Source organism: Dreissena polymorpha, chromosome 3 (assembly GCF_020536995.1).
Source record: "Dreissena polymorpha isolate Duluth1 chromosome 3, UMN_Dpol_1.0, whole genome shotgun sequence".
NCBI lineage: Eukaryota > Metazoa > Mollusca > Bivalvia > Myida > Dreissenidae > Dreissena > Dreissena polymorpha.
This window is the reverse complement of record NC_068357.1, coordinates 34,149,722-34,206,471: the sequence shown is the minus strand read 5'-3', so window position 1 is coordinate 34,206,471 and position 56,750 is coordinate 34,149,722. Positions and strand designations below refer to the sequence as shown.

The following is a 56,750-nucleotide window of genomic DNA, read 5'->3' as shown; positions in this document are numbered from 1 at the left end:
GACGAAGATTAAAATCATAAAAATATTCCTAATGGGGAGGGGAAATCACACGAATTTGTTTTCCGTTGCTATTAGGTAGTCCACAGCTGTCGTCCACCTGTTAAAAAGGCACTTACACCACAAAAAAATGTCTTTAAATTACACTTAAAAAGTCATAAAAGACAAGATGTAAAAAACCACGTCCGTTCAACATCGCCACCTATCGAGCCACCTATCGAGCCATCTTGTTTTCAAAAGTAGTTCCAAATCCAATATGACGGCCGCCTTCGTACATCAGAGAGACGGTGTGGTGTAGCCCACTGTCCGATGCGTTCAGATTGATTCGGCGCATGGCCGCAGGTCGCCCCGCGACAGCAATAAATTATACGCCTTCTATGTTCGGCTGCTCAAGTAAGACTGTTTTATTAATATAGATATTAACAAGGAATGCTTTGATAATTGTTTCGTTTGCAATTCTGATTGGCCGTGTGTAAAGCCACGTATCTATGACGAATGCAACTGACACATAACAAATACATACGGAATTGACCGAATGTTGACACGCAAGGTAAACAAATATTCATGTCCGGTAATTATTGACGTTCGCTAACCCGAGGCTACTGAAATGTTGATCTAGGTGACGAATGTATGCAATTGATACAAATTCGATTATGTATTTATTCAATAATGCCACAACTTGTTCTGTTATGTTACATCTTCTGTGTCAACTTTTGTAGGATTCTAATTTCAATATGAATATACAATGACATGCAATTATGCCCACGCTCTGATTTGGGGTTATTATGTGGTTATCTCCACCGTCTGTCCGTCCGTCCTGGCCACTATCTCCTCCTACACTATTAGTACTAGAACTTTGAAACTTAAACACATGGAAGCAATGAGCCTATGTGCGACAGTGCACTATTTGGAATTTTGATCTGACCCCTGGGTCAAAAGTTGCGGCGTGGGGATACGCGTCGGCCGCGGCCGCGCCATTTCTAGTTTTAAGTTCATTTGGCAAATATGTTCGAATGTTTTAAAATGATCTCAATCTAAATAAATAATTAAGTGCATATGATTGAGTTAAGCATGAAAAATCGAAAACACTTTCCTGGACTACCGTAAACTAGTTAAGAATTAGAACACGAAGAATTAATTCCGACGTTGCATGTCAAAATGTGTATCGTGAAGTTACAGAATGCCTAAGATGGAAAACGTGAATAAATTCAGAATCGTTTTTATCATGATGATAACAATAAAAATAAATATCACGAGTAACAACGACAAAGCTAATTTGAATTTTAAACGTTCACAATGTAGAAAGAACTCCTCCATACAAAATAGTGTTTGCGGACAGACGGACTAACAATCGAATGCCCATGCTGATTCAAGTATACGGTAGAGGGTGTTAAAAAGTGTTGGTCGTTTGGGATAGAGGAAACAAACACCTGTTTACGATTTACCAGACTTAATTTAAAAGCTGAATTTTTCCATCGCAGCAAGCGTTGATTAAAACACACTTATGAACTCTAGGACAAAAAACCAAAGAGCAAACAGGGAGGTGAGGAAGAAGATGAAAAAGGCTGAGAAAGAGTGGCTTGAGGAGCAAGGTATCAACATTGACAAAGGGATGACCACAGGCAGCAGTATAAAGGTCTTCAGCACCCTCAAGACCATCACAAAGACCAGTCAGCCCAAGGCCAGTGCTTTTGAAGACGCTGACGGGACCATTCTTACCCACAGTGCCCCAGTCCTGAAAAGGGGGACAGAAAACTGCAGCGACCTCTATAATTTACTGCTTCGACCAGATCGCAGTTGCCTGTAGGGTGATCCGAGACCAGAAGCGGGCAACGAAAGTCCGTCCAAACTTTAGGCAGAGGTGTTGAAATCAGTGCGCAGTCAGGAAAAACTTAGTAGTTGACAACATCAATATCAAGCTGATTAAGCACGGACGAGAAACAACGACTTCGCGGTACTATGCCAGAAGATCTGTTGGGGGGGGGGGGAGAAGTGGCCCAAGGACTTGACCCAGTCTCTTATTATACCCCTACCAAAATGGACAACTACAAGCTGGGCCAGAGTAAGCGCATCAGTCTAATCGTCATCACAGTAAACTCATGTTACATATCATCATCAAGCAAATTAAGGCAAAAGAACTGCTGTCGGAAAAGCAGACTGGATTCGGACCATGCCGAGTACAGTGGAAGAGATTTTCAACTGCAGAGTCATCATTTAGAAACACCTGCTATACGAAAGCTTATTTAAGAAAGCTCATGACCCCGTATGGCATTAAACCTATGACCGGTTCTTATAGGGTAAAATACTGACAAAGGGCCGGTGCAACTCACCAAATAGCTCTACAGAAACCCCAGCAGAGCAGTATTTCTCAATTGACTGAAGGTGGACATCTTCTGGACATCAGTGGGCGTCCGCAAAAGAAGTATTCTTTTCCTAATCCTGTTTTAACATTTGCTTTGAGACGTTAAAGCTGTCAGGACCACATATTTCTGTGGTCAAGGATTCTTTTATTGCGAATGCAGTTTTGTGAAGAGACATTTCCTTACCAAGAGAAGCAAGTGTTTGAAGGGCCGGATACTTTGTACTACAAATTGTCGATGCCATACAAACATGACGTGTAAATACAAAAAAATGTTCTTAGTGATTGACATGTGGTATTTCTTAGTTCCTAAACACAAGTTTTCTACTATTTGTTTTTATCGACTTGTGTCCATTTCAACATAGAGAAATTAAATGAGATTGATCTAATAAAATTGGAACGATCTTATAAACATTATTTATTTCTGCAACTTATTAAATATGTTTAATTTTATTCAGCGAAACTAGATATGAGAATGATATATATGAGAAATTTTATCTTATGTCTCAGTATATGAAGTATGAAAACAGTGTGAAAGATCTTGTTAGAGTTCATCTTGATGCAAGTTTTCAAATACATGTATGCCAATTTTTCTGATGAATTAATGTTTGAATTGTAGCATTTGTTTTAAGAAAGTAAATAATGTGGATGAAGCTGGAGTGGTCATTCATGAATCTGGTCACGGAAGTTGTGTATATGTTATTTCTTAAAATTTGACCCAGCATTCGTAAATATATTACAAGATATGTACATTTCCAGAAAGAAAATTCATTTGTGCGGTGAATAAGACCAAATTCATGGAAATCGCTACACAATTGATTAAGTTAGTGCTGTTCAAACAGATACACCCTGTTTTCGGGTGATTTTGAGTTGAATACCTTGTTATATGTATATTTGATAGTGAATTGTTTTTTCAGAAAAGTTGATTTTTAGCATTAATGTGATTGTGTTTCATTCAAAACGATGTTTTACTAATTAATATCTAGCAACACGCTAACCACCTGTGACTGGAACCAGCATAGCTGGCTCATATCCCTGCCTTCATAATCAGCGAAGTGATGATAGCCAAGCCACGTCATGCAATAATTTTACAGTTGCTTTTTTTTTTTTTTTTTAATAAGGCTATTTATTTATAAGTATGAACCTAAATTTAGACACTTTTTTTAAAATATAAAAGAAAAACCATGCTACTTTTTAAAATATAATGCCTGAACCAATAAAATAAAAATTCTACCAAATCTGGTAGGATTTTTGTGTGATGGCAGCGATTGTATGTGATGGCACAAGTAACGACAATTCTGCGTGGAGATTGGATTTTTTTGTGATGGCAGAGATTATATGTAAGAGCATGGATAGACAACTCTGTGTAGAGATTGATATATGTATAGTGCTGTTTACCGGCGGATGCTGTTTTTCTGTTCGCCTCAAAGGAACATCATCGTGTTGCTCCGCTTTATTATAACAAACAACGTTTCCTTCCCTTGCATTAATTGCCTTGTTACGCGTCTATTTATTGTGGCTTTCATTTACTTGTAGTTATTGCGCTGTGTTTTGAAATGTGATCATACAAAGGTAATCATTGTATATAACAGGACCAAAGTGATGAATTTATCCCAATGTTAAAACAGTACACGAATGTACAGACATCAAAAATAATTAAGAAGGTAAACTGACACACACATTGTTTGTTGGATATAGACATATTTTAAAAATGAAGGACAACGTTATTAAACGAACGATTTATATCCGAAAACTTATTTGTTTCTTAAATGAATATACATTTCAATTTATAAGTAAACGTGTTACTGCGGATAAAAGGAATCTTGTTGAACGGAAAGATAATTTAAGTACCATAGTTTTTGTTGAATACCTGGTAAATTCAAGATTATCTATTACTGCATATACGCCTTTAAATTTATTCTAAATAATAGAAAAAATGAACACAAGAAAATATAATGCATTACCTAATGTTGATTGTTATATAACCTAACCTGACTTAATAATTAACTAAACCCATTGCGGTGAATAAAAACAAATATAACATAGGACAATCTAACATTAACTATTATTCATATTTTACAAACATACACATTACGCAGTCGGGTAATATGTTGTTTTGTATATTGGGCTTTTAAGTAATACAAAATTTAAGAAATACTTTGTCACGCCCTTGAAAATCACTACCAACCCTGCGACTGCATCGATTCGCCCAATAATTATTTTAAGAAAACTAAAGACGTGCTCGATTCCGATCTGTAAAGGAAATATATTCTATAAACATACGTTTAATGTGCAGGTGTAATATTTGTTTGAAATTGTTTTATCTTGCTGTTTGTTTCTACTGATTGTTACAGCTTTTTCTTGTAATACTTGTCGCTAAAACTGTTTTATGCTGAGAATTTTTATGTTCGTAGGACAAGGCAGCTTTTATAAGCATAGTACAGGTATTAATGTCAATGTACGATACCGCTTTCTTGAATATTACACTCGAGTCCAGCATAATACACCCTGATGCATTGATTGTGAAAGAACATGATATCAGAAACGAAATTGGTTAGTAATAAACAAAAACACGTTAGCATAATAGGGCTTTCAAATTTTTAATTAGCAACACACATTTATGTAAGTAAGTTTTAAGAAAGAACGAGTAAACATTGATTACATAAGCGATAGCTACGAAATTATCATTTCACCGACCATCACAAGCTGCTTTTATGCCATACATTTGTGACCGCGAAAATTGGATGCCATGAACATTGGTAAATAACTGGGCATTGAGCTTTCTTTTTTTATTACATCAATTTATGCATATGTTGTCAAAATGTACAAAAGTGACATACATCTTAAGTACATACAATGGTTGTAAAGTTTGATGCAGAGTATAAATCATGTCAATTTCAATTATTTATATGGAATTTTGTCTTAAAAGGTGTTCTTTTTGTCAAAGTATTTCAAACATATGACAAAAAGTGAATGCGTTTTTGGTTCGATTAAGCGGTTTATCAGCCCTATGTGGAAAATGGATATTTTTACGTGAACTTTTACGCAAACAAACATGTCAATTGCTTATTAGCCTCAACTCAATCTCCTACAGTTATTGTTCTTAAAAGTGCACATACATATAACTGCCAATAGTTAATTTTTTATTTTTGTCAGTCAGATATTACTGCCAATAGTTAATCGCTAACTTTTGTCAGTCAGGTATTACTGCTAATAGTTCATCTCTAACTTTTGTCAGTCAGGTATTACTGCTTATAGTTAATCTCTTACTTTTGTCAGTCAGGTATTACCGCTAGTAGTTAATCTCTTACTTTTGTCAGTCAGGTATTACTGCTAATAGTTAATCTCTAACTTTTGTCAGTCAGGTATTACTGCTAATAGTTAATCTCTAACTTTTGTCAATCAGGTACTACTGCTAATAGTTAATATCTAACTATGGCAGTCAGGTATTAAGGCTAATAGTTAATGTCTAACTTTTGTCAGTCAGGTATTACTGCTAATAGTTAATCTCTTACTTTTGTCAGTCAGGTATTACTGCTAATAGTTAATATCTTACTTTTGTCAGTCAGATGACTGGTAACCTTCGAGACCGTAAACTGAGATCTTAATTTTACCGTATCATCAAACATACTTTAACCGAGGATGTTGTGCGGAAACAGAAGAGAAAACTCAAATTAAATATGTCAGTGATTTGAATAGAAGTACATAAACTATACAACAGTAATAATTTTACATGGAAATGATTTAAACAGTTAACACATACATGATTAAATTTGTGAATGTACAAACCTTGTCAAGATTAACGCAATGATGTTTAATTGTAATTAACATTTAAACAGTTGTTTTTCTCGAAAATTTACTACCGATTACTCTATTTAGAAAAAATGAAACTAAAACATACAATCAAACGCCAGAAATTATATCATGATAGTTTTTTGTTTAACTTCTTAGATAATAGTGACATCTATAAATATAAAATGATCAAAACTAAGATCACCGCCTATACATTCATGATATTTTATCTCACTTGCTCTGAATTTACAAATTATTACCAAGAGTTCAAGTGCATGGATTCTTTGAGGATATTTACGATTGCCTGACAAAATTTAAGAAACATAAAAACAACATAAAACACGCTAGAAAAAACGACACTGAATTTTATCTAAAATGACCACATAATACAGAACCGGAAGGGATACATCTTGAGCAAGTCATTTTAACAATAGGTCGCTAAAATGACTTGTTTACCATTTTTGTTTGATTTTTTTTTAAACTATCTTTTATTTATTTACCCAAAATGCAATACAGTCCACTCTCGTTATCTCGACATCGGATATCTCGATATTCTCGATATGTCGAAGTAAGCTCAATGTCCCAACTTTTTCCCTTCTTTATCTATATAAATAAACATCGCATATCTCGATTTTCGTTATGTCGAATAATTCGATATCTCGATATAAAATTGTTTCCCGAGTCCCGATTTTACACGTATTTACTGAGTTTTATCTCGAAATGCGAATAACTGTTCCAGTGTCGGCAAAAGGTGAGAAATGTTGTCTTTGATACTTCACCGTCCCGCTTCGCCCGGCTGCTCCCGATACTGTGCGGTAGGAAATCAATCCGTTAATTGCATCAATGATCACACGTGTGTAATGTCGTTAGCCATTAACACTTGAGTAAGGCCTGTTACTCTGGGGATAATGAGTAATAAAGATAATAAGACAAGACTCAAAATGGCTTTTCATTTTTATTTGATCCTGTACTAATAATCGATTGAACTTTGCATTTCAAACTACAAAATGTACATGTACAGTTCAGTATTCCGGAACGTGATTTACGCATGTTCAGATGGAAAACTCTCGTCTTGATTGGACGTCAATTGCATCATAACTTTAAATAGCAATATTACCGGATGTTTACTCGACAGTTTAGAAAAATTAACTGCATGTGTTCATGCAATTTTGTAATACTTAAAACGTCGTTTTAAGCATTTAATAGCAAAATTAATCGTGCCTCGTAAAAACGTGTACATATCAGGTAGAGAGTATTATGCCACACGGTGACGGCTTTAGTTAGACCACTTAGCAGGTATTTAGATGCTAAAAACAAGGTAAATTTTCGTCTCAATTTTTGTTTGAAAACGCCTTATCGGATATCTCGAACTCTCGCTATCTCGATATTTTTTCTTGTTCCCGCCGACTTCGAGATGACGAGAGTGGACTGTATTTGCAATAATTTAAAATAATAATAATGACATAAAAAAATAACATAAAATGGTAATTTCCTGGGTATCAAACAGGGGACCTCAAGAAGCCATTTGTCACTCGCTACCATTCCACCACAAAGGTATTCAATAGTGTAGTGTAATTAAAACAGTATTCAGTAATACACGTTTTTGCTCAAGTATCGATACAAATTGTTATAAATGCTTGATAAAATTTACGATTCCGTTTGCTGGTCATTTCTTAATAGGGAGTTTTATTTTGCATTTTAAAGTATAATGCATCATTTTTTTTTTAATCATGACAATTAAAAAAGTCATTTTTTTTCAAAGTTTAAACGAGTCCTTTTAATTAGGACATTTGTGTATATAAAACTCACTGGAAGAATATCTAACATACATGTAATGTGCATTAGCAACATTTTATCTGGGCCGAAAATAAAAGGCCATTAAATCTAATATAAACATTTCACATCTTCGACAGTAAAGTAGTTGAATAAGTCGTAGGCTGAAACCATTGTAAGTTGAAATGCATGTGAATGAACAGCCTTTGCTGAAAAATTGCAAAAATATTGCCAAATTGATTTGCCCTTCCGCGTCTAGGAGATTTAGTATTTTCATTTACTCTGTTGCATGCTGAGTATTTCCGTGTTTGTAGGACGTTGTTGTCAAAAACAGTGCTTACTTTGATCGCATTTCCACGCGAGCTGTGTTTAAATTAGTATGAGGTCAACACAACAAATTTCTTTCATTTGCACGTTTGTCTTATTGAGAACTTAATAATACACCTTATTGTTTTGATCATGCATTCAAGTTATAATAGAGGAAAGACTGATTTGAAATTCTAATGCATCAAAACAGCATGCGATTGAAGCAGATAAACATGAGGTACATATAGAAGTGCATGGATGCATGATAAGGTCATTACTCAAAATATGCATTTAATTTCAGTTTTGGGAAAAACCATGAAGATAAGAAATGATCATTTATACCCAGTTCTTTAAATGAAATTCTTTTTTTTTCTGGTAATATACATTTCACATGTTGCAATTTCCATACCAAAAAGTCGAGTGTACTTTTGTATTATTTTAGCTAAGGCCTGATAAACACTTTCCGCCTAAACTGTATTTTAGCTAAGACGAGACTTTCTTTAAACGGAAAAATCATAAAAGCGGACTACACAGGCTAATCAGGTACGACACTTTACGCAAATGCATTAAACCTCCTTTTCGCAGAACACGACCCATACATATGCATTTGTATCGAATGCTATTGAATGAAATCATGCGTTCATAAGATCCTCTAGATTCATTTCGTTTCAAAATTGATATACATGTAAGATTCACGTTTAGGTACGACGCGTAATAAATAAGATAAAACATTTTGTGTGGAACCAACGTGCTGCTCTAACTGTTAATGTTCAACTTAAACATGCAGCACGATAACAGGCTGAATAAGTAATCTGTTTGAGTGTCTGGGTAACGGAAACTAGAAAATAAAGAACCATTCGTTATTGTGTCGCTTGAAAAGGGGGAAGGGAAGAAATCTTTAACGTTTATGATAATTTTTTGGTAAAAGTATGTTCACTAGACTTTTCTGGAGTGAATGTGTTCACGTTAAAACATATTGAAGATCAAACTTCAATATAAGAAACAGACTTATAGAATAAGAGCATTTATGGAAATATATATTTTGGAATGCACTTTTGTGAACTTAGCATTTCCGTGTTTGCATGCAGGGTCATTATACAAATGCTAACACCTCGTTCATGACAAAGCGTAGAAGTAATATACTTAAGTAATAACAGTTATAAGATGAATTGAAACAAAACACAAATCGAAACAGTTGTGTCGATAGTACATGCTATCGAAAATGGCATCGGTTTTGAATAAACAACAATCGTGTTTTCTTCTACACTTATTAAGTTCCATTTTAAGATTTTAAATGTATGGTGCATTTTTGTGGAAATAAATAAACATAAGGTAGATGAAGAAAAGTTTCAATTACATGTACATCAACCTGAGCATCTCATCCAGATATACCTGGTATATCGGAAACGGTAAGACTGATCGAGGGCAGGAACTTAACTTTGGCCAAATAAAGCTAATTACAGACCCAATACAATCACGTATATAGTGTACAATCTCAGGATCCTTGCTTACCGTGTTGCATTGTGCTACATAGATACAAACGAAACGTTGGTAATTACCGCCAGAACAAACGCTTAGCTGGAGATTTTTTTCGATTCTACCACAAAACTGTATTATTCCGTAAAACAATACACGCACGTGTGTTTTACTGACGTCACTCGCAAAAACTATTCAACATATCGCCAGATTAATAAATAAAAAAATTAATTAATTGCTATTTAATGCAAATACAAGCCCAATGAAATAAATGGTTACATGTTGATGAACTTTAGTATTTAAACTTATATTACTACTGCGTTGCAATTTCTTGGAGTCCCCTAAACTACTTTTACAATATTCCCATGAATGTGTGCACACTTATTTTCTTTCTTTTTTATGCAGCAATTAAGTCGCGGGTCGTGTGGATTGTAAATAAACCAAACAATAGTAGACATTTTAACTGCAATAAACAGAGCGAACTTTGATACTCCCACAACAATCTCAATTTTTGTTATGTCCATACCGCAAGAAAAATATTAATAACAACCCATTAAATACAATCTGTGTTGGTTTTTGCAACAACTACGCATTAACACCGGTATCTAGAATATTTCTCTGAACATGCATTACCAAGAACCTCGTTGTCAATTAATCTTAAACGCAAAGTATAACGCATATAAAGCCATGTATATACGTCACGTACAATTTCGGACAGTACAATGGAAGATCTGATGAAATACATTACTTGGTATTGCAATCAATATTTCTGATCATAACATAAGTTTTTCATCTCGTTATTCACAGCTTTTACTACGCAATTCGGTACATTTGTACTGCAAATAGGGCGATAAAATATACGTAAGTTTACAACGATAAATACATATCAACTGTTATTACTCTTAGAATGCTTTCAAATACATAATGCTCAGTGCAAAGAGGTATTCAATATATATTATCCATCAAAAGTATGCGTTCGCTGAAATGGTATGAGTCTTAACCCATTTATGCCTAGCGAACTCTCCCATCCTTCTAAATTGGATCAATTTATTTCCAAAACTAGGGATGTCTAGTATATTTATTTCTATATTTAGAATATTTCTTACAGAACTTCCTTTAAGCAAGCAGCGCAGACCCTGATGAGACGCCTCATTATGCGGCGTCTCATCTGGGTCTACGCTGCTTGCCAAGGTCTTTTTTTAGACGCTAGGCATAAATGGGTTAATCAAAAGAAGATCACGATAACAATTATCTACTTTGAGAGGGCCCAATAAGATAAGCCGAACAAACGAGTATATAACTAAAATTACAACTATAATTAAATAAAATACGTTTATAATACGTTTATAGTGAAGAATGGACAAAAATATCTTGTATACTAATATCATTATAAGCATTAATCTGAAACTTTACACCACACCAAAATATTCATAAAATACACAAATATCGGGTAATAACAATTACAAAAAATACAATACCAAGGTTGTATTAATTTTATTTACGTTATTAAAACTTTATTATGATACGTACTTTTTGTAAACAAAACTGAAAACCGCGGTCAGTCAAGGTAATGGTTAAAGTGGCCGTTGCCTACGAGTGACCGCTATATTCGGATCGGATATATATGTTGTGCCCAATAAGTCTGTTCGACCGTGCGTTCGACTCGCAAATATCCAAACCCATCGAAAACGGCTACCGTAAAAAAGAGCTTGAAGAAGAAAATCTATCGCAATTCAAGAAGAACTTGTTTGGAATTTTTTAAATACGCTCACTGTGTTTTACGCTTTTATCTCCAAAACTTACTCAAAGATATGGATGTTTTGTCGGACTCGGACACTTCGATGTTTAGCTTTTCAGAAAATTTGGTCACCATTGTGAATGGGGTAATCTTTGTCATACAACTCCAGTTCGATTAATTCATTTTATCCTCTCTTTTGTATTTTCAATGATTGTTCACTCGATCGGATGCCTTGATTACGTTATTTTCACATTTGCGTTTCCAGTAGCGGACTTTATCATCTGGATATGTATTGTCGTGTCAGCTTTAATTGGGGCCTTGCTTGTACTTATGTATTGTCGTGTCAGCTTTAATTGGGGCCTTGCTTGTACTTATGTATTGTCGTGTCAGCTTTAATTGGGGCCTTGCTTGTACTTATGTATTGTCGTGTCAGCTTTAATTGGGGCCTTGCTTGTACTTATGTATTGTCGTGTCAGCTTTAATTGGGGCCTTGCTTGTACTTATGTATTGTCGTGTCAGCTTTAATTGGGGCCTTGCTTGTACTTATGTATTGTCGTGTCAGCTTTCATTGGGGCCTTGCTTGTACTTATGATGTATGATATCCATTTCTCTTTTGTGTTTTCTCGCAACATATTTGTGGCAGGAAGTTCTATATTATGTTGTTCACCCTATTATGTACTTGTTCATAATAGACTGCATTACTTAATGTATTTTTCATGTTGTTAAGAGATATGTGCTGTATTTGCTTAATGTCCATTTATGTCTAGTGGATTCTCCCATCCTTCTAAGTTGGATCAATTTATTTCCAAAATTAGGAATGTCTAGTATATTTATTTCTATATTTAGAACAATTCTTACAGAAATTCATTTAAGCAAACAGCGTAGACCCAGATGAGACGCCGCATCATGCGGCGTCTCATCTGGGTTTACGCTGTTTGCAATGTCCTGTTTTCAGGACGCTAGACATGAATGGGTCAAAATATATTTTTGTTTATTGTTATATTGTCAAATCGTGTATGTAAACAGGTTTGTTAAGATTATTAAATATTTGTTTAAAGTTCTGAACAATGATAATATCATATTTAACACTGTGTACAAACAAGCATTGAGCGACTGTAATAAAGGTTTTACAAACTGCGTCTCAAATGTCAAGAACATTTTAAATAATTTTCGATTTGGTTATGTTTTTGAAAATCCAAACGTTGTGCATGTAAATAGTTTTATTAGTAAGTTCAAATGTAGACTTGTTGACAATTTTAAACAAGAATGGTACGGTAAAATTAATAATAGTACTGTATTAGATAATTTTATTTTATGCTTTCCGGTGGTTTATAGAGAAATATCAGTGAAATAAAAGTGGTATTTCACTGTTTCAAACAGTGAAACATAACAGTGAAAAATATCGTTATTTTTCACTGTTTCAGTTAGATACTGGAACTACTTCCCCAATAACCCCATGGTGAGCCTCAATTGCAATTTTCATTCAAGGGAGACTAGTCTACTTGAACCTGAAATACACATTTACCTCCCTTAAACATAATTATTTCGTCTGCTGCTTAACTCTTTAACAACAATGGATGAATTGGAAAACAATGAAATAAATCTTCTTTTCTCAAATATCTTTGACTTTGATGACTTTTTTAATGAAATGAATGAACAAGATGATGACAGCGCTTCAAAATCACAAGAAATAACATCAGCAGCACCAACAGCAGGAGCAGCAACATCAGCCCCACATCCACTGGTAACAGCATCAACACAGGAAGAAAAAGAACAAAACCCAACATCAACACCAACAAGGAATTTCAGATCTGTAAGTGTGGATAGCTTTCTGCTTGAAAACGAAAATTTAAATACAAAAAAGAAAACCGACAATGACATCAGACTTTTCAAAACTTTCCTAAAAAGTCACAAAAATGAGGCAAGAAATATTGAAAATATACCTCCTCATGAATTGAACCCTCTGGTCTGCGAGTTTTTGTTGGGTGTGACTAAAAAAGATGGATCAGAGTATGAACCCACATCTTTGAGGGCATTTTTAAGCTCAATCGACAGGCATTTAAGGCACATGAACTACAAGCACTCTTTGATAAATGACCCTGAATTTGCCAAAGTGAGGGAAGTATTAAAAAGTAAACAAAAAGCTCTGAAAAAAGAAGGTTATGGAAATAAACCGCATCAAGCCCAGGCATTAACAAATGAACATATTGAAGCTATGTACGCAGCTAAAACTCTGGGAGAATCAAGCCCAAGAGCTCTATTACACTCACTGTGGCTTATATGTACAACCCATTTTGGGATGAGAACCGGCAAGGAAATTCACACCCTATGCTGGGGTGATGTCAGCCTTGGAATCGATTTTGAAACTGGTGAAGAATTCATCACCTTCGACACTGAGCGTCAGACAAAAACCCGTACTGGTGAAAATCCTAGGGATATAAGGTGATTTTCCTACTTTAATATATTTGTACACAAATCTGAATTGATAATTTTTTATTTATATAAAAACTGGTACTGTTTATAAAATATTTAAATGGAATTTTTCTTTAGTAAAAATAATACAAACATGGAGGATATGTGTTGGTTAAGGTAGAATATCGATTTTATTTCACGATTGATCATAGAAATTATTATTTTTACGAGTGGCGAAGCCACAATTGAAAATATATATTTTCTATTATCACAAGTGAATTTATAGACCTTTTTTTACAATATAATTCTTATTTGTATTATTAATATACAGTAGACTTCACTTTTGTTGGAATAGTATTTAATTTAAACAAAACATTTAATGCAACACACATTTTAACTATTCATAGGAAAGTCAAGCCACGGGCATATGCAGTTCCCGAACAACCTGACAGAGATCCGGTGCATCTCTACAAGCTATATGCCGACAAACGCCCTGTTGACATGATGACAGAAGACAGCCCCTTCTTCTTAACTCCTGGCAACAAGACACAGCAATGCTGGTTCAGGAAGTCTGCCATGGGAATAAACAAGCTATACAGCATAATGACCGAGATGAAAACAGATGCTGGTATTCAAGAGCCAAGAATCACCCCATACAGGTCAAAACCCCATATTATATACACTACTTTCATAACAAGACTAAAATATATAATAAAAATCACTTACCTCCCATTTATTAAGTAGGTGTTGTTTGTCCAATTTACATGCTACAACACTCAAAATTTTAATTCATAAAATCTCCTGTACTCGACTAGTACTATTCCTCTACTTTCCGGTTCCATTACATCCAGTACTTGACAGACCACCATGTATTTATTGAAGTGTTTCAAGAGCACACAAAACAATTACAACTTATATCTTATGTAATATGTCATGTGTACCGTTGAATATCGATTTTATTTTTACCATAGAAATAAACTTTTTTCAGTGCAAGAAAGCACTTGATTCAGAAGCTGAATGACGAGAATGTTCCTGCTCATCAAATAATACAGATTTCAGGGCACAGAAATATTAACAGCTTAAATAATTACAGCAGTTTGAACAAGGAACAGTCAAAAAATATTTCAAAAATACTTTCTCATTCAAACCAGTCAGTTGAAAAGCACAACCGCACAGCCACTGCCACTGCGTCAGCCACACCTGCATCAAGTGATTTTCCGATGGCCCGAGGATTTTTTGTCAACTCACATTTCCAGGGCAATGTAACATTTAATTTTCACAACTCTGAATCTTACATGGGCCTTTCCCAGACACAGAACGTAGTCAATCACCAGAGGCAATCTCCATCCCGTACACCGGCGGTAACCGCAGATTCCCCTGTACAGCGACACTACAAGCGAATCCGTCTTATTGCAGAGAGTGACAGTGATTGATATCGAAACCATTTAGCACAAAAACACTGTTGAAATATGTTTGCGTTCCTAGTTTAATCCAGTTATGTGTTATTAATACAGCAAGTCGTAAAAGTGTTGTTCAACATGGCGAGCACTTTCGTAACTTTGAGATCAGTTGAATACACAAATTACTACGCCAGTATATGCAACACTATTAATTTCATAATAATTTAAATTAAACTATTGTTTGTAATAATATTGAATGTATAAAGTATGAAAAAGATATATGTTGAATAAAACATTGATTTTAATAGTAATACACTTTTTACAGATGTGAACTATTTTCTTGTGTAGTAAGTTCTTTGTGCGTTCTAAAAATTGAGGCACCCCACGGGGAAACTTAATGAGGCAAATTCGGAAAATTAACAAAACTACAAAAATAAGCATAAAATAAAAAGAAAATTTGTTGGTTTCGGTAGCATATCGAATTTAATTCACTCGTGATCATAGAAAAAAATATTTTCACTCGTGGCTACGCCACTCGTGAAAATATAAATTTCTATGATCACTCGTGAATTAAATTCGATATGCTACCGAAACCAACAAATATCCTCTATATAATTTTTTTAAAAACTGTCTGGAATATGAAACATATTTAGATTTACTACCTAGACGACTGCGACTATTTTTTGTAAGATTAAGAGTCTCTGCACATCCTTTTAGAATCCAAACTGGGAGATTCGCCCAAAATAACATACCACGAAATGAACGTTATTGTTTATGTTGTAATGACTTGGATTTAGAAGATGAATACCATTTTATATGTATATGCCGATGTTACACTGATCTTAGGAAAAATTATATAAGCCGCAAATTTTATATAAACCCATCTGCATATAAATTACACCAGTTATTAATTTCATGTGACAAATCAGTTATTTCAAATGTATGTATATATTTGAAGGAAGCTCTTGCTATAAGAAATACAATTCTAAATAATCTTGTTTAAACAAATTCATTACCGCTTTGATGGAATTTACGTATTCTTGCAATTGATTGTGTTTCTTTATTTTTGTATTCGCAAATGACCATTTATGTTATGTTAAGTTTAAAAAAAAATCATTACCGCTTTGATGGAATATACGTATCCTTGCAATTGATTGTGTTTATTTATAAAGACCGTTTGATGGAATGTACGTATTTTTGCAATTGATAGTTTTATTTACATTTGTATTCGTAAATGACTATTTATGTTATGTTATGTTTAAAAAAATAATTTTCATTACCGCTTTGATGGAATTTACGTATTCTTGTAATTGATTGTTGATATTTATATTTGTATTCTTAAATGACCATTTATTTTATGTTATGTAATGTAATATTGTTAACCTATTTACGTGACAGAAATCAATGTATATATTTGTGTATAAAGACGATGAACTTATGTATAAGTCTGAATAAACTGTCTGTCTGTCTATAAAGAAAATTCTACGCATCATGCGAATGTTTCGAAGAAACAAGGAGAAGATAATGCGCTTCTTGCGATGAAATTAAAACTATGTGTGTGTGATATTTCGAAGACATGCCTAAAGCAACAAGTTGACAGTGTGTGCATGCAAATATGTGTTAGCTGTATGGTATGCAACGGCCACTTTAACCATATGTTACCATAGAACAGCTTATCTTGGTTCATTGAGATTGAAGTTGAAACGCCATGATCTAACATTTAGTAAAAGTTGAAGCACTTAGTACTTAGTTCATATGTATACGAACATGTATATGTGATAATGGTCGTGGTTTGAGATAGTACGTGTTAAATTTAATAAATAGCTTGCGATTAAGTTGTTGATTTTAATTTCCTTTATATATATCGTGTATTATCAAAGTACAGTATACTCTAGTATAGTAGTATTAAATAATCAACACACTACGACAACAAAACAGTATTTTTATTGACCTCTCCAATCCGTTCCAGTGATATTTGAGTGTTCACTGTTAACGTATTTTTCAGCAAAATATCTGATTTAAGCATCAAGAGAATAACTGATCTGTTTCGTGAATATACGAACAATTGTTTTGAAATTAATTTTAATTTCCGTAGAAAAGCTTCAAGATATTTATATTGGAAATATGCAAAATTGTTACACTCAACGTTAAATTACAAAGCGTTACTAAGCTGGTGGCAATGTGAGTACTTATACGTTTTTATTCTTAGATTTGACCTGGTGACCTTGTGTTTTCTTTCCACAAAAATCACAGATTCGAATTTTGGATAGATATTGTCAAGATAAATTATGACCATGTTTCATCAATATTAAGTATTAAATGTGGCTTCTGGAGTGGCAACATGTATGATTTGAAATGCTGACCTAGTTTTGATCACACCTGAACACGGTACACACATTGCCTAGATATTATTCAGATACAGTTTCAAAAAATGTTTTTGCAAGATTGATTTATATATGTGACTCCTAGGCTGGTCATACAGTCTTTAAAGATTTGATCTTATGACTAAGTGGTGTTTGTTTCCTTTTTAAACCCCACTTGAACCAGATTTGAATTTGGCCAATGTGAGTTTCATCACGATCTTGCCAAAATGTGTCTCTTTAGAGGTAGCGGTGTTAAAAGTAACGATAACTATATTTTCGTTTTACAAATATGACATAGTGACGTATTTTTTTTTACTCTACTTGACCAACAATTGAACTATGATAAGATTGAAACCAGTCCAATTTTGCGCAGTGTTCGTGAGAACAGTTTTCCTAAGTAATTGTGTATGAGAGAGCTTTATTTAATTGAAATTACGGCTGACGCGTATATCGGTCAGATATATGATTGCTAATTGTGTGCACTATTCAATCTTGAATTTAATGAAAAGTTTGTATTCAGCTAAAGAACACGCTAATCGTTTGCTATTTGTCTATAAAAAATCGTCTAATTAATTGTTAATTAATAGCTGAATAAAAACTTTTCATTGAATTCAAGATTGAATAGTGCACACAATCAGCAATCATATATCTGACCGATAAACGCGTCAGCCGTTATTTCAATTAATAAAGTTCTCTGTTAATAAATGGTATCAGAACATATGTTTGAGTTTCTTATTTTGCTCAACACTTACCAATCTTGTCTCAGCTACATGTATATGCATAATCGAATTCGGATATTGTGTAATTAAATTACGTACACAATCCGGATGTGTATGTGAAGGGGGATGCAAGCGTATACAGAGGTTGACTGTGTTTGGGTGAGGTTATTTAAGGTTAATTCACATGCTCGGAAACCGTTAAATGTGATAAAAAATGTACGAAATAAAGCGATATGACACGAAGTGCATAACAGGTTTAAAACCGAAATAGCGGGAGGCAACTAGTACGCAATATGAAATATCAGAGAGATGACATTAATCATTAACAGAATATTAAAAGGACTCTCCCGCCATTTGTTTTATTCTAACGTTATATCAGTTCAACGTTTACTTAATTTTCGAAACGAAACGTTACAATTAGTAAGCCCCTGTTTAATGACAAAAAGTCCGTTATTTATCCAAAATGTGTAGAAATCTTATAAGTTGAAACAACAGGTATTGGTAACGAGCTGGGAATCACTTTGCACCCACTACCAACTTCTCGCTCTTTTCTGTGTGCAAGTTGATTTCCTGCGTAAGAACAGAGCATTCGGTTAGACGGCGGGGCATTGTTTTTCCTCTCTATAATACTGGCTTATAGAATAGGCCAATGGAATAACCCTTAAACTTTACTTTAAGGTCGCATGTTTACCAGGACAGAACTGTAACTTTCTGACATATCATTAGATCAAACTTAAGCAATACTCGTTTACGTTTTGCATTAAATGTAAAAGCTTTAGACGTATAGCATTATTTAATAACAAAATGACCTTCGATCATAAATTTCCAGAAAGAATATAAAAGTTGCTGTAAAAAGACTGGATGCATGTGTTATCTCAATATTTGGTACATTTCACCTTCTAACAGTTGACGCTTTAAACAACTTATTAAAACTGTGTCGTTAAATACCGGTATGTAAACTCAATATCCGTTTTTATATATCACTATTCAACTCAAATCCAACTGTATTACTTTACAGTATTTTATATCAGATTTAACCGGTCGTAAATACCAGAGTCTAAAGAGAAGCAAAGTAAATTATCCAACGTTTCACCCGATCAGTTCATAATCGATAAATCTGGCTTTATATTGTCGGCTGTCGGGGCTTGAGCATAATGAATTGTAACACAGTCAACAACGAACCAGATGAGGAAGTGAATTGACGAAGCCCAAGATAAGGCGAAAATATTCGGTTTTAGGATAACACATAGTTTTTCGAAAGATAAGTTGTTAATATTGTTTCAATGTCTTTTTTATTTATCATTAGTGTAATTTTAATTAAATACACTTAAAGAAAGCAAGAAGGGAATGTTAACATATGGCTATTTTGCTATACAACCAGTTTACGAATCATAACGTAATTAATGCAGTTATTATGTTTTCAATATATAGAATTCTTTTTTTTTGTAATACAAAAATTAGTGAACAAGACAAAAGAGCTTTCTCAATTTATAAATCGTATAACCCACATTAGCTTCAAATTATGTTAACTTTCTTCTTGAGAATGCACACCGTTTAACTCAATTGGTATATGAAAACAAGTAAATATTTGATAAGATTTTGTATTGATACAACCGCAAGGCTGTCTCTATGTGATAAAAAGTATTATCATTCTCTAAAATTATTTATCAATATGCCAACGTGGGTTGTGTTATACTTCCAAAACATTAGGAAAATCGAAAGTAGAACGAGGTTTTATCTACAATCCCAATGCATGACATGCCGACGTATTAAGGTATGTATAATTTTAACTTCACAAAAAAGTACACATCAAGGTTAAAATGTATTTATCTGACTTAATACTTTAAACACAATTCATCCTATAATGAAATTGAAATATCATGTATTAAATTGTATTTTTTTAACTGTACAGAGAAACTATTTGTATTATGTAAATACATACGTTGTTTGAATAACACGAGCAATTATTTCAGTTAAACATCTTGCCTAAGCAACAATACTTATAGAACGTGATGGCAGAAGGTATGAAGGTTCTTCGTCTTCATTATCCTGTTGCAACGCTGGTCAATTCTTTTGCGGTAAAAGTACATGATATTTTGGAGTTTTTTAATATTTATGTTTAACCGTCCACGTGTCGCGGCATATTAAGTATGATCGTCATTTATCCTGAAATACTATCCCTAAGGAAATTACTAAGTACTAAAGGAGTTATTTAGGATCTCATGTTGAAAACACTTTAAAGAAAGAAAATGGTATGAGTGTTTTTCTTTATCAAGTAAGAAGATCGTCTTCGCGCTGTGTCGTGTCGTTGCATTTTACAGTCGTCCTCTCTATGTTAAGTATTTTTTCACCAAGCAATAAAGGAATCACCATTTTTCTAAACGCTTTAAATCATAACGATCCTCTGAAATTTATAGAAATAGAGAAATAAAATTGAAAACTGGAACTAAAAGTCTTCTTAAACATTGCAAGATCGGTATGCTTCCTTTTTTTATGTTACATCTTAAAGTTCTAAAAAAATATGTTTTCAAAATAATCGCTTGATGACAATCGTGGTCGCGTATTGTTTTTGTTTGTGGTTTAATAAAAAATATAATAAAGAGAAGGGGTACATTCACATTTGCAACATCCTGTGATCCACAACCTTAATATAGACGTGTGTGAAAGTAAACACATCAAATGACAAATTTATTTTCTTGTCGCCATTAGCTAGTATTGAATTTACGGCAAAGAGATTTGCGTATATAAAAAAATGAAATGCTACACACACATTGACTGAAATTGGTTTCTCAGGCATAAATACTTTCAGCAAAAAATGAGTAGTGGTAAACAACAAACGTACGCCACAATTTCCGTTATTAAAAAAATTCACTCTGAACACAAGAAACAGTAAAGCTATTTCAAGTTTTTATGAAATTGAAAAACAACATGCTTGAGTAAACTTTTACTTTTACTTTACATTTCAATAACGTTTCAACTAGAATTGTAACTATTTTTAAAGCAGGCCGACTAAACGTCATTTATTAGAATTAGTTATAATTAGTGCTATGATCTTACACGTGAAGACTCAAAGAGTACAATGCTTGCAAATGCTATGCTTTTTGTGTCCTCTGTCCTTTCCTGTTTTATTTAAAATATGAACGCAGGTTAATTTGTCATACCAAAACTGCAGTTTGCATCCAACCATAAGTGACCGATTTTCTTTTCAGACAAATATATTTAAACTGCTATATTAATGTGCATTTATCTTTCAGAGACAGGCAATTTGTTACAATAGTAACGATATGCGTGCGAACTCCAGGTACGTGATTAACACAATTTAAATGTGCATGCTACATTATTACTTTCTCAATAGTAAATCCACATGTCAACATTCCGATATTTGTATTCTGGTATGGTCATGTGAAAATCATGCATTATTGTGTAAATTTGTGTAATAACATTGTTAATCATGTAAACAATCAAGTGAATTTTCTTCTAAAATGTTTTTATTCATTTAATTGAAAATTTGAACACTTTCAGTTTATTCAGTTTGTTTTATTTCAATCAATAAGTGTTCTTATTCTCAGATACACACACCTGTTTTGTCAACACCAATGTTAAGTATGTGCCTATGTGTACCAGATGCCTTTTATTTTTGATATTATAAATGAAAAAATATGTTAAATATGTTTCAGGGATTTTGAGTTGGTAGAAAAGGTATTCTCAGATATTGGAACCTCAACAAGGATTGCTAAGGAAGTGATGCTCAAAATGCAGGTAATTCAATAAGTGAATCGGAATACGAAAACTGCAACTTTATTGGGAATACAATTTTATAAGAATGCATAAATATACATGAATATAAGTTGTCAAATTAATGTTGTGTTTGCAGATAACATATAATTTGTGATTTTAAAGCAGTCTGTTTATGCGACTCGTTCTGACGATTTCATAGACTAACAAACAAACTGGGCGGTCGCCTCGTGTGTTGTGAAACCATACGCATGTGTATCGTCATACCTTTTTTACTCCATATATAGGAATCAAACGATCAGCGGCTGCATTCGCTAGAAGAAGAAATACAATTGATGCAATCAAACTTGAGACATGCGAACAAAATGAATGAAAATCAAAATAATCACTTGCGATTTCTTTTGGGTGCGAACTGCTTTTTGAACGCTCGTGTTGCTAGCCAGGTAATTTCACGCAAGAAATCGACGTGCCATGTACCATATAATTATCGTTTAAATGAAGAACACATGCTTAATTAATAGTTGTCGTGATGCATGGATCCAGATGATTGTTTTAGAATGTATAAATATGAACGACAATGATACATATCGATTATGAAGAAAGAATTTTCTAACTGCAATGGATAATTTGACCTAATATCTATCATCATGACGTTACGATCTACAAGTAAGACATATTTACGTCCTACGTCGGGCGAGCACGTACAAGCAGATTTCTTCATTCTTAATCTTAATAAGTATCTTACAAAAATGTTATGTGTAATTTATTGTTTTCGATTAGAGTAAATGAAATATGAATTTGTTACACACCAGTTTTTCTTTTCCCCTTTCTATGGACAGCAATAAACGGTTATATTTCGTTATCTTTGGCACTTGCTTACCGTTCTTTTTCAGGAAACGCATTTACAAAAAGAAAAGGACATATACGAAGAAATCCTGAAGGAATGTGAATACTTGAAACGTCAAATATCAACAGAACGTTCTCGGTATGTCATGTAAAGGAGGGTTTGTTAGCCAACATTCTAGTCTTAGAAATAAGCAGAAACTGTAAGGGTTTTCATTTAGCAGCCCAGCAAGTTTTCCGGTGTGGCACACAGTATGCGTTTAAGTTGTGTTCCCCAATCATATGTTCCGATGTTATTGGTCTCGTTTTTATTAATTAAACGTTATGTTGTTTTGGTTTGTGCCATGCAAACTCTTTATCTTTTAGGAGTGTTGGTTTTTTAGTTTATCCAAAGTGTTAAGTAGCTCATATTCAAGCAGTTCAAGTGTGTGATCTATACAAAAAAAGTATCATACCAATAACTTGATATCCGCCTGTTAGCCTGATATTTTTATATCTCGGCAACAGGAAGTTGTTAAATCAGTCGATGATTGGAGGTAGGCCATTGTAAATTCTTTTGGTAAATTAGAATCAGATTCAACATAACAACAGAATAAAGAATTAATGTAATATAGTTTAGGCAAAAAAAGCAGAAACAAAAAACACAAACATTTTTTTACAAATAATAAGCACAAGTGCTAATAACGCCATTATCAATAGGTAAAACCTGGAACATCACATTTATTCCCGCTTAAATTCCGCTGATTTCGATTTTCAGTATTTCTGTTTGAATTTTGGACGTACAGGTATGATAAACAGAAAAAACACCTGTTATTGCTCTTACGTTGTGTAATGTGTCAAGCTCGACACGAATAGAACAGCGGTTCGGCAAGCCTTGTCGTTCTTTTATGCTAAGCCTCACATGATATACAACACACAGATATGTAGTAACATGTTATTCTATAAAACTCGCTAATTGTTTTCAAAATGGTTAACGTTGCCTCTTTATTTTTTTATTTTAAATTTAAATGAAATTAATTTGAGAATACTTCTATTATCTGCATTTATGTCAATGACGCATTTCGGGGTATTCATAACACTTTTAATAGCTCTAGTTTTAAATTGTCTTTTATTGTTGACTCTGGCCATGAAGTCTTAAATGAAAAATAAAATTTCATTGCACTGCGTTAAATTGTATATTTTCTATTTTGTACTTTATTTAGACTAATAATTTGAGAGAATGTTCATTCATATTGCATTTTAAATATATTTTCCAAATTAATGAAATATTCAACAGCAAAAAAAATCACTTTACAAAACACGTGTGTAACATATTATTTTGAGACCAAATGTTTTAGATCCTCAATTGAAACTTTATTTATTATTTACAAAGTCACTCCATGAAAAAAAAATTAACATGGTTTCTTTCTTTTTTTGTCAACTGCATACAAACAAATAAGAATGCGTATAGTTATCTAGTTTGTTCTTTCATTAAAACCAATTTTTAAATAATAATTGGAATATTCATCTTACTGAAGGTCGTTATCAAGCTACATAACTCGTGTTAACAGTGAAAATTGAAACATAACATTTGTCTGATTATCACGAAATGTACGCTGATTTATCCTTTTAGTAAACCACAGGTGAAAGTACATTTTCACAATTTCGGTCATTCTGAAGATGAAACTGAGAACTCCGTTTCGGTATATTTTTTTTAATTTAAACAATAGAAAGTTATTATTTATCGTCTATGTATTTTAAAATATATTTCATAGTTTTTTTTAAGCATAATGAATATATCAAATTTATTGAAATATGAAAGATATGTATTCCCATCCAAATTAGTTATGGGAGAGTATTGTGCGGTATAGAGCTTAAAACTACTTTACATACTACACACTGCAAGAATGTATGAAAAATAAGAAAAACTAGTTTGTGATCGACAAAGTATGTATTCAGAAGTAATGTATAATTCTGCAAGACATCACTAACAACAATATTTGAACTTCAAGGAATTCTAAAACTGTGAATGTTATATTGACATTTTTAATTTAGAACTTGTTTTAAATGTTACCAAAGGTCATCTAATTATAACGCTCTAAATCTTTGTTAATTGCATTTACAAAGTACACCAATGGTTATGTTAAGTTTACAACGTGTGCCTTAATTATGCTATTGGACTTAAACAATTTATTAAATGTGTGTAGAAAATTAATCCATTTATGCCTAGCGTCCTGAAAAAAGGAAATTGCAAACAGCGTAGACCCAGATGAGACGCCGCATAATGCGGCGTCTCATCTGGGTCTTCAGTGTTTGCTTTGACAAAATCTGTAAGAAATATTCTAAAAATAGAAATAAATATACCAGATATCCCTAATTTTGGAAATAAATTGATCCAATTTAGAAGGATGGGAGAGTCCACTGGGCATAAATGGGTTAAACTATTTGAAGTATTGCACATGCATTCAACTGTTAATAAATACAATATATTGCATTGATCAATCTTTTTAAAAAGATGCTGAGACATGGCGGAGAAGAAATGATTTCGAGACGACAATTGGATCAGATGTCTAGGGAGCATGCTAATGAGTTACAAATGTTAAAGACGGAAAAAGAATTGCTCGAAAAGAATCAGGTCTGATAATATATGCTTTTGTATAATGTGTAAGTTATATTCAGAGAAAAAATTATAAGATACCGTTGTCGTATATTTATGATGTTTGCTGCATCAAAATTGCAGACCAAGTCTAACTTAATTTACGACAATGTTCTCAACATGGCTGACGTCGCAAGCCGTAGAAATGTATACAAGAACGTAAATCGATGTTTTCAATAAAATAATGAAAAATCTCAACAGCTGGATTACGAAAATAATTTAATATAAACTCCAATAAATCATGACGTCAATTTGGTATCTTACTTAAGGGTTATGATTGTACTAACATATTGAGGAAACATAATTTTTTAGTGTTTTTTAATACCATAAATCAGAGAGGTAGTATTGCGTTTTACATCAAATAACAGTTATTTGTAAATGGTGTGCGGAGTTACACAGTAAGTAACTGATGGTGTATGGGTTATACACCCTCAGTAGTTTCATACCATACGAGAGCGAACCATCAGTTACTAACTGTGTACCGATTATTTCTCAACCGACTACTCGATTAATCGGGGTGTATGGATATTACTCGGGGTGTATGGAAAATACACCATGGGCGCGTGACCGCACTAAGCCAATCGGATTAGGTCATTTTTGTAGGAGGTGAGACATTATCGAGTAACAAGAAACGTCAGTGTGCTTTATCTATTACATACTGTTTTATTGAACATAGAACATATGACCCAATGTCCATATTGTATGAACCTGTTGGACGGTTCCACATTCTATCATAGCTGATGTTTCACTCTAATTTTCTCGTATATTTTAGTTGCAATTACTTCAAAAGGAAACGGAAGAGTTCAACATAATGAAAGAAGAAATTGAAAGACTGCATCGTGAAGTACAGGCAGCAAGAACTCGGTATATCGAAATAAAAACTTATAAAAGCATAAACGCGCATTATTTGCGGCTGTTTACATTAAATATTGTAAAAATACTAAAGTTAAGCATATTTTAAATGTATTAGTTTTTTCAAAGACAAACACATAATCAAGGAGCGCGTTTTTTTATTCACGGTTACTCTACGATGATGCAAATCCAAATTCCTAGTATGTGGGATCTGATTTGTTTTCTATTAGAAACTATATTTCAAAACGGAACAAAATCAGTTAATAACCAAAACATTGTATTTCCGTACTGATTTTTTTCAGTGAACTTCTGGCAATAGCTCAATCTCCGACAGCCATTCGAGAAATCTGTGTAAAAAACGAAGAAACTCTTTGGAAGGAAATGGACCTTCTTCAACAAGAAATTTTGCAAAGAGAAGACGAAATAAAAGAACTTAATAATTTATTACAGTAGGTTCAGTACATTATTTAATTTGCTGTGTTGTTTTTGATTTTGTTTTCAATACGAAACATCAATGTATGATTCATACCTACCAATTCAAGTGTATATGCTTAAATTATATTTCTAGATCCGTTCAGTATTTGCAAAATGAGGACAGATGTAAATTACATGGACTGTGAGTATGGGATAAAACGATATTATATTTACATAAAGATCAATAATATATAATGTTTGTTTATGGATCTTTTATTTACATCATAACTATGCGCTGTTTATTATCAAATAACAATATTATAATGAAAATTGATATAATAATATATATACATAATTGCTAGATGCATACATTGAGGTCTTAAAATAATAATGTATTTGGTGGATACAATTGATTTGTAGACTGCAACAAAAAGAAGGAACAATTATCATCCTGACGAAGCAGAAAGAAGTACTTCAAACGAGACTGAAGTAAGATATAAAATAACTTGTAGCCAAATCGGGTTTACCTTTTCATAATGTTTGTTTAATAATAATATATGTATAGATGTTAATACTGGACTACTTAACGTGATATAGTTTATGTATAGAATACAATCGATTAATGTACGCACATGTAAAGTAAACAAGTACAACGGTAATTAATCATTAGTTTGTGAAAAGTATTGAAGTATTAACATTCTTTTGGTTTTAGCATTTATCGGTTCTTAAAGTTAAAACAAACATTTATTAAATATAGAATATAAGCATCATTTAATACTTTTTTAAAATATTAATATCGTGTTAAGTTCGTGGTTTAATGATGCTGATGTCGAAGTTTTACACAACAATAATAAAACACTAAATATATGTTATTCACAAAATCAATACACGAATAAATATGATAATAAATATCGTTCCATTGTTGTATGATTCCAGCACGGTGAAACAAACTATCGAGTTACTGAGGCAAGAGTCTGCTGCTACTTTGGGCGTTATTAGCGAACCAAGGTTTGCTGCTGCTCTATTTTCTAGGAAGAAAATAGAATATAAATTATTTTTTGCAATTCAATAACCCTACTATTTAATATGCACAAGAGAAAAACAAACACATCAACATCTGTATTGGGTACAATAAAAGGCATTTAATACATGCCAACGTTAAATCATAAAAAGTCAATATCACAGTAGGGATCTAGGAAGCGAAGATAAACATACCACATATTCCTACAATTATCATAATTACTTTATGAGTCGAAACAGCAGGAATGTTGACTGTATTAAAACGGTATTTTTGTAATTTAGATTTTACACTGTCTCGATTGCTTATAATTACAAAAATCATTTAATCGAGGATACAAACACATACTTTTGAACAAAATTATTATGATTATAAACGTAAATCATCATTAACGTGATGAAACGCTAATATATTCGAATAAGTAGAAAATGTATAAAACACTGTTAACATGTATTAATAAATATATAGCATTCCTTTCATCGAAAAAGGTTTTGTAACGATTTCAGTCAGCAACTGAAACAAATGATCGAAAAAGACGTGCAGTTAGAACATGAATATAAGAGGATTCAACAGGATCTTTGTAAACATGAAAGGCTTTGTAGTGACATCGAAAACACTACGATGGTTAATGAAGAAAATATGGTATAGTCTACCAGTAAATAAATACAATTTAATAGTTTTCCCTTTTATTACATTTGGGAGGTTCATTACTCCAATATTTGAATGTGTTTAGAGTTTTTTACACGTAATTCTAAAACAATTTTTTTTTGTATTGAAAGATGTTTATGTACCCCAAATAACAAGAAAGTGTCTGGTATGTGCAAGATTTCAAAACTCTAGATATGCATATTCTGTAAAATTGAGAACAGAATATCGGATTATTTTGTCAAAATATTTTATTAACGTGAACAAATACGCATATTTATTGACATAACCCAGCTTTACACCAATGATAAGCTTATTTTACTATCATGTTATTATATTTGAGGTTCACCTTTTGGAAGAGAACAATGCACATGCAAGGTCCGACGAAGATGCGCTTGAAAACGAAATACTTTCAGCAGACGTATCAACAGCAAACGAAATACTTCTAGATGATGTATCAACAGCAAACGAAATACTTCTAGATGATGTATCAACAGCAAACGAAATACTTCTAGATGATGTATCAACAGGAATCAAAATACCCCCAAGAGACGTATCAACAGAAAACGAAATACTTCCAGGAGACGTATCGACCATTTATAATCGGTATAACAAAGCTAACAGATTTATAAGTAAACGATTCATCAATTTGATTACTCTCTAAAACGTTGATTTTCCTAGCAATCATATTTGAATTCGGTAGATTGAATCCGGACGAGGAAAACATGCCAGAAAACGCAGCAACTTTTCGCGATGCCCTTGATCCACTAAAAATTGCTGAGCTCTATAAGAACTTGTATGCGAACCACTGGCCCGTTGCATTTCAAGCAGCAAGCAGCTATTTTTTTGGCATGCCTGAACATGAAATAGTGAACACCATTCTTGAAATTTTTGAGGTAAGCATTTGCGTGTTTGGTGGAAACGCTGATAAAACATTTATATCAATTTAATACGTAACAAAAACATAAAATGCTTAAATGAATCGGTCAGGTTAATTTTCTTACAATCATATTTTTCAGAGGGTACGCATATTCTGTAAAGACACATTCGATAAACAGAAGCTGGCTATAATGGAACAAATGAAGAACGATTCATCTGATGTAAGAATATCTGATGTACATAATACATATCTTCAACCTTTGATACATGTGTACTAAGAATAATACATTATTTAATATTTTCTAACACTTTTTGTTAATTGCATGCACATGTTTACACAATTCTGAAAAATAACAAATGATTTTTATTTATTTAATTTGCTTATGTTCAACAGCTACAGCGAGTTTAACTTTTCACTTGTCCATGTGTTCTTGATTCAACTTGCTTTATTAACGTTGGTTCTAAGCCATATTTCATATTATAACTTTTGCCGAAGTAAATAATTTTAATTATTATTTAAGCTTGTTAACCTGGACGAAGCTCGTGTACTGGAATTTATGGGACAGGGAACAACGGAGTTTTCTCTAAGTTTGTTGCATCAGGTACAATTATTCGCACACACCTCTCTTGATAAAATTCATCATATTGTATGTTAAGCTTGGTCGCGTTTGGTTCAGGTTCGTTTACTCGGTCAAATTACATTCCTTTTTTCTGTCAATATGTTACCGCAGGTCGCAAATTCTAATGAGTTGAACGCATTCAGTGAAAGAAATACATAGGAAATATAATATTAAAACGAACAAATAACATCCAACATATATCAGACATATTTTACAATAGTTCCCGGTCTGTATTAAACATTTAAATAACTTTACCTTTAGTTTATTTGAAATCAAGCATTGTGATAATTTATTTCCATGTAAATTAACGTAAATCTCCATGACAATGTGTTTAATATATATTTTTCTGTATATGACTGGTTAAGAAATATAATAATTACTTAGGTATTCAAAAGAAAAACGCAGAAAGCAGCAGACGAAACAATAAACATAACATATTCTTTTTGTTGATTGTATTAATCTGAAATCTACAAAATATTTTTCTCTGACATTCAACAAGAAATACAGGGCGATGGTCTTTGGTTCATTCTTAGACGGCAAATCCATCTTCATTCAAGAGAGTATCCGAATCTGTTGGTTAATGAATCTCTCCGATCCGCCTGTTGTGGAACATAAAAAAATTAAAAGTGGTGACAAGTTTGATCCAAATTTATATCAAGTATATACTCACCAAGGTAACAAAGTACAGTTCGTTGTGCTGCCCGCACTGATGCGCAAGGATGGACCTATCATTGCAAAAGGTGTTGTTCAGTGTAAACCATTTACGAAGGCTTCATCGCGCATGCATAGAAAAGGAACCAATACTCTCGCGCGCCGATTTAGCAGTAGCTGGATAGGCGCTGAACAATCGCTTCAAGATAATTCACATGGGAGCGATTCGGCCTCATCTTTATCGGAATGCAGTCATCCTGCGCAACCAAACGGTGCAAATGGATCAGATCTTGGTAGGAAGAAATACCCAAAGGAGCTGACCCCATCGGAGAGCGACTTGAAAAAATATCGTGTCTACAAAACAATGTTTTCTGATTTAATTGTTAAAAGTAAGTTAGGAGAAAAATTGTACGACAAATGCTTGAAGTATGAAGAGTGGAAAAACAAGCAAAATTAAACTGCCTAGATGTTTGGTACGCTTTATTGCAAACGTCGATGGACGAAATGCTTATATACTCCTCAGTTTTAATACTTTAGATATTTTACATAGTTTTGTCCTGAAGTTGAATGTAAAGCATATAATTTAATGGTGATACAAAATATTTCTGCGATCTGTCGACTGATTGAAATACTTAAATAAGCGCAAATTATTTTCAACCGTTTAACGTTTTTTCATAAACTTTGAACTTCGAAAATTTGCCACGAAACATATGATCACTGAAGAGAATGTTCAAAGTTAATTACATGGGTACCAAATGCATTCTACTTGCAGCAATATGGGTTACGTTTGTGAACAATTAAGATCATTTATAAACAATGTGGCATAATTTCTTTCAGTTTTATCAGATGCGCTTGTTGTGAAGATTATTTGAGCCACGTTCTGAAAAAATTGGGCTTATTGCTTGTGCGTAAAGTGTCGTCCCAGATTAGCCTGTGCAGTCCGCACATGCTACTCAGGGACGACGCTTTACGATTTTATGAAATTTTTCGTTTACATGAAGTCTCTTGTAAGTAAAAATCAAATTTTGGCCGAAAATGTCGTCCCTGATTAGCCTGTGCGGACTGCATGGGTTCTCGAGCGTAAACTAAGGTTTTCAAATGATAACCTAGGTTCTCATAAAAAAAAGTTTCTCATGAAAATCCAGGTTTTGATGAAAATCCTATATCAGATCAATCGTTACATAATTCATTGGTACCGCATTAAATGAGTTTTAGATATTCAGTTCCCTTGTTCGGGCCTCAAACGACTGTACGGTGCAGTATAGGGCTATTTTTATTTTTCTATTTTAAGTATGTATGTGGTATATTGAAGCAATTATTATGGTATAAATAGTAGTTTAATCTCTATTGATAATGTGTAAAAAATGTATTTTCCAATGTTAAGATATCGGCCCACTCTGCAAGAAACACTTATGCACTAAAGACTTCGCAAACATATTTCAATAACTTGTGATATCTTCAAAAATAAAGATCTTAACGGCGTGTTTTCATTCTGACCAGCCCGTGTTTCATCATATATGAACCAAATTGATCCTGCGCCCTGAATAATATGTGTCCCTTATTCCAAACGAGCAAGTTTACGCCGTCCGACGCGTATTTCTAGGTTCTCATGAGAACTATGGTTTTAACATTGTAATTCTGGGAACCTAGGTTCTCATGAGAACAACGGTTCCCTGAAAACCACGGTTATGGCAAGCGGTTCGACGCATAATCCCAAGAAACTAGGTTTTTCATGAGAACTTAGTTTTCCATTCTGAGAACCTAGGTTCTTACCAGGGTCCGTATTCACCAAACAATTCTAAGACTTAAGTCTAAGAATAAAGAAAATTCTTTAAATTAGAATATTCAAGAATTCCTTTACTTTTGAATCAAACTCTGCAGTAAACATCTCTATCTATATTATTCTTCATATAGAACATTTTGTTAATGACATAATCACCAGTGAAGGCCTGTATATATTCAAACACTGAACACATTTTTCTATGCTCTAAGTATATTCTTTATTCTTAAGTCTAAGAATCGGTTGGTGAATACGGGCCCAGAACCTTGGTTTTCAAATACGAACCTAGGCTATCGCCGTTTGTTGCACATTTTATGATAACTTGGGTTCTGGTGAAAACCTAGGATATCGAATAAAAACTTGGGTTCTGGAAGCCAGGCGCAATCTTGAAGCGAGAACCTAGTTTGTCAGAATGAGAACCTAGGTTCTCATTAAAAAACCTAGTTTCTTGGGATTATGCGTCGTACCGCTTTCCATACTACCTACCCTTCTCATAGGCTTATGTTTGCCCGACATTAATTGTAATTTGCATTGCCATGCGTGTTTGATATCGCTAAAGTGTGTAATAAGTGTTCTGCTAATTAAAACATCCTTACGTCAGATTGTACTATCTCCCACTGACATTATTTGAAAAAAATGACATTGATACAAAATATTAAAAAGCTTCGGGTTATCTATTTTGTATATATCCGCGCGGTTTAAAAAGCGATGAACGCCATAAAATGTATAGTATGGTGTTGCGTATGCGTATAAAACACCAGTATAAACACCAGCTTACTTTTGTGTTCGGTTAATGATTACCTAGCGTAAGGCGGTGTTTCTTTTCTGTAATCATGTCCCCTTTCAGAGCACACGGCTACAAACAGCGTATACTTTCGTCAACAAATATATGGACCTTGCAGTAATAGTTTAAAAGTCAGTGCAGCCAAACTTTCTGAAAAGGCTGCGTTGCTTGAACATTGTGCGCGGACAAAGGCCCTTTATCACAAACATGCTAGGGTCAGTATTCTGATTCGACTTTCAGTTTTTTATATCTACTTTGTAGAAGAGTTTGAAAATCATGCTTAATTTGCTGTTCGCTGAAGGTTTATTGAAACTGGGTACAGACCGACATTCTAAATACACAGCTGAGTTCAGCGAAACAAATGATAGTGCTTATGGCACGTGGCTGTGATGAGTTTTTTAAGTGTAAATGATAGTAGCTTTTTAAATTAAATTTATTTTAAATATTTCCGGGCAACGGGTGATTTATTGAGTCTGTTTTAAACAATAAGTGTTTAAAATTCATTGTCGATCGTTAACTTGTTCAACTTAGAATATGCGATTATCTCGTGTTGAGAGAAACCGCTTTATGAAAAATATATACATGATTAATGCATAAAAGCCAATATATCATCAACAACTTTTGACAAGAAAACCACCATGCCTATCAGTAATAGAATCAACACAATCATAATATACTTGATACATTACATAAATAAAAAAATTTAATAACAAATGTTTTCAGATATAATATTAATTGTGTATGAAGCGTTTTAATCTAAACGTTATTATTAAGAAAACATTTATAGCATGTCAGCTTTTCAGTAGCATCAATAAACGTGACGTCATTTAGTTTCTACGATTTTTGTTTTCAATGAGAGTGAAGTCATTTTAAAAATATGTATGAATGAAAACGACTTCATATGTTTGTACAATTGACCTTTCGACAGCCGATTGATTGACAGGCTTATTAACCAATTAGATTACAGCATAGATTAGGCCCGTTTCTATCCGCCATTTTGTCCGTCAAACTCGCTGTTGTCCGACACATAAGCTTATACGTAATTCTGTGTTTTAAACAAAGAAAATGGTTTAAAGGTGCTGTTATGGCACTTGTAATTCAGACACAAGATATCCAGAACGGTTAAAAGATGGAACTACGTTTTTTCCGTTCCCTAAACCTGGTACTTATCTTGAAAAATGCAAACGTTGGATTCGTCTTTGTGGTCGTCCACACGAACAGCTTAATCTCAACATATTAAGCGATCGCCCAAAAGAAAAACACCTCTATGTTTGTTCTTAGGTCGTTATAATAAGATACTACGCGAAAATAGAAAATGTAAGTTTTGCAACGGGCACGCTATAGAAAACGAGTATCACTTTTTTTACTTGTTTGTCCTCTATATAGAGAAATTAGAAAGGAACATTTAAAACCATATTTTCAAAGGTAGCCAACATTAAATAAATTTGACATTCTAATGCAGTAGGCTAATAAAAAAGACATTATAAACATTATAAACTTTGCTAAATATTTTTTTTAATGCTAATGAAATGAGAAATAATAAAGACAATCGGTTATAGTTTTTAATAATATCACATAAAATAAAGCACTTTTTATTTCTTTCGGTTTAAGTCTTCCGAATTTAATGTAGCTAGTTTTATATCGTTAAAAGTTAAGAAACTATGTTAAAATGCGCAAGTAATTATCAATAGGTGCCAATAAGTGTCATTTTACACCATATGTGGGCTTTCTACTAATCCGTTATCAAAACAGATGCCGCAAACTGTGAATGACCCTTGACACTTGGATACCCAGTTTGATTAGCGATTTTTTTTGTACATGAAACTTATTTCAACTTCTTATATTTAAAACATTGTAAAAAATAGTTTAAGAGGAAATTAATAATATATAATAGTATATTGTGTATGCTACTTTTTTGACGACATTGACTATGTTATACGATTTTAACAAAGCTCATGGGTCATTTTGATATATCGGATTTCAATAAAACCTTCTTCGTCTTCTTTTATAATAAATTTACTTACCTGTGCCACATTTGCGATGTTGCCATCGGTTGCAAAATTAACGGCTTTTAATTAAAAAACTGAAACATCTATTACTCAAGGAAAAGTATTGTGACAAACGAACAATGCATTCTGTATGCGATAATTGGCGATAATTTTGCCGACTTTGATTGTAAAATTAACGGCTTTTAAGTAGACTAATAAAAAAGTTACGACTATTTAATAGATTTGATAATAATATTCAGCATAACTATTCAATGATAATAACAAATATTGTATGACCTTACCTGTATACCATGAGGCCTTTTTGGTTCACTTATGCGGCCTTTTAGGGAAGGTCTTTTTTGGAAAACGGCCTTTCTGGTACTATATCTTTGAGGGGAGCTAAACACCCATTTGATACATTACACTTAAAGCGGGTATATACGATTTTCTTTATGTGTTTAATTGTAATATATTGATAAAATATGTTACAATAACACAAAATAGGCAAGAAAAAGTATACATTAAAGCTGAATTTCATAAAATGCAGCAAAGACAAATTAGCGCCCGAGCCGATTGTGACGTACATATTTTCCTACAATAACCGAAGCATTTGTCTTTGTATTAGTGTTCGCGTGTCGTATGAATATATATATCGTTGCAGGAATTCAAATAAACCGTTAAACTAAGTTTAGATTCACATCGTACATGTATGGTATACATGCTGGCGAATTCGGCTGAATAGCCGTTTTCAATTTCAGAATTAAATATCTGGCTTATTTCGCATTTTTCGACACATGTTCTTCTTAACTTTTATTTTAATGTATATTGAAATATATATATAATAAGTTTTGTACACATTTTATATAAATTCGTAAATATTTGACAAAATCCGCTTTAACACATTTTAAATAAAAAATGATAGCAATAGAAAAAATATCATGTAATTTGGACCGAAATCATCGGGAATATCTTCCAACGTACCGATTACCGATTCGCGTAGCCATTTTTATGACGGACTTCGGCGGAGTGACCTCCCTTGAAATCGGGGGGCGTGGCTTCACTCTCGCTGTCGAAAGGTCAATTCAATGACGTAACTAAATAGTGAACTTTGTACTTAGAAGGGCGGAGTATTGAAAAATATAGATTACGTCCAAAAGCTTGAACCAAATCAATCAGAATCGTGTTAGAATCGAAATAATATTTTTTTTATGATGGTTTGTTGTCGAATAACCCACACGTGGGATTTAATTCCTACGCATCTATACCAGAGGGCCATATAAGATTTAAAACAAAAGTGATTGCTGTATTGTGTACAAGACTGCTTTTTTATAGCGAGTTAACACTACATGTACAAATTTATTATTAATTGTGATCCTTTGAACATAAATACTCCTTTAAATTATCGGATTTTGATTTTACTCAATAATTAAAAATTTCATGAGTGAAATACCCCTCGGCTGAAAAAATTATCTGGAGCTCTGATCTATACTCCTTACTGTGGGTTATTGGACAACAAACCTTGATAGAAAATTATTATTTCTTAAATAACCTATATGATAGCGTCCACACAGTGCTGAACTTAATTAGTAAGTAAAACTACTGTCGTATGTCATGAAAGTGATCAATAACAGGTATAATACAGGGAATGAACAAAAGATGACGATACACATGGTAATATGTAAACCTTGAAAAGCATTTGTTTATAAACGATACGTGGATAAGTATGCGAAAAAAGGCAAGAATGGATAAGAAAACTAATGATTATCAATGCTGATGGCAACGCTGTACAAGCATATTGTGCATACAGCAATTATTTGTCTTTATCACAAAGGTTTATGGCCGTTGCGAACTAAAGAAAGTAGTGATAGAAAATGTGAAGAAATCATTCCGACATTGAAAACATTTTATGGAAAAGTGACAATTTATCAGGCGTATGTTGGTGACCTCGAGGAAATTTAGGTACACTTGTGTCGAAATCTATTGCGCGACGGTAATCAATTATAACGTTAATTTTGTAGTTCAGATTCTGAGCGAATTTCATCCAGGATCGACTGATTAAGTTATATATCATGGGAGTTATTTGGTAGGAAATACCAAAGCATGTTAGCTTATCAATCGGATTGGACAAACCATTAAATATTCTGGTCCGATAAATCACTTCGGGGCTATGAAAACCAATTCAATAATAAGTATTTTGTTGTTATTATTTGCCTTTGTAAGTCAAGTTATTTGAATTATTGTGTACTACTTAAAGAATTCGAAATTTATTTAAGTTGTATACATATACTTTTTAAGTTATATTTTGTTTTATTCCTTTTATTGCATGTGTAATCGGACTTCAGCTACTTCGCGTTCATTCGCGGTCTCAGAACCGCATCCATGCAAACATAATTGATCTACATGCATTTACATGTATTTAATATGATGTAAGCATGGTTCACACGAAATAAACACGGTGGGGACTTGGATATTAACATACGCATTACACTGCTCCAGACATCGTGCAAGGTATGCGTACATAGGAGCAACTAGAAAGTATAAACACGTTTTAGTCTCGAACTACACAATAGCAAAGTACCATTTTGGCGTCTATTAAGTTGTAACCTTTGTTAGTGAAAATATAGACGATCAACTTCGTATAAATATTTACGACTCGTTTATACAAATGTTCCATAACACAAATTTCTCGTTTTAAATTGTGAATTGCAAGGTTATTTCGTCCCAAGGGTTTGTTATAGAATATTGTGCACAATAGCAGGTCATTGATCAAACAAGCCAACCAAAGAGAAGAAGTTTTGCCTACAGAACCTGTCCACACAATGATTATTTGTCAAGTTCATCTCGTACTTGCTAGACGAAATATGAGTTGTTACATCAGCAATACGAATCAGAATATATTGACATAGTTATGTATGTATATTGCTTGATAAGAATATACATTAAAGATGTTAAGTTAGGAAACACATGCTCATAAACCGAATTGAGTATATTCGAATTTTTTAATTTCTTCATAATATTAACTTATTAGAAGTTACTTGTTTATGTTTTGCTTATACTGTTGCCAGTATAACACAATTGTTTCCGTAGATGCCTGTTAAAAGATCGGAACACTTAGTTTGAAAACATATCAAATTGCCACAGTGTTTATGTTGACTATGGTCGATTAAGCCAAATACAATATCTCAATGACAGTGGATGACTCACGACTTATATGTATATTATAGCGTCTCTGTCGTACCACAAAAATCTAAGACCGCTGTAAGTCACAGTTAAGGTTTGTAAGCTAACAATTACTATTAAGCAAGTCTAATAAAAAATATGTTATAATATATATTCTTATGGAGTCATTTTTGATTTCATCCATTTACTTACGCCCAAATTCGCAATACTCTGAGCTTGATATTGACAAGCTCGCAATTTGCTTTAGGAAAATCCGTTTGTGGACAGAAAACAATAAGAACACTGAACCGTAACTGGCTACTTCCTTAATTTTGATTAATGATCTTATTCTCATTTGCTGCGATGAATCAAACATTGGCCTCTGAGCGATGTTTTCAATGTTCATTGAATAGTATTTCTAGTTTTCTCATAGTTGGTATTTTGCAAAGCTTTATCTGATACTTTATAACCGCAATATAATTCAACAAGCAAAAGCATTCATGTAAGTTAACAGTATATATTTTTTTAAATATTTTTAAAGCGTCGAACGAAGCATAAACGTATTTCGGATTGTGTGTTTGGCATTCATAATTGTTAACTTCTATAGGAAATAAAAAATTCGCTACGACATGATTACAATTTCGTAAATCGTGTTATGGGTCAGAGTGGTAAGAATTCGATACTAACGCTATAAAAAAAAACAGTGTGGTTTAAAAAACATTTCGATAATAGGAAAGGAAGAACAGAAAATGGACCTAAACAAAGGGAGGGAAGAACTTATTGAAATACGCGTGCAGGCCGGGAACCTCGCTCTTTCTCTACAACAACATCCTTATCTGTCAAGTTTAAGAATTGGTAAGGAATGATTCATGTGTTTGCAATTTACAACATATTTTGTTGATTACCCCCATTAAGTGAGTGAAAAAATAGTTACAGGGATTTACAAGAAAAGTATTGATGCAAAGCATCAAAGGGCGTCGGGAATTTCAGTGTAAAAGGCACTCAATGAAGTAACATGGAACGATTTTTTTTCTACTGTAAATATTAATAAATGGCCCGATTATTTTAAACAAAATCGAAAAAGATACTGGTATAACCATTATCTATGATTTTGTGTAATAACCCCCAAAAAAACCATTATCTATGATGTTGTGTTATAACCCCCAAATAACCATTATCTATGATTTTTTGTTGTAACCCCCAAATATTTCATAGTTCATTTTATTTACATTGGTTTCCTTTTTATACTGGCATCCTTGTGCAGTTTTCATGAATGGAACAGAACTGTGTAGGTTTTCAAAAATCTGCTTCATCTTGTAAGCGTAATTTCATATTTTTCTCAACTTCAAGGGGAGATGATTCTGAACTTATTCTTACGTTGCTCATTTACGATAGGGGTGGAGTACTCATTGATATGAAAACACTGTAAAAGTTTTAATGTGTTTACGAACCCCCCCACCCTCTCACACATATATTTCATGGGCATCAAATAAACAAAAAATGGTTACAATAAAACAACATATTTATTTTAACTAAAATGTCTACATCAAAACAAAAAGTTAACATAGAACACAAATAAAATAATTTGATTCTACTGGGGCTCGAACCTTGAACCTCTCACATGTGCAGCGAGCGTGTAACCACTACACTACGGAATCGCTTGGAAAATCACCTTCTAACTAAGATATTTATAAGTGACTGTAGTGTAACGGTTATCAATAAAGCATTAAACCGTGTAATTGCTGTCGTCTTGTAAAATTGAAGAAAATACTCGTTAACCAAAACTCGAACAGCAAAAGTCTGCGCTATTGTTACAAAAAACCACAAAATAAATATATTTTGATTATGTTTTGTTTTTTATACAAAACCAGAAAATTTCACCGGTTCGAGTATTTGCCGAGTCCCTGTGATCTTTTATTATTGCCCAGTCCCTGTGATCAGTTATTAATTAAAAGAATTAGCTTTGCATTATTGGCAATAAATGTTGTAGTAAATGTAATAGGCACAAATGCAGCACTTATTTACAATAAATTACACAAAAAATCACCACTATGCAAGATATTCTGACAACAAAAATACATACATTGATCCGTAAAATAACTTCTCCTTCCATAAGTGAAAAAAACAACAACGTATTACATACGAGTCGCCGCACTTCGTCTGTGGACTTTGTCACACCTTGTATGTGAGAGCATCGATCAACAACTTTACGTGAAGATTAGTTTTGTTGTGATTTCGAAATTAAGTCGCAGGATAATAAACTTTCGAAAACAAAATAAATTGTACACATCTTTATTGTCGGCCTATTTCAGTCTTCCGAGCTGTTAGCAGTACTTAGAGCTACAGTATTTATCGGCTTAGCTGTTTTTTCACAGCTTTTCATCTAAGATGACCTTTTAGATAATCCAGCTGTGTTAAAGTACCACCAATAACTGACTTTATCTGCAAAAAACGAACTTGTAAAGTTGTGTTAATATATGAAACAAGCGTTTGTGATTCGCTATTCATTGATCAATAAGATCACATAACCGTTATCACTAACAAAATATTTCTGTCATTTAAAGCCTATATGTTTTAAAAGTTAAATTTATAAATACATTTTATTTGTATTAAATGTATTAGAAATAGGACAGGCTTTCTTCTATTTTGTATGTATTTAGACGAAGTATGTAGGTATATATGCTCTGTTCTATAAAAGTCCAGCCATTTTTCAATAATCTGACACTTTTTTAACCGGTGCGTGACTCAAACATTCTGTTCCCGCGTTGTAGGCGAACGCGCTTAACATTAGACTATGTGAAGCATTTTTGAATTGGGAGAGGGGCGTATTTGTAATGCAACTGAAAAACTGGGACAGCGTGGATAGCGAAGAGGACGATGACTCATCATTACATATTGGGTGGTGTATTGGTTTTGAAAACATACTATACACAAGTCTGTTTACAAATGAAAGAAAATCCGACAAACGCCATTACATTTACAAAATGAACAAAAACATATTTCATTTATTTGAAACTGTGTGGCGAAGGTGCGGAAATAGACTTTCTGTTTTTTTAATTTTTTTAACTAATGTTTGCAACGAACCATGAGCAATTTGATACGGTAGTTGATTTAACACATTATGCTTATTATGGTAAATTAAATAACTTTTAAAAATAAAATTGAAAATATTTGCTGCGAGGTACAATTATGTGTCAATATATGTTAGACGACGTCGAAGCAAAGCGTTGCGAATATCTTTAAAAGTTGGGGTGACAAGGGCTAAAACACCCAGCTTCTGTGGAATCAATGCTATTTGTATGGCAATATATAAACAAAAAATGACATTCTTAAATATGATAACCAATTCGCTTACTATAAACGCTCTAGCTATGACATATGCAAATGGCCACACCATAAATGTATTGATATACAAAATTGATTGGAAACTTGTTGTATCCGCTTCACCCTAGTATACGAGATCAACTAGTCTGGGGTGGTATTTCAGTAGCTTCTTATCTTGTGGAAGTTTCCTTAAATAATAAGTTTTCACATAAAATAGCAATTTTTTCCTTAATATTTAATAAATTTCTTAAGTGGTATTCCATAAATTTCTTATATTAAGAAATTCCTTAAAACTGTTCGTTTTTTCCTTAAAATTTAAGAGACAAAATTCTTCCCTTTAACTCGTCCTTAAAGTTAAAAACACGAACGCGCCCATTGTTCATAGACACGTATTTTTATATTAACGAGCTATTTTGGAGAAATTTTCATAAAGAGCGATTTTCTATTGGTAAGTAGCCTCGACAACTCGAGTTTATTTATAGTTAGTCGGTTGTCTTCGCTTGTTAAATCCATACTGTGTTGTGATAATTGCACTTTGTAAAGATATGAAAGTAGTAAACACATTATGGCTTATTGCGAAAATAACGTTTCCAAGCGTTCATTGTTCAGGAAAAATGAAAAAAGCTAAACATTATGTTTATATGTTTTTGTAATGATATTGTTTGCAAATTAAAAAGCCATTTGAATTGCATATTTATTTATCTTCAATGTCAATGAAATTACCCCACCCATTTTGAAATGGTGGTTGATAATTTTAATAATACCCGTTATTGTGACACGCGTTATGTTGTTGTACAAAGATTGGAAGGATTAAACTGCTGTGTATTGAAATTGTGTGATGTGTAATATTACAGAGGGATAATGGATATTAATAAATGAATGCATTCTCTGACAGTGACGTGTTTTATATACAAGTAAGCACTGGCACTTCTGAGAATTGTTAAAAAACTCCATTGGATTTTAATTGAAATCACAGAGCGAAATAGATCCATGTTGAAATGCAGGTAAGTGAATTTTATATTGTATTGTTATTTAATAATAATGTTGTATCGTCCTTTTTGTAGAAAATCATGCAAGTAAGAGAAAAAACAGTTGATCTGCTTACAAATGGTCAACTATTGGAACGATTTAGGTTTGATAGAAATGGGTTGGTGTATCTCGAACAATTACTGGGCCCAAGAATACAGCCAGCAACTCGCCGACATGATAGTCTATCTGCTAAGGAAAAAATCCTTTTGACCTTAAGATTCTTGGCCACCGATGGCATACAGTTGAATGATGCCGACATACACCATGTTTCACAGTCCACCGTTTCTAAAGTAATTAATGAGGTTACACAACATCTTTCATCTCACCAGTTTGTAACCAGATTTATTAAATTTCCAACCACCATTCAAGAGCTAGATGTTCAGGTAGAAAAGTTTCATGGAATTGCCGGATTTCCAAGAGTGGTGGGATTAGTTGATGGAACTCATGTGCAAATAAAGGCGCCATCAGAAGATGAAGCAGTGTATGTAAACCGTAAAGGTTTCCACAGTATGAATGTGCAAATTGTCATTGACGCTTTTGATAAAATCACAAATATTGTTGCACGTTGGCCTGGTAGTGTACATGACAGCAGAATGCTCCAAAACAGTTGTCTACGCCAGATGTTTGCAGATGGGCAAATTCCATTTAGAGGCAAATACCACATTCTGGGCGACAGTGGATATGCCTGTTCAGAATGGCTCCTTACACCATACCTGAATCCACAGCCAGGGAGTCAGATTGCCTACAACAGGTATTCATTTATTAAATAATAATTGTTAATAAAAAAAATGTTTGTCTAAAAATTTAACTTATAATAAAAGTTTATAGCATGAATGACGAACACATTAAAACAATAAAATTTAAGTGTTCTGCAATTTATTGACAACACAATAGTTTATACGTTATAACACATCTGCGCCATGAATAATTTCATATAGAGCAATAAAAAGAAGATGAATTTTCTTAGGAATGTGTAGAGTAAAATTTTAATTAATGAGTGTTTCAATGTGTATATATTAAATCTTATCAAAAGGTTGTTATGATAAAGTATCTTGATGAAATAAAATGTACAGTACCTACCAATAATGTACTGGAGTATAATTAGTTTGTTTTTACATATGTATTGTGCACTGTTTACAAACATATTTTCTTGCATGTAATAATAAATTAATAACCATGTTAAACCGATTTATAGTAACTTGTTTCTTTACATGTGCACAGACAGTTTTTATGACATTCTAGACATACATGAGTAAAGTTATTGAAACTTAGATTTGTTTTCAATTTTATGTTGAAACAGATCATTAAAGATTACACGGGCAAAAGTAGAAAGAGGAATCGGACAACTGAAAAGAAGGTGGGGTGTGTTACATGGTGAAGTAAGAATAAAACCAGAAAGAGTCTGCAGGTAAGAATATATTAAATGAAATAAAATAAATATTGCCTAGCCAAAAGCTATACGAGACAATTTGAAATAAGTTTGGTAACTTAAGTAAAGAAATAAATAATGATCTGACAATTGACACTTGATTTACATCGTTGCAAACTCAGAGCTGATCATCTGCCATCTTCAAAATTAAATATGTGAAATTCAAATATATTCATTCACGCCTACTGGCGGGAAAATTTCCCAACATTTCATTTCATATTAATCAAGGACAAAAACCTTTCTTAAACCTTTCTTTCAAAAAACACACAGTGATCAAGGGTGGTCAAACATCGATCTATATCGAAACCAACAGTCCATATCTCTTTTAATTCATGTGTTTCAAGCGTTTTTTTAAGTGGGCAAAAACGAAAAAAAGTCGAGCGTATACCAAAATCATGCCGTTAAAAAAGAACATTTTCGTTATTTGTGATTTTTGGTCACTTATGATATAAAACCGTTTTGAAAAAAATATTTGTTATTCATCATCATCATCATCATCATCATTTTCTCTAACAGACCGGAACCATTTCCAAGTCAAAAAGGTTGCAAGTACGTATAAGGAAAATTTTCTCGACCCTTGATGGCCATGTTTTTCAATAGTGTGGAACCATTTTTGTATCAGCCCAGATATCATTAGAACATATGTTCCGAGCTTTTAAATGATGACTGAAGTAAACTGTGACTTTTAGACTGTTATCAAGGTTTCAATTCAGCCATAAAATAAAATCTAACCCGCAACCTGATGGCAAGTTTTTTTTAATGGACTGAAACAATTTTCGAACTCGGCTGAGATATCATTTGAACAAATGTTCTGACCAAGTTTCATGAAGATTTCACTTACACGTGACTTTTAGTGTGTTTACAAGCTGTTCCTTTCATTTAACGCAATGACCTTTTTTGCGTCACATAACCCCGTTTCAAGCTCGCATATCAAGTGTTAAATTATCCCCTTTAGATGCTTTGCCACAATTGCTCTCCTGGTTTTATGACTTCACTTCTCCACAATTTCTACTTGGCCTGATGTATGAGCTGCAGCTATGATTACGTGACGAGTAAATCCTTGACTGTTTCTCAAAGTGTCTTCTCGCTTCAGAGAATCTCGTTTACCAAGTTCAAATTCAGATATGTACAACACATTTTACAGACTAGCATAATTTATTTTCGCAGTTATTACACTGGTAAGTCTCTGTTTTAACTTTTGCTTGATAAACTAGAAATATGTCCATAGGACACCGATAACACTGCTGATGTGTGCCATAAATAATGTGAGAAAATTGTAGAAATTATTACAATAAATACAGTTATTAGTAAAAATAATAAAGACGATAAACATACGAAATTAGTTGCTCTAAATATGATTACACATACTGCCAATTATATAGTTTAAAATTACAAAATGAAGATCTGTTGCGCGAATTTATTTCAATTTCCGCCCCCCCCCGAATATATTGTCATGACCCCATATTTGACATTTTAATTAAATAGGTCACGAGTACAAGTTTGTTTTTATGACAATGTTTTATATTTTAACTCTATGTCAAGTGTAATTTCTTATTGCATATAAAACTAAACATCCTATTATCAATATCTACTATGCTTAATTTACCATTTGTTCGGTTCATATCCATGTAAAATCCATTTTGGTGGTCACTACGATCACATATTTGGATAGACGCCATATTTAAAGGAAGTGACTTTTGACCTTTTTGTTGAATTATGGGTAGTGTACATTGACGACCTCTGTCAAACTTGTCAGCAGACGGTTTAATCTGGCATTTTCGCAGTACATTTCTTCATTATGCGGAGGTTTGATTTTTATCAAATAATTAAAGTAATGTGCATTTAAATGTTCTAAACCTTATTATAAAGTTTATTATTATACTTAAAGAAACATTTCCAGTCGTTTGAGTGAAGTTTTTATTGTTTAAACTTTAGGCGGTAACTCTATTTATTTTGAGGTGCTCGGTTACGCTCGGAAGACGCGCTGATGGTGCGCGGTTGAGTTATTGCTCGGATAAATGTTATGACCGCGCAAGGCTCGGACCTGCTCGGAGCCTAAGTATAAAAACTCTGTTAATTTCACAGTCAGATTTTTCTCTGATAAATATTATTTTTAGACATTTTTAATTAAAAGTAAGTTAAAAACATCTTACATATTTTGCATACAATAGAGCTTTGAATAAGATTTAAGGCTAAGGTTTAGGGTTATCTTATCGTACATTTTATTGAGACTGATTGAGAATTGTACATGTGAGTTGAATAATTATATTATTTATGATAAATTGTTGAAGGAATTGATGTTATAATCTTGATGCAAGTTAGTTAATAATAAAAATTTGTTGAACTTTAATAGGTTGTTTATTATAATTATTATTTGAGAGTCATTAAATGACGTAGGCTGTTATCTTCAGTTTATTTTAACAGAGTCCATTTAAGTTAAAAATGTTTAAATACAACTTAATAAAAGAAAGGTTGGTTTGACACCAATATCACATTGCAATAAGGAAAAGAAAAAGAAGAAACGCTCGTCTCGTTACATATTTATGGTGGCAGCTGCGGGGATAAAGTAACATCTTTATTCCAGTGATTGACTTCACACCTCAAAAGAAAATGTCAGATATTGACACAGATCAAGAAAATGAAAATTTCTTCAAAGATGAATTACAGCAAAGGGAAAGAACAACTAGCCATCAAGATGAGAACCAAGTCCATTAAGAACAAGAACCTACTGATCAGGATGATCAATGGTTAAAGGCAGCGTTCGGAAAATTAGTATACATGCAAGGACAAATGGTTGAAACACTCGAAGGAGTGAATACGATGATATCAAGCATTCAAAGGCAAAATGAAAGTACACCTATTGTACAACATAGCAATATTCAACAACAAAATGATCTCCCCTCTCTTCATAGAAACAATAATTTTGCAGGAGAACCTGCCATACAGCACAACATATTACCTAGGTCAAGCATAAGCTGCTCCAATCATAAATGTAATAACAGCACTAAAATCCCACCTTTCAATGGTAAGGATGAATGGAAAGTATGGTTCAACAGGTTTGAAACTATTGCAAATAGACAAGGATGGAATGAAGAAGAAAGCTAGACCATCTTCTACCAAAACTATAAGGATCAGCAGGGGAATTTGTTTTCACACAACTACAAAGAGAGACCTTAGATAATTCTGATGAACTAGTAGGGGAAATTAACAACAGATTTAGAATAATAGAAACTCCCAGAACGTTTGCAGCCAAATTTAGTCAAAGAGACCAGAAAACAAAATGAAACAGCAGAAGACTACGCCGCTGAACTCAAAAGGCTGTTTGATCGAGCGCACAAGCGTCGGGATGGAGCAACAAGAAAAGAAGATTTGGTAAGAAGGTTCCTTGACGGACTGCGAGATGAAGATGTAAGGTGGGAAGTAGAGTATGTGAAAGAGCCCAGGGATATCGATGAGGCAGTTTATCACGTAGTAAACTACATTCAAACTAGAGGCTCAGGATACTCTAAAATCAATAACAGCATATTATTAGATACACAATACCAACCGAAATAAAACAAGAAATACTTAATACAGTTCAAAATAATAAAGATGCGAACCCAACACCTTATGGGAAGTAATTAAAGGAAATATACGTAACCAACAATTAGATACACATCATTTAAACAAAAAGAAACACGCAAACTTGAAACTGAAACCATCAAAATCATTGAAACACTTGAAAAACAATTACATGAAACAAACACAAACGATACCAAAGACATTGAGAATGAAATAACATAAAAAAACAAGTATTAGAAGGAATTTATCATACACAACTCAATGGAATTATATAACGAGCACCTGCACAGCATGTTGAACACAATGAAAAAAATACAAAATACTTCGCAAACATCGAAAACGTAGAATTGAACAAAAAACTGTACACAAATTAGTAGTTAATGGCGAAGATATAACACACAGAACTCAAATACTAGAAGAACAACGTTTATTTTTCGAAACCCTCTATAAACGAAAACATGTTGAAAATAACACCCTCTTTAAAAATAAACATCATGCTTTAAATCAAGAAGAAAAGCAACTGTGCGACGGATTACTTAATGAATATGAATGTGGATTAGCACTTAATGAAACGCAAAATAACAAAAGTCCATAATCTGATGGCATCACAGTCAAATTTTATAAAATATTCTGGAACGATATTAAAACACATTTAATTAATTCACTTAACTATTCATTTAACAACAAAAACCTAACTACGCTACAAAAACAAGGTATAATATCACTTATTCCAAAACCTGGAAAAAACCTAGAATCCTTATCAAACTGGCGCCCGATTAGTCTACTTAACAATGATTATAAAATTGCAACGAAAAGTATATCAAACAGAATCAAACAAGTATTACCATCAGTCATTTCAAGATCTCATTCTGGTTTTATTAAAGGACGATACATCGGTGAAAATGTACGTCTGATAATGCATAAATTATTTCAACCAACCAAACAATTCTGGCCTCATCTTCTTTGCAGACTTTGAAAGGCTTTCGATTTACTAGACCATTCGTTTATGTTCTCTTGCATAGAAAATATGAATTCCGGTGAAAGTCTAATTTAAATGGGTAAAACTATTTTATACCGATATTTACAGTATGATAATTAACAATGGCTTCTTCTCAAACAGTTTTAACATCGAACGGGGGGTACGACAAGGATGTCCACTCTCATCCTCACTATTTATTATATGCATCGGGTATCTATCACACTATATGCAATCAAATAAACATATAAATGTAATATCGCTAGAATCTGACGAAGATATATAACAGTCCCTATTTGCTAACGACGCAACTTATTTTTTAAATCACAGTATTGACGCATTCAATAATCTTATAGAATCGCTTACCCTTTTTGGAATGGCATCGGGTCTTAAACTTAAAAATAGTATATGCACTGTGCTATGAGTAGGTAAATTTAAACAAAGTAATATTCAACTTAAAAAAAGAAATGAAATTCCACTGGACATCAGATGAAGCAACAACGTTAGGAATAACCTTTACAAACAATGAAAATGAAACAGTTCAACAAAGCATACTGCCTCAATACAAACATTAAAAAATTGTTTAAAATCATGGCAGGATCGTAAACTTACACTAATCGGAAAAAATACAGTGTTGAAAACGTTTGCACTCCCTAAATTAATTTATACACTAACAGTTCTCCCAAATCCACCAAATGATATTATTAAAGATATACAATCAGAAATATTTAATTTCATATGGGACGGTAAACCTGATAAAATTAAGCGAACTCAGTTAATTCAATCTGTAGAAAATGGAGGTATCCAATTAACGGACATCGACTCATTCTTGAATGCAATAAAAATGCAGCTGGGTTAAAAGATATCTAGATAATACCAATACCAGTAAATGGAAATTATTATACCAGGAAATCATAAAAAATATGGTGACTCATTACTTTTTGAATTTAACATCAGCAATACCATTTTGCATGAAATTGCAAACGAAAACATATTTCTATCTAATGTTTTATCGGCATGGACTAATGCTACTCATAATCTAGAAACCCAAATCTCCAGTAAAATTATTTTATGGAACAATCAATACATTACTTCAAACAATAAGACTTTGTTCTATAAACATTGGTTTGAAAAAACATTAAATATGTTGACCAATTGTACGATTACAGAATTAAAGACTTCTATTCTTTTGAGAATATATGTTATATATACGGAATATCTTCAGGCAATTTCCTAATGTATTACACATTCATTTAAAGCATACCCATAAATATTAAATCTACAATTAATACAAATAACACACCATGTACTCAAACATCATTCATGGAAAACATACTTGCAAAACAAAACAAAACAAACAAAATATTTTACAAACTACAAATTAAACACCCTGCAGAAAACTCCAAGATTCAAAATAAATGGCAAAGCCTTCTTCGAGAACAAGAATTTAATTGGAAACAAATATTTATCATGCCATATAAAATAACTATAGATAGCACACTGAGAAATTTTCAATATAGATATGTCCATAGAATCATAGCTACAAATAAATACCTTTTAAGTGCAACCTATCCAACACAAATTTATGTGATGTGTGCAGCGAACACATTGAAACAATAGAACACCTTTTCTGGGAGTGCAAACATATTCAAATTCTATGGAACCAGTTAACAACATTTGTAGAGAAACAACAATTAAAATTAAAACTGTCTCTCTTAAATATCAGTTTCGGTGTGAATACTTTTAAAATACCAGAAATTAATAACACTGTGAACCACATTATTATATTAATGAAATATTTTATATTTAGCTTCAAATATAAAAAACAAATACCTATTTTCAACTGTTTATAAACTATTTAAAACTAAAAATCCAAATTGAAAAAAAATAGCCATCAACAACGATAAACTTCATATTTTTGAACAAAAATGGAAACGCATAATCTTTCATAACCCAGACCAGTTGTCTTCTACCGAACTCTACGCAACTCATCTATAGGATTGATTATTACATTTAAAAATAACAGCATACACCACATGGAACCACAGCAAAAAAACAACAGTATATCCTAGCATATCATGTTTAATATGTGTTTGACATTATTACTGTTGTTTTATACCACTTTTGTTCTTGCTTATGCACATATTTACATTGTTTGTTTTATATTGAATAAAAAAAAATGTTATCGGCGGATACGTGAAACTATACTTTAAAAAATTTAAAACCTCATGCATGTTTCATTTTTTTAATCTTTCAAATATTTCAGCAATAAGCAACATGATAAAGATTCGATCGATAACAACAACACTGTGTAGTAACAAAATCTTTCAAATAAAAACTTTTTCGATGATGAACTTCGTCATTTTTATGTGGAACGTATGATATTTACAATGTGACATATGACGAGTTATCATGCGGCTGATTTTTTCGTTCATGGAAAAACTGTTCAAATGTTCATAAACCGGAATTATAAATTTCAGACTGCCTTGTTTATCAAAAGGGTGACATAAGAAGCTTATTCTTGAACATGATTGTTTATCAAATCCAATTTAAGAGTGTCATGTTGGAGACCTACAGTAAGGACATCTTTGCAATTGTCCGGCAAGCATCAGATACGTGACGGTATTGAATGTTTACACGCGAAATTGAGGTTTCAATTATTAACTTACAGTTCTTGATAGAAAAGTGAAGGGTATTCACATTATGTAGAAAGATTATTGTGTGCGTTACTGTGGGTTTTAGAGAAATATCAGGGAATTAAAACTTATAATTCACTGTTTCAATTATTAACTTACAGTTTTGATAGAAAAGTGAAGGGTATTCACATTATGTAGAAAGATTATTGTGTGCGTTACTGTGGGTTTTAGAGAAATATCAGCGAATTAAAACTTATAATTCACTGTTTCAAACAGGGCAGATGAACAGTGAAAATTAATTTAAAATTATCGATATTTTTCACTATAAAACTGTGAAATGGCGTCATGTTCATGACTTTATGACGTCGTTATTTTAGCATAATTAAAAAATAATCATTAGTAAGCATGACATATAAAGACACTGTGTTGGAATTGGTGGAATATCGATTTTAATTCACTCGTGATTAATGATGTTTTTATATGATCACTCGTGAATAAAAATCTATATTCCACCAAATCCAACAAATATCCTGCTTGCAATTGTCTTTTGAAATTAACATTATAACGGTTGTTTGAGGACACCAGAATGCAAGGCGATTTTAAAAACTTTAAACGTCAAAAAGGCTTAAAAAAAGGCGAGAGCATAAACCAAAACAGTGGCCCATAATAAATTTGCGATCCTGAACTTGTAACACTCAGTTTATTTTTTACTTATTATGAAAAAAAATGTTAAAACAAAACAAAACGGAAGTTCGGACTTACTATAAGTTTAGGACTTTGTTTCCAAACATTATAATTTGATTGTTAATATATTGTGTCACATATATATGATTTGAATCGATAGTTTCTGGTCTGCAGCCAAAGTTTTTATTCTATTTTGAGCGTATGTGTATGTTGTGTTATTCTTCCTTGCCATAAACTGACGTGTAGCGAGCATGTAAACATTTGGGCGATGAACATGAAACATGCTGAAAGGTATACACAAAGGCACAAAGACGAATTGATTATACGATTTCAATTGATTTACCTATATTTAATCATAAGCTTATAGTAAATTATTGATTCCAACTCTGCAATATTGCTTAAAACAGCATTAGTTTATAACAAAATGCCGGCAACACAACTCCATTAGCACACGTGTTTACACACTTTTCACAAATAAGATACATCGTGACTTGTTCGAGTGAAAATAATGACTTCTGTGCACCTCCACCTGTGCGTATGTGCGGTCAAATCCATTGTAGCACGGGGTAAAAGTTGTTGTAGATTCGTCTTTTCAAATGTATGTTACCGACATTAGAAATGTATTAGTTGATTATGAAGTTTACTTTTAAACATTAACACATGTTCACACCTCGACAATAAATTTATTTAACACTCTGGTATCGATTATGTATCGCAACAATTGTTAGGAAATAATCACTTATTAGGAAAAACGGGAATAAAAGAATAAAGAAAGCTACATAAATACCTACACTCAATACACTACATTGGGAAATAACACCATACAACCAATTAATGGGATCTGATCTTGACGGGTCCCCTGTTCACAGTCAACAGACGGACTTCGACGCCATTACTTAAGGGTAACACAACGTCTACTGTAACTTTCGTTAAAAGGACATTGGGGTAATGTTTCTGTCCTGATGGTGCTCCTGCAATTTGTCTTGCTGGTTGAAATTTGAAATAAGTGCTACTTACCGGTAATGTCAATAATACTTTTTATTGCACTTATTAAATGTGAAATCATTGCACTCAACTGTATTTGTGTCTTGATGTATCTCAGCAACAGGGCGTGGGTACGATTGAAAGTTAATATTGATAAAACTAAAATAAGTAAATTGAATTGCAAACGTGTTCATCAGCGATTTAAATTTTTTGATTTATTGACATTACAACATGTATTTTCTTGAAAAACTAAATCGGAATATGTTAATTTTACACCTGAGTGTTTTCTGTTTATACGTGTATATACAACCATTTACTAAGTGTAACCAAAAAGTAATGTTTTTTTCAAATGAATCATGAGACTCGGAAAGATTCACCATGATCACAGCTCTAATTTATAAGACAATTCACATGTCACATATAAGGCTAACTTTAAAATAAAATTCTCGACACAGATGTTGTCCGTTGTGTTACTTAAACGACAACCTAATAATGTTCAAAGCACTCATCTATCAAGTATACGGATGTGATACATTAACGTTGTATCTGACATAAGGTAGGTGTCACACAGTGCAAAATAAACTTAAGCGGTTGTTTAAAAAATGAAATCTTTAATGACAGATGTACTCCATACCTTGACATCCTGTTTTTTTTTTCATTTTTATATTCAATATAATACATACGATGTATACATGTATATGATCATACAACAAAGTGATTGTACAAAGTAATAATGTTCAGACATGTTATACAAGATGTGCTAATATATATATTATTTTTTTGGTTTCCTTAAGATTAAAAAATTAATAAAACAACAAAAACTGGGTTAATATGTTTTTTCTTTGGTTGTTTGTGATAGGTGTCTTTTTTTAAAGGAGAAAAGAAAAGAACAACAGAAGAATAGTTATAAAAAATGATGAGTTGTAAAAAGTGGGAAGAAAGCATACTGGACTTGTGTGTTTTTGTTGTTTATTCACAATCATCTTAAAAGATTTAAAAAAATATACAAACATATTTTGAAAGATAAACTAACATTAGAGTGAAATGTATATAAGTGGACAAACATTGTGAGAATTTTATCCGATTCCATTTTTGTTCAAAGATTTGTGATGTGTCATTACTGAGGGCTAATTTCCTGTTTTCATTGAATAAGCAAAGAATTATGTTGACAAAGACGACAGTGAACCATGGAGTGATCCTTAAACACTTCTCCCAGGTGTTAGATCTGGGACATTTGCTTAGTTGGTAGACCGAAGTGAAAGGAGATAATCACCAAAAAGCGCCTTTCGTCAAATATTGTTCACGATGCAAACACGAAATAAATCGCGGTTTATAAAGAGTAACTAAAAAAAAAAGTTCATGGAATATAGTCATAAATGAAACATATCTGTCTGTCTGTCTGTCTGTCTATCAATCTATATATCTATATATCTATCTATCTTGTCTGTCTATCTATCTATCCATCTATCTATCCATCTCATCCTCCATCCATCCATCCATCCATCCATCCATCCATCCATCCATCCATCCATCCATCCATCCATCCATCATCATCCATCCATCCATCCATCCATCCATCCATCCATCCATCATCCATCCATCCATCCATCCATCCATCCATCATCCATCCATCCATCCATCCATCCATCCATCCATCCATCCATCCATCCATCCATCCATCCATCCATCCATCCATCCATCCATCCATCCATCCATCCATCCATCCATCCATCCATCCATCCATCCATCCCATCCATCATCCAGCCATCCATCCACCATCATCCATCCATCATCCATCCATCCATCCTCCATCCATCCATCCATCCATCCATCCATCCATCCATCCATCATCCATCCATCCAGCCATCCATCATCCATCCATCCATCCATCCATCCATCCATCCATCCTCCTCCATCCATCCAGCCATCCATCCATCCATCCATCCATCCATCCTCCTCCATCTCTCTCTCTCTCTCTCTCTCTCTCTCTCTCTCTCTCCTCTCTCTCTCCTCCTCTCCTCTCTCTCCTCTCTCTCTCTCTCTCTCTCTCTCTCTCCTCTCTCTCGACTCTCCTCTCATCTCTCCTCCTCGTCTCTATCTCTCTCTCTCTCTCTCTCTCTTCTCTCTCTCTCTTCTCGTCTCTCTCTCTCTCCTCATACTCTCGCTCCTCTATCTCTATCTCTCTTCTCTCTCTCATCTCTATCTCTCTCTCTTTCTCTCTCTCTATATATATATATATATATATATATATATATATATATATATCTATATATATATATATATATATCTATCTATATATAGAAAAAACCTGTATTTGTGAAAAAAATCACATTTTTTGGTTTCTATAGATTGATAAAGACCGTTCTGTGCTTGTTATTATGATACCAAATTTAAAGATATAGCCCCATTACTTACTGAGAATCTTTTATTTTAGCAACAGAACTGCAGAGGTGTTTTGACGTTAACAACGTTTTCAAGTAAACCGCATTCAGATGTATGTTACATCAAAATCCACAATTATAAACAAGACATGAAATGAAATTTTAAAACACATTTATTTTGTTATATATATATATAATTATCAGGTATCTATTTGTTCTAAAAATAGTTGTGATTCACAATAAACAGTTATCTTATCAAACATGCGGTGCTTAGCAACAAAGTCCACTTATATTTACATCGACCAGCAAACCATACAGTTTAAATATGTGTTTCTAAACCAATCTCTCATATTTTTACAACATATTTAGTTTTTCATAGGAAAAACACACATCATGTTCAAAACAAACACTATCAATTACACCATCAATAATAAACGAACAATGATCAATATATAATAAAAATAATTTCATTGTGTTGAAATGTTACATTTAATTTCCCAAAAGTGCTTTTCCTAAAAATTAAGGGTCGAGTAATCTTTAATAATATCTACTTTTCACACTTAGCTATTTTTTAATAACTATTCTTAGCGTGTTCAAAATTCATTTATCATGCAGCTTATATTGTATGTAGAATTCTTCGTTTGACATGAATTCTATGAAACACGCAGAAGTGAATACAAATATTTCATTTTATATGAAAAAGTGTTATTTAAATGTGTTATAAATAAACCAATGTATTCAAACAGACATTTAAGGATGTTCAAAAAGTACTGAACAATAAGTTTGAAGTTATTTGTCATTCCAACTGTAAATATTGACATAATAATGTGTGTAATATTTAGCCGTATATGCAGGCCTTGAAAAATCCACTCGACCGCTTGCGTATGCGAGTGATGATGACGGTCGGGCGAGTAAGGTTTGTTAAATACTCAACCGACCGGCGAGTGCTGTTTTTCAAGTTGAGAAATATAAATACAGATCCAGAACTCCTGCCACATCGATGCAAATTGCGAACAATTTTTCGAACGAACAAAAAAATAGGTTTAGTACACAAAGAAACTGCACTTTCGTTTTGACATGAAAAATGACTTCACGGGCACAGTAAAAATAATTTTCGAAATCGGCGCGCTCTTTTCGTATGTGTCAGTGCTCTTAGCTAATCGATTAAAGTGAAAACAACCAGTTAAATATATTGGTCATTCCGTGAAGAATGAAATTTCATTGTAATGTAAATATCAATAAAAATAATACATGACTGGAGATTATAATACTTCTTATATTTAATTAAAGATAAACAGAAACAATAATTACTAATAAACAGAATAATTCGTGATCGTAAGCCTTAGCCAAAATTTACCATATTGTAACCATTTGTCAATCAAGCGTGTTTTTCAGTAAAAGTTCGCCG

The 56,750-nt window shown here is 33.0% G+C and overlaps 2 protein-coding genes across 2 annotated transcripts in view; both read left to right on the top strand.

Moving 5' to 3' along the window:
* The first annotated feature begins 21,597 nt into the window (after positions 1-21,597).
* Positions 21,598-32,719, top strand: LOC127873941 (uncharacterized). The gene is made up of 16 exons (XM_052418046.1): positions 21,598-21,636; positions 22,013-22,094; positions 22,358-22,513; positions 22,964-23,055; positions 25,408-25,527; positions 26,321-26,412; positions 26,703-26,849; positions 26,969-27,016; positions 27,235-27,303; positions 27,751-27,822; positions 28,339-28,474; positions 28,821-29,083; positions 29,181-29,373; positions 29,497-29,577; positions 29,878-29,958; positions 30,476-32,719. Exons 5-16 carry the CDS (start codon positions 25,408-25,410, stop codon positions 31,082-31,084), a joined length of 1,911 nt encoding a protein of 636 aa, XP_052274006.1. The 5' UTR covers positions 21,598-21,636; positions 22,013-22,094; positions 22,358-22,513; positions 22,964-23,055; the 3' UTR covers positions 31,085-32,719.
* A 9,941-nt stretch (positions 32,720-42,660) lies between these two features.
* LOC127872145 (putative nuclease HARBI1) overlaps positions 42,661-56,750 on the top strand; it is a 16,996-nt gene continuing 2,906 nt past the window's right edge. Inside the window, exons 1-2 of the mRNA XM_052415473.1 lie at positions 42,661-42,666; positions 43,021-43,442. Of these exons, the coding sequence (XP_052271433.1) occupies positions 42,661-42,666; positions 43,021-43,442 (428 nt within the window). The remainder of the gene's footprint in view (positions 42,667-43,020; positions 43,443-56,750) is intronic.

Coding starts and splice junctions, on each gene's coding strand:
- LOC127873941 (XM_052418046.1), top strand. CDS start 25,408: ATGCTGAGACATGGCGGAGAAGAAATGATTTCGAGACGACAATTGGAT. Junction 26,850..26,968: donor GAACTTAATAATTTATTACA/GTAGGTTCAGTA, acceptor TTATATTTCTAG/ATCCGTTCAGTATTTGCAAA. Junction 27,017..27,234: donor AGATGTAAATTACATGGACT/GTGAGTATGGGA, acceptor ATTGATTTGTAG/ACTGCAACAAAAAGAAGGAA.